General features: G+C 40.3%; 1 protein-coding gene across 1 annotated transcript; it reads left to right on the top strand.

Annotated features, from left to right (window-relative positions):
- The first annotated feature begins 17,696 nt into the window (after positions 1-17,696).
- Positions 17,697-66,404, top strand: Peak1 (pseudopodium enriched atypical kinase 1). Its single transcript, XM_051197520.1, has 4 exons — positions 17,697-20,927; positions 33,928-34,115; positions 44,315-45,057; positions 63,898-66,404. The coding sequence occupies exons 1-4, from the start codon at positions 17,812-17,814 to the stop codon at positions 65,059-65,061; spliced, it is 5,211 nt and encodes a 1,736-aa protein (XP_051053477.1). The 5' UTR covers positions 17,697-17,811; the 3' UTR covers positions 65,062-66,404.
- Positions 66,405-72,089: the final 5,685 nt, after the last annotated feature.

Raw genomic sequence — 72,089 nt, 5'->3', positions numbered from 1 at the left:
GTTGTTTAAGTTTTAGGTAAGTTTAGTTTTTTTGTTTGCTTGCTTGCTTTGGTTTGGTTTGGTTTTTCAAGACAGGGTTTCTCTGTGTAGCCTTAGAGCCTGTCCTGGAGCTCACTTTGTAGACCAGGCTAGCCTCAAACTTACAGAGATTCACCTGCCTCTGCCTCTCGAGTGCATGTGAGTTTGTGTGTGAGTTGCCTGCATGTGCATCTTTGTACCACATGCACACCTGGTGCCTGTGGAAGGCAGAAGAGTGCAGCATATCCCTGAGAACTGCAGTTACACACAGCTGTGAACTGCCATATTGGTGCTAGGAAGCAAACCTCGGTCCTCTACAAGAACAAGAAGTGTTCTTAAATACTGTGTCATTTCTTCGTCTGATAATGTCAGTCTTGTAACTTGGTTCCCCAAAACTGTGTTCATTCTTGATCTAGTGCCAGAGAATATGCTATGTAGTATAATAAAACTTCGTTGAATTGTGCTTTTACCACATATCTAGGGATTGGTAGAAACAAGTTTGTTTTTTCCCAATGCTATAAATAAGTCCCAGGGTGAAGCTCATTTCTGGCAAGCAGTCACTCTCCCACTGAACTGTATATGCTTGGCCCCAAGAAAGGTGATTTTTAAAATGTTTTATAGCTACTGTTTCCCAGACTTTTATCAACTCCATATGTTATGTATTCTAAAATCTGCTACTCAAAGTGTGTATAGTCTGTTAACCCCAGACCTACTGGATCAGAATCCACATTTTACAAGATACTCAGGTATTTAGACTTATTAAAGTTGAAAAAGCCCTCTACTAAAAAAAACATCAAGTTTCATTTGTGAATCTGGCATAGTATCTTTACTTTTTACAATTTGAAATTCACCTCGTAATTTAAAAACTATATTCAACAATCAAAAAGATTACTCTTCGTTTGTTTTGAGAATCTGCTTGCTTTAGAACAAAGAGCATGCTCAGTAACAGTTCAGAATACCAAGCCATCATTTCATACCACAAAGTTTTTCTGGTAGGGTTCAATGTATTTCATGTCATTTTCATGGTATTGACATGGTTTCATTCCTTGTTTCTTTTTGTACTTTTCCCTTTTTGCCAAATTTAGGGGATTATTATAAGTAGAACAATACAAGTTGCCTCTGGTGTGACACATTTTACACATGCTATTTTTGTATAAGGCATGTTATTTAGCATGACATGGGCCTGGGTTCTTATATTAGCTCCCATTTCCTGGTTTTATACCCTTGGGTCTCATTTTTCTCATCTATAAATTAGAAAAATGATACAGGATTGTTAAAAGGATAAGTGAGTTAACATAGTTTTCAGCATAGTAACTGTATTATCTCAGTGTTAATTTCTTTCCCCCCTTTCCCCAAAGTCCAATTAAAATCTCCCTATATAAGTACTAAGATATGGGTGCTCTGTTGTTAGCAACTATGTGCTTAGCAACTCTGTAGTTGCTAGCAAATGTATCTAGTTGAAGTATCAACTCAAGATTATTGTTACAAGTTTCAGGAAACAGATTTTCTCTCTCTCTCTCTCTCTCTGTCTGTCTGTCTCTGTCTCTCTCTGTCTCTCTTTCTCTCGCTCTCTCTTTCCTCTCTAGGAAAACAAAAGCTTAAAAATTCTTTTAGATGAGAACAAAAACAAGAGACACACAGCCAAACAATGCAGAGAGTGGGAGATCTTGTAACACTCAGTCCTGACTTGGATGTCTATCAAATCCCTCCACTCAGAGATCAGAGGACCCAGTGGGAGAAGAGGCAGAAAGAATGTAAGAATCAATGGGAATGGAGGACCAAGGAGTAAAGGCCTTCTAAACACAACAGGACTGATAAACAATTGACCAAGCTCATAGACTATTACAGCATCACAGAGCCTACATAGGTCTGCATCAGATAGTGTCCTGGCAGTGAGAGACATGGACTCAAACCCACATTCCTAACCCAGAAGCTATCTCCACTTGATGACCCCTAGCAAATGAAAAAATAATTCTCTCCAATGGGGTCTTTACCTGGGATACAAACCATTCTTAAGGGCAGGCCACATGACCAGCAAAAGGTGGCCAATACAAAACCAATTCAATGACATCTTTGGAGGTTCTTTGTCTCATTATGCTTTGTCAGGGCTTTTTTTTTTTTTTTTTTAACCTTACAGTTCCTTTGTACATATATTATGGCTTCCCATTCTTTTGTTTTTATGAGATTCCTATGTATATGAACATCTCTGTGTCTATATGTATTTCTTGTGTTTTTTCTTTGGCTTTTTCTTCTGTTTTTTATTTTATTATTTTTATCCTTTAGATGCTTATTGGTTTTCTAATGAGAGAATGGGTGTGGCTTTGGATGGGGGGGCTGGAAGTATCAGTATATTGAATGAAAAAAATCTATTTCCAATAAAAGAAAAATATAGGGATGGTAGAAAGGAAAAAGTATCAATTTATTTATGCTGCCTTTCAAAAATCTTTCAGTCTCCGTGTTACTTTAATTGCCATACCTTTCTCCCCTTCTCTAGTCTCCTTCTTGCCAAATAGTATCTCTTCTTGTTTCAAGTCTTTTCATTGTTGTGGAGATTCTTCTTATGAGAGATGTATTAATTACTTTGTGTTGCTGTGATAAAACACCATGACCAAGGCAAATGAAGGAAATGAGTTTATTTGGGCTTACAGTTCCCAGGGGTCAGAGTCTATGATGGTAGGGAAGTGTGACAGCAGCAGGTATGGCTAGAGCAGCAAGCATGATACAAAGAGGGGGGCAAACTGGAAGTGGCTTGAGGACTTAAAAGCTCAACGCCCTGTCCCAGCGAGATGCTTCTATTAGCAAGGCCATCCTAATCGTCCCCCCAATAGCACCAGTAACTGAGCACTGTGTTCAAACATCTGAGCCTCCTGGACACATTCTCATCCAAACCACTATCACTACAGGATAACATGAGATAGTTGTCCCTTGTGTCTGCCCCGCTCCTTTTCTTTTTGAACAGCATGATCTCTTGGTCCAAGAACACATTCTTAAAAGGTTTTATCACTGCCACACTTTAAGGTCTCTATAGTAACCCCAGGTTTTATTACATAAATTGATAAGCTTTATTTCTTAATTCTATCGCTTCTCTATTTCCAAATATCATCCCTCTATTTCTATTTCCAAACATCTATTTCCAAACATATCTGTCCTCTCTCTTTCTCTCTCTCTCTCCCTCCCTCCCTCCCTCCCTTCCTCCCCATGAAGAAATGATCAGTCCTATCTCTAAGTTGGAAGTACTGCAAGGAATGTATCATATTCTGAATATTGTCTTTTCACTCTTTTATCATCAAAGAAAAGTTAATTCAGTGTCCATTTTTATCTTAATATATTCATGGCCTCTTTCCAAGGAATTTCAGGCACCTTGGAAGTAGCCTGACATTTAGCCAAAGGCATGAATGACTAATTCAGAGTTGCATCTAAATGACAGAAGCAGGCGTTGGATCTCCAAGCACACTGTGTTAAATGTCACACTTAGTCCACACTGGTTCCCCATATGCATCTGATTCATCTGTTTTTTGTCAGAGTTGGTATTTATTTTTGACTTTTGTGTTGCTTCAAATCAGACAAAGCTTTATTATTAACGCAGTCTTCTGGTGAAATCTGGCTGTGCCCTCAGAGTGGGTAATGTGCTCAGCATGGCACTCTTCACATTAAACCAGTCACACCCTCTGTATTCAAGGGGCATCATGCTTGCTCTCTTCCTCTCTCCTCCTCCCTCTCCCTCCTCCTCCCTTCCTCCCTTTCTCTTCCCCTCCCTCCCTTCCTACCTTTGTAGATTTATGGAACATTAATCAATTGTACTTTTCACAGTTATATAATAGATTGTGTATCATTGGTTTGGAAGTTTTCTGGTCCACTTGCATTGTCGTAAGTCATTGCTTTCCCTTCACTGAGTCAGGGGTCTATTTCCCAGCAAGGTTCCTTTTTGTGTTTGAACTAAGATTTATAATTCGTTTTGATATCTTGCCTTACTGGGTTTTATCTCAAAATATGAGGGTTTTTTTTTTTCATAAATATGTTTTCATTTAATTTTGTGCATATGGGGATTTTTTTAATTTGGGAGTTGTTTGTTTGTTTTTTGCATGCATGTATGTTCATGCTTCACATGTATGCCTGGTGCCCACAGAGGTCAGTAGGAGTCAGATCTCCTGGGGCTGGAGTTACAGATGGTGTGAGCTAATGTATGGATACTAGGAATCAAGCTAGTATCATCTCAGTGAGCAGCCAGTGCTCTTAACTGCTGACCTCTCTCTCCAGCCACAGAACATGAGATTCTTACAGAAACCTGCTTATATGCTGAATACTACCCCAATATATATTTTCCATTTAAATTGCCTAATATGACCAAAACTTTTAAAGCAATAGGTCCATCAGAAATCATTTAAACTTAATAATGGAATTTTTAAAGATTACTCAGTCATTGCACAGAAACCTCATCATGAAAATGTTCGTGTCATTTTACTTTTAATTACATTCCAACTAATTAAATTATTCTTGAATGTTGTATAAACTCTACTTCTTGATTTTAAGCAAGAGCCCAAGGAAAATAGTAAAATAAAAATTGCCTTTGCCACTAGGGAGGTTTTTCTGCACTGTGACTGCAAATTTTGTTGTTTCTATTATTGGTTTGCCCTCTCCTAAGGATTCTTTGGGGTAATACTTTCATTTTAAGCAACAACCATTGCCATAAATCATAAACAAGTACCAGTATCTCAAAATTCTGTCTTCTAGGCTTATTTTAGAAGGCAGTGTATGTTGTCTCAACTTTGAAGGGACATTCCTAAATCATACATTTTATCATAATCCCTAAATTTCTCCAAAGGGATCATATTTAGACTAATTGAGTTAGCTTCCTCTTTGAGTTGATTTTTCAAGGAACAAATTTTTCTCTACCATTTCCTTATTTTCTGTGGGAGATGATTAAGGTTTGTCATTGATTGCTGTGTGCCAGACAATAAACTTGCCTCAAGGTACCTTCTCCGTGGTTGTTCCTTGCTGCCTCCTTATCTAACCTGCTGCTCAGTTTTAGTGCTTTTTAGAAGATCAGAAAACATCGTCTCCTGTAAATCTAGAGAGACTTGAGCCATTTTCTATTAGAATATGTTTGAAATGATAGTGACAGAAGATAATATAAAACAGAAGAATCATGAATTCATGGAACATAGAAAACACATGACTGCTGGGATTTCTTCCTCTTTGAAATAGAAATCCTACAAGTGTTTTAAGCCTTATACAGGTTATGCATTTCTTCCCAAAGCAAACAGTATTTGAGGATGATCCAAGCATGGCAAACTGTTATGTCGGGTTCCATTGTACTTTGTTACTCCTTTAGCTAGTGGTTCTCTAGATCCCACAACCTGGCAGACAAATTGAGGAGGAAGAGAGCTGAATCAAGAACACTATCTGTCTTTCACCCATTGTCTCATTAAAAACAACCTTGATGAGTTTGTAAGAGCTTTCTCTACAGCAGAGAAAGTGTAGACCTGGTATTTAGCTGGCTCTTACTTAAGAAGGTTAAGCAGATTATAGAGAAATAGCAGGGCTCATGGCTGCTTAACATGAAATATCAGGTGATCTAGAGGGAAACAAAAGTGTGATGGTATTGCTGCTGCAAATCATTGTGAAAGATACTTGCAAGCTTCACAGTAAGTCTGTACCTTCCATGCACACATATCCTCAGGATAGAGCACCAGCAACACATGTCTAATAGGTGCATTCATTTTAATATGCTCATTCATTGAATAGTTCTGATTAATTAGTACATGTCACCATCTGGTACTTAGTGAGACTATTCATTTTTTAAATGTTGAAATTGCAGGGAATGGTGCACACCAATTAAAATCCTTTTAACTGGATTGTGTTGGTATAAAGTATATGTGTAGGAGGACTTCATTGGAATTCAGCATGCATCTCAGGGTGCATGCATCAGCCTGAAGTCAATTAGAACAAAGAAAGTCAAGAGAGGGAATAATGAAGGAAGTGCTGTCCTTTTTGTAAATGTGTTGGCTCCCGTTCTAGGCTTTTGCTTGTTTTCCCTCTCACTTCTCTTGGTTGTCCACCTACATTTTTGTTTATTCTGAGATCCTCTATCTCTCACTCTCCATTATTATCTTCCTTTTTGTTGATAATGTCCCTCATATTCTCATCTCCTCTCTGTCCCATTCACATATTAAGACAGGAATATGGGTAATACTTTATGTCCCTTCCTCCTTCCCTCTGTCTGTGTCTGTCTGTCTGTCTGTCTGCCTGTCTGTCTCTCTCTCTCTTTCTCTCTCTCTCTCTTCCTCTCTGCCTTTGGAAAGATTGGGCATTAGTTAACAAAAAAATTGACTAACCTTTATGAGTTTGAAATCTTTAATATTAAAGCAGTTTAATTAGAATAATCACTTGGTACTGCTATGTCCTGATTTTTATGCAAAATACAATTTGGAGTGCTTTTTTCTCCTATTTTTTAAAGTCATCCTAATGAGTTTATTTTATAATCTAATAAATGTAAATAATAAAACCATTTGTATGAAAATGTTTCCAAAACATATTCCCACTTTGTTGTTTTGCTTCTTGTTAAACATAGTGTACCGAATATAATTTAACATTTTTTGCTGTCCTGCTATAGTGTCAACATCCAACACAAAGCTATTCTAGAATATGGGTATGCTATTAAGGGATATAGAGCTGTTTACCCTGCACTGAAAAATGCTTTTGACTTCTCAAGCTTGGTTTTTTTTTGGGGGGGGGGTTTGTTTTGTTTTGTTTTCTCCCCATCTACTGGTAGTCCCTTGTCACTGTGTGAATACATCTGTCTTCAATAAAACCAGATAGTAACACATCACTTATTTGTCTATTCAAGAAACTGAACAGTGCCATCACTGAGTGAGAATTGCCTCTTGCTTTCTAGTACCTAAAATTAATGAAGGAAGGAAGTATACAGATAGCCATGAATGGCATGTGATAGGGAGCTAGAGAAAAGAACACTTAATTCTAAGAGGAAGATGAGCGATTTCATGGGGGGAGTTCACTTGACTGGGTCTGTAGAGTTTTGAGCAGGTGTTACATGAGTGGGCCTGTAGGGGAGGATGATTAAAGAAGATGAAAAGATAGTATCAGGAACATTTGTTACATTTTATTCTGTGGAATTCAAGTGTATTGTATAAACAACTGAGACCTCCTTATGGTTTTATGGAGAAATAAGGTGCTAAAGAGCTATTTTAGAGAAATTAGGAAATAGCAGTATATCATCTCAGTAGTCTATTTAAAAAGCAAGTGTTGGACTCATGTGGCTTGCAAGAGGTGAGTCAAAAGGGAAGGATAAATTAGAGAAATAAGATTTGACCATTGGTTGGGTATTGTATGAGAGGGACTATTCAGAGTTGACTGAGCCTGAAAGCTTTCCAGTATTGTGAAACTGCCAAGGACTGTATATACTGTGGAGAAAAGCTAATTGGTTGTCTGTGGAGACAGATCTGTAGGAAACTAGAAGCTGGCATCCAATGCTTCAGAAGATAGAAGCAAGAAGTATAGACTCTGGGCCTATAGCACCCTTACATATTTGCAAATGAATAAAATCATCCCAAAAGATAACTAGAGTCCCTCTTCTTTCTTTTTTATTTCAGTGTTGGGAATAAAACCTAGAGCATCACACATACCAGGGTAGGTAATCGTTTTACCACTGAGCCATATCCCTAACCTTTTTATTTGTTTTGTATGTGTGTTGATGCATGAATATATAATATATATGAATGCACATGAAGGAAGGGTACACTCTTGTGGAGGTCAAAGGTTGACTTTGGGTGCCAGATGACTATTTCCATGTCAGAAGTACTTATTATTGTACATGAGAAATGTTTTTAATAGTCTCAGATTAATAAAAGAACTGACTCTTCCATTTTTGCTTTGTTTGTTTGAATAATTTCAAAATTGTACTTTAAGCCAAATTTGCATTTATATAATGTTTAGAATGGATTCTAAATTTTAGAAAAGATTTTGAAGTATTCATATTTCCAAACAGCCTGTTGATTATGTAACATTCACCTCTTTTTTTGTTTGTTTTGTTTTATTTTTCAAGACAGGGTTTCTTTGTGTAACCCTGGCTGTCCTGGCACTAGTTCTATTCCAGGCTGGCCTTGAACTCTCAGAGATCCACCTGCCTCTTCCTCCCAAATGCTGGCATTAAAGGCTTGTGCCACATTTGCTGCTTGGTCTGAGAATTGGAAGAAGAGTCAGAGGGGCAAGTAGCAAGGTTTTGTTTTTCTGAGTGGTAGGTTGTTGTATGTCTTCGTTTTCTGATTTATTTCATAATATAAAGAATTAAGTTCCTCTTTATTTAAAAGAATACCATAAAGCCTAGGTATTCTGAGTAGCTTGGATTAGCTTACATAGGTAATTAGTAATATCTTTGAGTCTTACTTATTTGTGCTTCTAAGTGTTTTTATAGTGCTAGATGATTAAAATAGTAATAGAAATGATACCAAGTGATCTGATTAACCATAAGGAGCTGTGAGCCTAGTACTTCTTGAAGGCTGGTAGGTATCCTGCCTTGCCTGTCACACTGCATTCTAAAAGGCATTGCTCTTTCATAGTTCAGTCATGTAGACCACAAGCATGTATCTTCAATAATAGTTTAGCTTTTCTTCTGTCAGATTGTCTCCTTGACAGTTAAATCCAGTACCTCCTCAAAGTCCAGGCTGGCTGTTTTTCTTGGGAACAGCCCAGCAAACCTATTGGCATGTGTCCATCCAGAGTGTTTAAATCCTTTGGTGACAGCTCCTGTTTTTCATGTTCCACCACTGACCCCATACTTCAGCTCCTCAGCCCCAGTTTTGTTTGTCTGCTTTAGAGTAACACTAACTAGAGGACTGTCACTATTAGTGTCAGTTTTATTGTCTCTCCATCCACTTCAACATCTTGTACATTTCATACCACTCTTACTGTACTCAAAGGTTAAGAGTCAAGTTTGCATGGGGGGAAAAAACATAAAGACAGGTGTTTTAATCATTGACCTGGTTTTAGGATATCTTTGATATCTCCGTTCAGAGCGTGGGTTCACTTTTGTTGTTTGTTTGGTGTTACTTTTCCTGTTATTCTCTGCACTCAAAGGAGTGTAACTGATGTTCACTTGTTTATTCACAGCTTCATTGTGCCTCTTGGGAAATCATCCAGGGGTTTGACCAAAAAGGACCTTAGTGTCATCTTCACTCCTTCTTCCCCAGTGCCCCATTGTTGATAAATCTTAACTACTTAGCCTCACAAATCAGGCCTCATTGGTCATACTGCCTCTCTCTGCATTAGTTCAGGCTTGTCTGGTCTAGCCTTGTTCTCTTAACACACATTGCTTGCTACCTGTTATGTTTCTTTCCCATTCCTACTCACCCACTTACAGCACAACAGTATTACATTCCACTGTTGCTCAGAAACTTTTGTCCTAATGTATTTGGATGGTATCTTTTGAAATTGATGCAGACCACAAGTCTGAAAATGGGTTGCTAAATTAGTTTTAATTTTTTTATTTGTTTTTTTTGGGGGGAGGGCAGTTGCAAATAATTTGGAATAAATTTATAAACGTATAAGGCAGTTGAAACTTTAAACCATCCAAGATCACTGAAGCCTAAGCAGTAAAGTTAACATTTCTGTAGAAGTAGCTTCCCCAATGCCCAGTTTTTAAGTCAAGATGCAGTATAGGTACACATAGAGGGGACTGGAAGAGATCATTGTCCTTCGTATATTCACTGGATATAGATTTAATAACAGGAAATAGCTAATGTTTACCAATCAGCCAAAGAGTTAAGCATTTTATGTTATTTTAATTCATTTTCATAAAAACTTTCAAAAAGTGACTTTCCTTTATAGATGCTCAACAAGTTAATAATGTATTCATCCTCCCTGCCTCTGCCCTTTACTAGTTCTGGGTGTCATTGGGCAAATCCCAGTTTCTTCATTCTAAAATCAGAACAAATAATATGCTTATCACAAGGTATTTAAGAATTATTATATATATTTGAAAATATATGTGTGGGCTTTGAAAATATATTTCTGGGCACAGTGACTCTGGTACTTACTCTAATTTATTCAGCTCTTACTTAGGTTCTATTTTTTTTTCTAAGCAGTCTATTGATATAAATAATAAAAGGATATAGCACAGTCCTGTCTTCTCAGAACTTACATATTTATAGTTAGTATGGTACAATATAATAATATTTAAGGGGTCATCACAGAGGTAACATCTGAGCAAGGTGGTGAAGCGTCATGGCAAATGGAACAGTGTTAGAGAGGCTTTCTAATCTGAGCAGAAGAGGCAGGTCATGAACACAATAAAATATGAAGCTCTTGGTTATTATTAGATAACATTTTAACTTCTCTGGTAAATGGCCCAAGAAAAGGTTTGACGAAAGTTTAGAGAACATTTTGGTACTTTAATATTAAAACTAGTTGCTATCAAGTTATAATGAGGGTAGTACTAATCATCGGCTGGTTTGTCAAAGGGTTAAACTTTGATGCTAAGCTGAGAACCATGCTTGTGCTGTAATGCATTTGCTATTCCTCCCTTCTTAGCTGGGGTGACTACCTTGTGGTAAGACCAGTACACTGTTGAGGTTAGAACAACTGGAGGTGGTGGGCTCCTTCTGTCATGTAATAGGGCTTTAAGATATGCAAATGAAGTGTGTTTTGCTTTGGTCTCTTCTTTGGATAGGAGAGCTTCGTGTTTTAAGAGTTTGCCTGTTCTTGTGGTGGTGGTTTTATTATCATCATCGCCATCATCATCACCATTGGGTCAAGTCTCAAGTTAAAAGGTCCCTCTCACAGAATTTCTATTTGTGTTCCACATTGAAGCTGTCTTTTATCTCCTGCAAACATCTTCCTGCAGCTTGGCTTTCACTTCCTCTCCCACCCTTTTAGTCATATACCAAAAATCTGGTGTCTAGTGTCTGATCAGCATTTTTCACTGTGGAAGAAAGCAAGGTTGGGAACGATGACATAGGATACTTGTCACATTTTCCTTTGCTTTTATATAAATATAAGTGGAACACATATTCCATTACATATCCTAATGAGAACCTTCCTTTATAAATTTTACCCTGGAATCCTGGAGACTGGCTACTGTGGGATGACATGTGACCTAGCTTCTCAAAGTATATCCTTAAAAGTCTGTGTACCACAGTGAGGATTCTTGTCTCTGCCACTAGTGGCCTTCAGGAGTTTCAGGGTTAAGGAAGGAGCTTAGCAGCCTCTTTTGCCATGCTCCTTTATTTTTAACAGATTTCCTTTAGTTACCTTTAAGGAGTCCAATGTTGTATGATGTTTAACAGACCACCTACACGGACCCTCTTTAAGGACAGGAATTGTGTCCTTCTTGAGGAGCTCTCACTCTTGATGCTAGCAGTTTAATCCAAGATTGAAATCCTGTGTGAATTTGGTTGTTTTGTGTCAAATCTACTTGAAACAGTTGGACAAGAAGCAAACTAATTATAGTCATCGTAGAGCAGCAGAGAAAGCATAAAGCAATAGGAGGTTCTTAAAAGGCCTTCTTGATTCAAAGTAAAATCAGCTACTCTTGAATAGCTTTATCTGTAGCTGGGAGGGATTTCATCCTGAAAGTTATTAAATAGAATCCTAGATCGTGGGATCCTGGCTAGCTTGTGGGGGCAGCTTCAGCCATTAATTCTCCCATCAACCATTTCATCTGGAGGATTTGCCTTAGGATTATAAGGAATTGTGTTTGGTTTGAGCCTGTGCGGGTCCTATGTGCCATCACAGTGTCTGAGAATTCAAATGTGTATCAGTCTTGTTGTGTCTGGACACCGTTTCCGTGGAGTCATCCTGGCACTGAGAAGTGCGCACAAGTCCCACCCCAACCAAGAAGCCATTTGTAGTTGATACCTGCTAGGAGTGGGGAAACCCATTTTCTCCAGTGGAGTGTTTTTTGGGTAGGGTAGCATAAAACAGATTCCATGGGGTTTGAGGGTTTTTTTTTTTTTTTTTTTTTTTTTTTGAGAGGGTACTTTTTGATTCATTTTGTTGGTTTTGTTTGATTTTCATTTTTGTTTTGTTTGATTTTTGGAAAGAGAGTGAGGAAGGGAAGAGGAGAGAACATAAAATTGTGTAGATTAAGGGGTGGGGTGGATTTGGAAGAAGAGAAACGTGGTCAAAATATATTGTTATGAAAAAAGTAAATTAGAAGACCATAAAGAATATATAAGCCAATGAACTTTTCTTACCAAACCCTGCATTTTGGTATTCTGTGTCAGACCTGTTCTAGGGAATAAAAAATAAAAAAATAAAAAAATAAAAAAACAGAGCACACCAGCATAGACCATTGTATTTCCTTGTGTACATGCTTCAGGAGACACTTTTTTTAATGTCGCAAACATAACTTTGGTGACTCAAATTTCCTGTTTGGCGAGTGGCATTGTTGAGCGGGGAAAAGCTGCTAGGTGTTATTGATTGCCCTTTAAATCACTCCACAAAGGCTTTAAAGCCAGAGGATTGTGCATTGGATAGACCTACATGTGGTGTAGCTTCTTGCTAAGAGTCTGCATTACATTAAAATAGTTTTGACAGCATTTTTTAACTGAGCATCTTTGTGTCCAAACGCTTTCAGTGTTTAAAATGAAGCCCTCAAAATCCAGGTTTGGTGGCTTAGACAGCAGCTCCATCTGGTGCTTACTGAAGGTGTCTGCTCAGTTCATCTCTTGGTTTTATGGCAGCATAAATACAGATGGACACAGAACTTTTAAAGGGACAGCAACTCCAAGGTGGATTTCTAGGGCACACATTGCTGGCATGAATTAATTGTGTTCTTGATGAACCTCATTTGGCAATTTTTTGATTTAACTAGCTTACATTCAGAGTGGGAGATTATTTTTCATATTTATTAATCTTGGGGGAAAAAGAAAACATATTGTACTACTTACAAAGAAAATATTTAGTTCCCTATCAAGAGTAGGTTAGCGTTTGTTAACAAGATATTAGGCAGGATATTTACTCTTTGGTGTATCTGACATGTTTAAAACAGAGAGAACTTGCTGACTCAGGAAATGCCTCAGGTTGCTAATAGAAATTAATTCTGAATAATAGGATTACACAAGGTTTCTGTTTTCATTCTGGGATTTTTGTTGTTGTTGTTGTTTGTTTGTTTGTTTGTTTGTTTTAGTTCTCCAGGAAGTCTGTACTAAACAGAAGGGAGTAAACTAACAACAACAAAGAAATAGCAATTTTAAACATGTTGTTAGGTCATTGAGATGACTCAGTGGTTAAATTTGCTTGCTGCTAATCCTGACAACTCGATCACCAGAACCCACAACAGGGTAGGGGACAGAACAGGACAGGACAGAACTGAATTCTGCAAGTTATCCTCTGACCTCCACAGGCATACACACACACCATATAAACAATTTTTATAAAGAAAATATGGATAGTGTGGCCTTCAGTCTCAGCTCTGGTCTCACTTGCTGAAAACTTAGGAGAGATGTTTTCTGATCTTCAGAACCCCTGGTTCATCAGACAAAAGGAATGAAAAGAGGACTTTGTCGGTTTTAACATGTAAAGATTTTAACTGTGCCCTTTCCTTCCTCTTCTGTCTTCCCCCAATATTACCATTCAAATAGTATCTGCTTTCTGTCTTAAAATCAAGAAATCCTTCCTGAATCTCCAACTCTTCCCACCCAAACTTTTCCCAAGAGCTATCCACTATTGTCTCTCACTTTGCTCTCCAACTCATGCAGTCTGGATTCCATCCTTACTACTACACCAGAATATACATAGTCTATGCTGGTAACTGACGAGTTTGTACTGTCAAGTCCAACGGACACATCAGTCCTCAATTTCCAGAGCCTTCCGGCAGCATATGAAGTCATCTTCTCTCTAGCTTCTGCCTCATCCCTCATTGTCACCTTGAATGTAACTTTTATTTGCCTTTTTCTGAGAGAAAGGGATAGTTATGTTCTTCTCCCTGGCTCACCACAAAGCCTTAGCCTGGAAAATGTATGTACTAGTAATCCCCAAGCAGATGAGACCCACAGAGTGCTGTCCTGTGTTCCAGTCTGGTAAAATCAACAGCCTGCTTTTTTGTATTCAGGCTCACCAAGTATGCACTGAACATCTTCACACAGTGTTACTGTCTTGGTAAACATCCCTACACATTGCTGGGATACATAAACCCCACCTCTGCATGTTTAGACTCTTCAGAATCCAGCCATTTTCGGGTACCTTTTTATGCCTTCCCTGATGTGATGCCACATCCTAGACCAGATTCTCATCAGCTCTTAGCATGCCTTTTAAACATCTTGTCTTTCATTCTTCCCGCCAATGTCCATTTTCTGTCCAGCCCAAACTGTTTTTTATAGCTCAGTTTATTGAAGTTTAACTTACATATAGTAAAATTCACCTTTTTTAGTGTTGAAGTTTTGTGAGTTTTGCCAAATGTGTACAGTTGTGTAGTTACCAACAAATAGCGTTTAAATTGTTCCCAGTTTTTGTCTGTAAATGTCTGTATACTTGTTTTAATGTACATTGTTTTCATTGTTTCTAGTAAATACCAGAGAATGAGAATTAGTAGGTATCAAGGCAAGTTTATGTTTAACTTTACAAGAAACTGCCAAACTGTTTTCCAAAATGCCTGAACTGTTCAAGTTCCCACAACCACTCCACTTGCTCATCCCCACCTCCCAGCACAAGCACATGCTCACTAATCATTCCACTAAGTTCGTAGTGGTATCTTATTGTGGTTTAAGTTTGTGTATCTATATGACAACTGATATGTACAATCATGTATCTATAAACTATATATTGCCTATATGTAGTTTTTACTACTTGGAGGCCTATCATCCAGCTCCCAAATAATTTATTCTTTTTGTGAATGCAAAGCCTTAGCTTGGCTTATTTCTAGCCAGCTTTTCTTAAATTATGTCATCTACCTTTTGCCTCTGGGCTTTTACCTTTCTTTATTCTATATGTCTTTATATTTCTTATCCCGTTGCTGGCTGGGTGGCAGGGTGCCTGGGGGCTGGGGGGCTGGGAGGCTGGGAGGCTGGAGGCTGGGAGGCTGGATGGCTGGGGGCTGGAGTCTAGGGGCTGGGAGGCTGGAGGCTGAGGGGCTGGAGGCTGGGAGGCTGGGGGCTGGGTGGTTGGGGGCTGGAGGCTGGAGGCTGAGGGGCTGGGGGGCTGAAGGCTGGGGGCTGGGGGGCTGGATGTCCTTGACATCCTCCTCCTTCACCTTCTACCTTTTCTCCTTTTATTTATTCTCTCTGCCTGGCAGCCCTGCCTACCCTTCCCGCTACCTACCTAGCTATTGGCTGTTCTACTCTTTATTAGACCATCAGGTGTTTTTGACACACAAAGTAACTCAGCTTCACAGAGTTAAACAAGTACACCATAAAACAATGTGACAGATCTTTGCATCATTAAACATATTCCACAGCATAAACAAATGTAACACATCTTCAGCTAATATGGCACAACACCTGTATATAAACATACATCTGTGGCAGTTTATCTACTAAAATCTATCTTTTGTTTTCACCGGCTTTGCACTCATACTCCCAAATCCTCTCTGTTTTGAAAGTTGTTTTTAATGTTAGATAAAATCCTGTTTCTCATACAAGAATGTGTGTACTGAACCCGGAGCATCGTGTGTGCTAGACAACCATTCTATCTTGAGGTACATCCCAACTCAAGTTTTTCATATATTTGGTATTAAATGCCTGCACTTTTGTCCAACCTAAGACTAGGATTACTGTAGTTTTATACTAAGTCTTGAAATCAGGAGGATTGATCCTTCTAACGACATACTTCATTGTCATTCCAAGTAGAAGCATAGGACTGTGGTGGTATTCTAGAAGGTCTACAGCACTGAGATGAGCCACACAGAACTTTAAAACCAATCCATTTAATCATGTTTGTTCCTTATCCCAGACCTAAAGAGGTGACTGAGATATAAACTATGACTTTAAAGGAGCATAAAAAGTGGTGTATAGACAATTAGAAATGAAAAGCCTATGGCTCCGAAGATGGCTTAACCAATAAAGTGATTGCTGACCAAGCATGAGGAACTGAATGCAGATCCCCAGTGTCTGTGTTAAAAAGAGAGGTGTGGTGGCATGTGTTTTAAGCCCAGTGCTATTGGGGACAGGGACACATATCCCAGAAGCTTGCTGACAAATCAGCCTAGCCAAAAAGGTAAGCTTCAGGTTCAGTTAGGGGCCCTATCTCAAATATAAGGTAGAGAACAACTGAGAAAGATACCCAAAATCATCCTCTGCCCTTTGCATGACATGTGCACACACTCACATAAATGCTTGCATATACCATATACACAAGGAAGGGAGGGAGGGAGGGAGGCCTTTTTTTTTTTTTTTAAACAAAAGGGACCTTCAACAATCCAAGAAGAAATGAATAGCCCAATTGGATAGTACTGTAAGAGCTGATTTTCAAGAAGGAGCAAGGATGCTAAGAGGCATAGATCCCATCTCACAGCTCAGAGGTTCTAACACTTTGTTCAAATTTCAGATTCTTGATTTGTTCCTAGAGATTGACTAGGTTAAAGGTTAGAGTGTTTCCCTTGTAGTTTTTATTCACCTGGCTGCCCCCCCCCAGTGTGCACAGTAAATTAGGAAGCAATGTATTAGGTTAAGACTGACCAAAAATAACTAGTTCCAAGCTAATTAGTAAGGAGGTGATATTTTACATCTGATGGTGTGGCATGAGCTCACCTGAGATTAAAATGCAAGTTTAATAGGTCTGGGATTGGACCTAAAGTAACTTCATTTCTAACAAGTTCCAGGTAGGTGAGATTGGTGTGCTTCTCTGAGAATCACACCTGAGGTAGCAAAAAGAAAACAGGGTGGATTAGAATGGGATGAGACCACAGCCTCACTGAATAACCTACTGCAGTAATCTAGACATCCTAACTGCTGCCAGTGCCTTTCAATGGCAAGAAAGGGGTCCAGTGAAATATAAAGAGATAAAATTGGACAAACTAACTTTGAGAGTAAGAGTCAGAGTTTGAAGTTAAGACAGAGTCATGTTTGGTATGAAACATAGCTGTCTAGGCAGATTGTGGTGCCTTTACCTAAAGTATAAAATAAAAGCAGTTTGGTTTGTGAAGGGGGACTGGTTAGAAGAGAGAGATACATTGTTTAGAGTTGAGAAATGGAGTAGGAAGATAGAGATTTTTTTTTAAATACATTGACTTTGAAGAGTCTATTAAAGTAGCTAACATTTTAAAGGTAGATGAAAGAAGAACCCACAGGGACTAAGAAATGTTAAGCAGAGATTGATTGACACAGAAAGAGCAGTATCAAAAGCAAATCCACGGGATTGAGAGTATAACTCGGTGGCACATTTGCCTATTGTGCTTGAGGCACCAGCTTCCCTCCCAGCACACCCCTGACTCCATACCACACACACTAAAGGAGGTCACAATATTATTTCCATATATGTATCAAGCCAAAAACTATATTTATATATATATATATATATATATATATATATATATATACATTATAGTTAGAAGACTAACTTTCTAAGATACTAGTCAACGAAAGGTTAGTTTTTTTCTCAATCTTTTGGAGAAAAGTTTAGATGTCAAGCTAGTTATTTTCCACATCATTCATAATGGTAGCTCTCGTAGTGCCTTTTGCATTGAGATTTTTTTCTTCTTCTTCCCCCCCACCCCCTCCACAGATTGAACATACTTAGAAAAGCTGCTATGACAACACAGGGAGGTGAAAACTAACAGATGCAAATGCAAGTCTTGCTATGCACTGAAGAAACAGCATTGTCTGTGAAGTTCTATTTTTAAAAATGTCTGCTTGTAACACCTTTACTGAACACGTTTGGAAACCTGGCGAATGCAAGAATTGCTTTAAACCTAAAAGCTTGCACCAGCTTCCTCCAGACTCTGAAAAGACACCCAACACCCATGGCAATGTGAAAACAAATGCCAATCATAGTAACAACCACCGTGTCAGGAACACTGGGAATTTCCGGCCCCCTGTGGCTAAAAAACCCACCATAGCTGTGAAGCCCACTATGATGGTGGCAGATGGACAAAGTGTATGTGGTGAGCTTAGCATCCAAGAACACTGTGAGAACAAACCTGTCATCCTGGGATGGAACCAAAACAAGACTTCTTTGAGCCAGAAACCACTTAACAACAATTCTGAAGATGCTCCTGAAGGTTTTGGCCATGCTCCTCAGCAGTGTGGCAATAATGACAGTGCAAAGAAGATACCCAGTAACAATAATGGGCTGACTGACGTGTTAAAGGAGATAGCGGGTCTGGATGCAACCCCTCACATGAGAGGAAATGAAACAAACTCCAGAGAAACATTCTTAGGAAGAATAAATGATTGCTACAAACGATCATTGGAAAGAAAGATCCCACCAAGCTGCATGATAGGGAGCATAAAGGATTCTCAGGGCAAGCATGTCATTCTGAGTGGGAGCACAGAGGTCATCAGTAATGAAGGGGGCAGGTTCTGCTACCCCGAGTTTTCAAGTGGTGAGGAGAGTGAGGAAGATGTACTTTTCAGAAACATGGAAGAGGAGCATGAGAGCTGGGATGAGAGTGACGAAGAACTGTTAGCCATGGAGATTCGCATGAGAGGGCAACCTCGCTTTGCTAACTTCAGGGCCAACACTCTGTCTCCTGTTCGATTCTTTGTGAGCAAAAAATGGAACACTATCCCCTTACGCAATAAGTCTCTGCAGAGAATCTGTGCTGTAGACTATGATGACAGCTATGATGAAATACTTAATGGTTATGAGGAAAATTCTGGGGTCTCCTATGGTCAAGGAAGCATTCAGAGCATGGTATCATCTCACTCCACATCGCCAGATTCCTCTTTCACAGAAGAGTCACGTTCTGAAACAGCCAGCAGTTTATCCCAGAAGATTTGTAATGGGGGGCTGTCACCTGGTAACCCAGGAGATTCCAAAGACATGACAGAAACTGAGTCTAATAACAAAAGTCCACCTGCTAATAATGAGGAGAAGGACTCACCACTGACTTCCAAAAGCTCAGCAAAAGTTCCAGAGACACACAAAGCAGTCCTCGCTCTCCGCTTAGAGGAGAAGGATGGCAAAATTGCAGTACAAACTGAGAAGCTGGAAAGCAAAGCCTCTACAGATATTGCTGGCCAAGCAGTCACCATCAGCCTCGTCCCAGTAGAAGAACAAACAAAGCCCTACCGAGTGGTAAATCTGGAACAGCCACTGTGTAAGCCATATACTGTTGTGGATGTATCAGCAGCCATGGCTAGTGAACACCTTGGACGCCCCAAGATAAAAGGTTCATCTTCTACTCCAAACTCTCCAGTAACATCACCTGCGTTGACACCAGGACAAATAAATGCCAATTTCAAAAAATCTAGTGCAATCCGATACCAGGAAGTGTGGACTTCCAGCACCAGTCCACGACAAAAGATCCCTAAAATAGAATTAAGTACTGGGGGAGCTGGACCAAATGTCCCTCCAAGGAAAAACTGCCATAAATCAGCACCCACTTCACCCACGACTACAAACGTTTCCTCCAAAACCATCCCTGTTAAGTCACCTAATTTGTCTGAAATAAAATTTAATAGTTACAACAATGCTGGGATGCCACCTTTCCCCATTATCATTCATGATGAGCCATCCTATGCTCGGAGTTCCAAAAATGCTATTAAAGTTCCCATTGTTATTAATCCAAATGCATATGACAATCTTGCCATCTACAAAAGTTTTCTGGGAACAAGTGGAGAACTCTCAGTGAAAGAAAAAACCACAAGTGTAATAAGCCATACTTATGAAGAAATAGAAAGTGACAGCAAAGTGTCTGATAACCCCACTAGCAAGCTCCCAGACTGTCCCCAAGCTAAAGGCTTTTCTAACAGCACAGAGCGTAAAAGAGGCTCAGTAGCTCAGAAGGTTCAGGAGTTTAACAATTGTCTGAACAGAGGTCAGTCTTCTCCACAAAGAAGCTATAGTTCCAGCCACAGCTCACCAGCAAAAATCCAGAGACCCAGTCAAGAGCCTGTGGCCAAAACAGAAGGTGTGCAGGGATCTCAGGTGGCAGGCAGTAGCGGCAGCACCAGGGAGAAAGCAAGTGCTGTGCTTTGTCAGATTGTGGCTTCTATCCAGCCTCCCCAGACTCCTCCAGAAGGACCTCAGTCTAGCCCTAAGGCTTGCAGTGTGGAAGAGCTCTATGCCATTCCTCCAGATGCAGATACTACAAAAAGTATACCGAAAAATACACCAGTCCGACCCAAATCTCTCTTTACATCTCAATCTAGTGGGGAAGCTGAAGCACATCAGACCACAGAAAGCCCCACCACCAAAATTCAGAAGGATCCATTCATGAAGACAGTCACTTCCCCTCCTTCCAAATTAGTGACCAGCGCCCAGAGTAATCCACCACCTCCCTTTCCCCCACCACGGTCTACTTCCTCCCCTTACCATGCAAGTAACCTTTTGCAGAGGCATTTTACCAATTGGACCAAGCCAACCAGCCCTACTAGATCAACAGAAGCTGAGTCAATTTTGCATTCTGAAGGCAGCAGGAGAGCAGCTGATGCAAAACCTAAACGTTGGATATCATTTAAAAGCTTCTTCCGCCGTCGGAAAGCAGATGAGGAAGAAGAGAAAGAGAAAGAGCGAGAGAAAGGGAAGCTGGTGGGCCTGGATGGAACCGTCATACACATGCTGCCTCCTCCTCCAGTCCAGCGCCATCACTGGTTCACAGAGGCAAAAGGAGAGTCCAATGAGAAGCCTGCTATTGTCTTCATGTACAGGTGTGACCCTGACCAAGGCCAGCTAAGTGTGGATCAAAGCAAGGCAGGGGCAGAGAAAGGAAGAACAGAGGATGTGTTAGTCCAGAACTCAGAAGAGAAGAAAAGTAGCCATTCTTCCCCATCTCAGATTCCTGACAAAGCTTCCAGGTATGTAAACTAAACCTGTGGAATGTAGGAAAATATTAACGTATTTTAAATATATTTTTAGGTGCTAAGTTTTCTTTTATATCTTTTAAGATTGCACAAAAGCGATTTCCGTTTGTAAGTAGTGCTGTGTGGTCATTATCCATCTTGATAACTACATTCCAAGATTAGAACATTATTAAAGTGATCTCACTACACTGAACAAGGTTTATGGCCCTGAATCTCTAACTAAAGTAGTGCATCACATTCTGGTAAATTCAGGGGGCTTCAACATAAAAAAACAAATCCATAGCACTATAATATCAATGTATAATATGTTCTGGATGCTGAGGTGGCATAAGCAAGAAGCAAAATGAAAGTTCCTTCCCTCCTGTGCATGAAATAAAACTACAAGCAACTCTTTATGGCTTTTAACCAAGTTGTTATCCTCAAGATGTATTACTTTATCTTAAGTGAATATTTAGTTTTTCATTGCTGTCTCTTTTCAATCCTCTTTTCAAATGTTGTAGAGAAAGTACAGAGCAGAGAGTAAGCAGTTTATAGGTTTTTTTTTTTTTTTTTCAACATATATAGCAGAAATGAGAAAAGCTGCTTTATTGATACTGAGGCCAAGAGGTACACTCCTCCCATCACCCAAGCAGGCTGTTGCGTTCTCTGGGCATTAGTTTTCTTTAATACCTCAGTAATTATTTTTTAATCACATGCTCTGTACATGGTACATCCCAAGTATTTTTCTCAAATCCTACTAAAATCCTATAAATTGACTGCATTCATCAGATGAGGAACTGAAAATTAGAGAAGAATTGGCCAGAATCATAAGAGCTAGAATTCACATCTTGATCTGTCTCACTTTAGAACTTTTCTTCTTCCTAAAATGCTATGTCATTAATGAACATGAAATCAAACAAAGAACTGGAGAAGTAACTCAGCAGTGAAGTGCTTGCATAGCATGTGTAAGGACCTGGCCTCAATCACACACACACATACACACAGAGTACAGAACTCTGCTCATGAACATCCACATGTGCATACACACATTATGTATGTATGTATACATGTATACAAATGTTTATGTGTAGGGACACTATTTCTTCTTTCTTGCTACTATTATAAACACAGTTAACTGTCAGTTAAACAAGTGCATTTATCCAATGTTTGTGACAAGTAGGGTTTCTTTTTCATCCTTATTCATTTTAGTCTTGAACACATGCCCCAGATACTTCATTCTTCTGAGTCATCTTGCTTTCCAACATACAGTTAACTTGCTCTATCCAGTTTGGCCTCCTCTCTAGAAAAGATAACAACCTCTGATTGATAGGACAGATTTTCTCACCAGTTTCCTGTAAAAATATATAAATGAAAATGAATACTCTGTGCCTACAATTTTCCTAGCAAAATGCCAGGAAGTTTTGTACATGTTTTTTACTAAAATGATCCTTTCTCATACCTACAAGTAGTTGTCACTGCTCTCCAGGGAGGAATGGCCTTCTTATCAGTTGATTCTTGTGCTCCCTTTTACATCCTCAGTGATAGCCTGTCATGCTCCAGTTGTAATGTAATGCATGGATTTCAGATTCCTGTTTCACTTAGAAAGGAAGTCACTTAAATAGCACATAGAGTTACCTAGGAGGGAATAGCACATAGCTCTTGCAGATCAATAAATGACTTTACTTCTATTTAAGTATGGCTGTGGTAAATGTATCCAGACCTTGGAAAACAGCTGAATAGTGGTGTAGCCTTTCTTTTGTGACTCTCTCCTATGGCTATACTATATTTATTATATGTGGACTTGAGGCAACCCAACCCCTCCATGTGGCAAATCCCTTAGTATTGAGTTTTTAATTTCTTTATAAAAATGTCCATGAATCCAAATGACACAGTTGATTTGCTTCATCAATGCTAACATTTGACTGTTTCACAAGTTATCCAGAGGGATGTTAAAAACACATTGCCAGGTTCTACTCCCAGGGTTTCCTTTTTTTTAAATATTTATTTATTATGTATACAGTGTTCTACCTACATGTGTGCTATGCCTACAGGCCAGAAGAGGGCACTAGATCTCATTACAGATGCTTGTGAGCCACCATGTGGTTGCTGGGAATTGAACTCAGGACCTCTGGAAGAGCATCGAGTGCTCTTAACCTCTGAGCCACCTCCCCAGCTCCAGGTTTTTTTATTGCTGTTACTGCTTTCTGGGTTTTTTGGGGGGGGGTTGTTTTGTTTGTTTTGTTTTGTTTTGTTTTTTGAGAGAGGGTTTCTATGTGTAGTCCTGGCTATCCTGGAACTTGATTTGTAGACCAGATGGCTTCAGACTCAGAAATCCACCTGCCTCTTTCTCCCAAGTGCTGAGATTAAAGGTGTGTACCACAAGCACTGGCAACTCCCAGGATTTCTGATTCACTTGATCTGAAGAACATCCTGACTTTGAACAGGGTAGTGTTGAATCGTTAATCTTACTACTGTTCTAACAGCACATAAATAATGCCATGATTGGGATACTAAACTGTTCTTAGAGACAAATTTAAATTTTCCCATTTCACAGTGTCCCAGAGTGAATAGAAAAAGAAGTATTTGATAGGTTATTTTTAGCCTTGTGGAAAGTTTAAAGCATGAATATGTATATTGAAAACTATACTCCATTTACTTTTTAAATAATTACCTCATTTACTTGGATTGTCATTGATATTTACTTGAAACAACTTTGAGAGGGAAAATATTACAATCAAATGTCAACATTTGTGTTTCTGGCTTGATGGCAGTGTGATTATTAAATTACCATCCCATGCCTGGGAACACACAGCTAAAAGAAATGAAAATACACTTTTCCTATAAGTAAACGAAGATGCCCAATCTAAACTGTCTGTACAGAATGAAGAATGAAAAATATCCTTATGATGGCTAGACTGCGGGGCCTGAAAGATGAGAAACTTGTAGAGCCTTTCATTGTAGTATTAGACTATTCCTGACATTTATTTGACTGTCCCTAAGACATAAATTGAATATGTGCCAATAGCCTTAGAACAAATAGGGAGAAGGACATTGCTGAAATAATGAACTCGGGTATGACTTTAGCTTTGACTCTCTGGCCCTTCAGTGTATAGGGCCATAGTGATACTTATCATGCAGAATTAATTTGAACATTTCATGAGACAACATAAAGTAGGCTGCCCAGGGCCTGGCATATTAGATGTTTAAAAGCTCCTCTGTCCTCAATGTGGTAAGTGCTCCATGCCCAAAATGATAAAGTAGCACAAAACACCTCAGAAATGAAATTGAAACCAGATGTTAAAGGACAAATAAGAAGGCTGAATGTGGCAGTATGTATCTGTAATTCCATCAGTCAGGAAGCTGGAGCAACAGGATTGTGAGTTCAAAGCCATCCCAGGCCCATTCATCTCTCTCTCAAATACACACACACACACACACACACACACACACACACACACACACACACACACACACGCGCGCGCGCGCGCGCTCGGAGAGAGAGAGATTGTCAGCTAGTTAACAACATTGCAGGCAAAAGAAGGAGAAAAGCAAATAGAAGCAGGTTGTGTGGTTAGAAGAGTAATGAGTAGTGTATTGACAGGTTGATCTCATAGAAGGGAAGAGTAGTTCAGCAGAAGCTAGGGCAGTGGGGAAGAGGAGCTATTAGTCCCAGGTACAACAGGACTTCCATTCAGATGAGTTTTGGTGGTCTATTGTACTGCATGATGACAATAGTTCAGTGATTCTTCATTTAAAATCCATGTAAGATCAAATGGATACCATGTAAAGATCACTGTCTTCACACTGTACTGTATTTGGGTCTTGAATCTATTCCAAAAGATCCCTGTGTTAAATCTGAGTGACCAGCCCATGGTTCTCCTAAGAGGTGATGAAGCCATTGATGGAACCTTTTTGAAGAGAGTCATTTAAGTACATGGCTTTAAAGATAATATCGGGATTCCAGTCTCAGTTTCTCTGTTTCTCATCCCCCTCCCTCTCTCTCCTTCCTCACCCCTCCCTCTTTCCTCCCTCACCCCTTCCTTGCACTATTTTCTCATAAGCAGCTTCTCTGCATATTCCCTCCTTGATATTGTCTTGGCATCAGCTAAACGACAATGGTGCCAAGTTCCAATGGACTGAAACTGTAAACCATGATAAATCTTTTCATCCTTATAAGTTGATTGTCTCAGATTACTTTGTCACAATGACAGAAAACTAACCTACACGGATACGTAGATATTTTACTTTTCACTCTGTTGACCTTTACATTAACAGAGCAGAAACACATCTGGGGAAAACTATTGCGCTCTAGCCCAAACAAAGCTATGACACAGAACTGTGCTAGAAATTTAAAAGGGGAAAAAAAAAAAAAAAAACCTAAGGTTAAGTAGTAAATTTGATTAAATCTCAACCCTTGGTTACTTGTCTTTTGTTTTTTAAGTATGCTGAGATGGAAGTAGACATGTACATTTCAGGGGCATACGGGGCATACCAAGTCCTGGGGAAGTTGCAGTTAAGAACTTCAGCCACTTCTTTTACTGACCATGGAAAGGACAGTTGGCAGACACAAATATATCATTCCCAAGGCGACAAACTATGTTTGTTTTTTTTGTGGGGGGGTATGCAGAGGCAGATGGATCTATGAATTCAAAGTCAGCCTGGATAGCCAGGACTACACAGAGAAATCCTGTCTTGAGAAAAAGAAAGAAAAAAAAAAAGTAAAACAAAAAATTCTGTTCTGAAAAGTTTTTTCAAAGATAAAATGATTCATTTTAAGATGGTTTTCAGTAAGAAGTAATCCTATGCTATCAACTCTTAAGGCCTTGGAAGGAAAGAGTCGGAGAACCTGGAGGCATGTGAGCGAGGGAATAAGACTGAACGGGCAGGAGGATGGCACTCACAAAGGAAACCTGTTTCAGAAAAGGTGTATCTAACGCCCTCAAATCAGGCTGTAGGGATGCCTTTCAGTTCGGGGTACTTAAGTGTAATTTGGAAGAGAGGTCAACTCCTAGTCTTATATATTGCACCAGATGTTTTAGTGATACCTATTTTGTCCAATAGCATCTCTGTAAGGTAGTCATAATTTTTCCTGTTCTGTCCCAAGTCCTCCCTTCTTGTAAATGGCCCGCTGTCCATCTATTTTCTCATACCAGAAAACTGAATTATCTTTTAGGACTAAAAATATTAAATCAATTAAACATCCAAAATACACAACACATCTACTTCTCACTTCTGCATCTACCTGTCTGCGTTGCAGCATCTTTCACCTCATTCACTGAAGTGCTTTTGCTAATTCTCCCTGCCCAATGTCTTGCACTCTTTTTCTTTAGACAGTCGAGTACTCCTAAAGGGCAAACCCCATTGTTCGGCCCCAGTAAAGGAGTCTCTGCATAGACCCCTGCATGCCAGCTTAGTCTATCTCTAACTTCTCACCGCCTTGTTCATAATCTCCTCAGAATTTTAGCTTTCTGTTTCTCAAACATGATGAACATGACCCTTTGGTTGGCCCCTTCATCATAGGATAATATACCCTGTAGAATATTGTATAAAATGACTGAGTTTATGTAAGGGGTAAGATATAAAGAGATTCTCTCTTGTGACAAAGTTGACAAAATGTTTAGACTTTTCGATTATCACAGCCAAGAAGGCAGGAAATACTAGAATTGCCCCTACTGTGTACTTAGCTCTCTACAACAGAAAGAATTGTCTTGCTCAAAACCTGTCAGTAGTGCCACTTTTGAGAAACATGGCTTAGAAAAGATACATGATAAATACTACAAATACTACGTAAGCTTTGGCTGCTATTATTACAATTGTTGCTGTTATGAGGATAAACCTTCCTCTTATTGTCATTGGTAGATGTATATTTAAGCCCTGTGCCTAGCACTCAGTAAATGTAGAGGTGATTAGTATTAGGAGGACAAATATCTATAAACATTCTATACAAGAGCAGCTTCTAATTGAAGAAATACTTTTGCAATGTAAACAATTACTCTTTTGGGCTTGTTTAGGGTTTTTCTGTAATCATTATTACTTCATATTTCTTTTTTAATTTATCCATTATTTTTATTAGTTTTTAAAATTAATATAGTAATGAATTTCATTATATTTTCTTAGTTTGCTCTTGTTGGTCCTCATCCCCAGTTCTCCTTCCCCTCCTTCTCCCCACAGTGGTCCCTCCTCTACATTTCTGTCACCTATTGCCCTCTTTTTCCTCTCCCCTCTTAACAGCTTTGCCACACCCCCATGGCCTTGTTCCTTGCTTCATGAACTATACCTCACCCCCCTTCCGTTTCAATTAAAGCAATTTTCCTTTCAGAGCACTCTTACAATCAGGCATTTACTGGGTCTGTACAACGTACACGCCCCTACACACCGCTTACCCTATGAAGAGAAGAACATGGGCATCAGAATTGGACAGCATCCCTTTACATTCCCACACTGCCACCTCTCTACTCAGGTATTCTCGAACCATTTGCTTCTTCCTCAGTTTCCTCCTCTGTGAAACGAGAGGAATTGCCACTATGTCTTGACATTTTGGTGAGTTAAATGGAAAGTACACAGCGTACGCAGCACTGAGTAGAAGTCTGTTCCAAGTGGTTGTAGGTCTCAGTCAACACTCATTCCTTCATTCCATCTTTACATGTACAAACTCCTCTCCCCGCTGACTCATGGAGCAAAGGAAGGTAAGAGTGAGGGGAGACCGGGCAGCAGCGGCACACACCTTTAATCCCAATACTCTGGAGGCAGAGGCAGGAGAATCTCTTGAGTTCGAGAACAGTCTGGTCTACAAAGCCATTTCCAGGACAGACTCCAAAGAGAAACTCTGTCTCGAAAATCAAAAATAATAATAATAATAATTAATAAAAATAAGAAGAGTGTGCTTCTGGGCATGTGGAGACAGTCTAGGACACCATGTCCTCCCTAGGCTAGTATCCTTGGTGAAAGCTGAGCATTCTCTTCATTCTTCTCTATATTCTTTTCAGAGAATATATGTGTCTCTCTCAACCCATTTTTCAAAAGCAAACCAAGGCTGAAAGGGGGATTCTGAATAATTTCTACAGTTTTGAGAATGGCAATCTTATTTTAGTGTTCTTTTCCAAAACTGATTGATCTGCTGTTAATTTGCACAGATGCCATTCTGACTTTGTATTCCACAGGATTTAAAAACTGTAACTTTACTTAGTTTTATGAAGGTGATTTACAATGGCCTGTGTTCTTACCTGCTGTGCTAGCATGCAATCCTGTGCTTTGAAAACATTTTAAATAGCTATCACATGGTTTTTTGTTTGTTTGGTTTTTGGTTTTTGGTTTTTTTTTTTAAATGAACCCTGTGCAGTGTCAGAAATGAGAGCCTATTTCAAGACTACAGTATCCCATGTACACTTGGTGTGCACACAGGAACTCCTTGTGTTTGACCACATCCTATCTCAGAACCTTATCCTATCTCAGTTAAAGGTTAATCTCAGTTCAGGATAAGAAGTTTGGCAGTTTCAAAGGCTACAGAGGCTTAGTGCAAAATTGGACCTACTAGATAGTGATCAACAGATATGTTTTCTCATCTGAGAAAGCCAGTAATTGGAAAATTTGGCAAAATCAAGTTGATGACTTGGAAACCAAGGTAGGATTAAGAAATGTCATCATAGTGGGGGGTCCTACAGGTGGAAATACAAAAAGAAATAAATCCCCCCACACATTCCTACTAACAGGTTTTAAAGGGTCATTATGGCTGTCCTTGATGGTCGATGCTGATTCCACTTCTGCAAAGGCCATAGTCCCTCAAAACCTTAGATGTAAATAGTTCAGGGGATCATGAAACATTTCTTCTGATTCTTTCTGATGTTCACATAGAGACTGCTGAAGAGAGCTGGCCAATAAAATGTAAAATGCTGCTTGCCCAAGAGACAGTCTGTAGAATTCTGATTTCATTTACTACCCCTTCTGAAGCTGAACAAAGGTGGTTGAATTTGAAACATAAAGTTGAACTAAAATTATGGAAATATTTAGATGCAGAAAGGCCTTTAATCTGTTCTGATGGGAAATTTGATCTGCCTTTTAAAAGGTACATTCAGACATTTAACAAATTTTTTACAAAAATATGTCTTGAACAAATTTGCCAGGAAAAAAGATTATTTCATTTGATGCTATAATGATTAAGCCTACCACCTGGGCAAAGCAAGCAAGCTTTCGCATGAGAGATCGTTTCTATAACTTTGAATTATGTATGAACATTGCAGACTGATGAGATTTAACTGTCAAGGGATTTATTTAGGTAACAGACGAGTCTGTAGCAACTTATCTGTTTCTTTTGAACACCTTACATTCATCCTGCAAATTCAGAAGAATAATCTCTGTAGCAAATATGACAGTTTTTAAGTGTTGGGTCAAACATATCAAGTTACAATGAAAACCTAGGCTTTAATGAAAAGTTGGTTAAAGATTTTCAGCATAGTCACCCCTTAGGATCTTCTAGGGTTTGGTTTCAAGATTTTCTTGGATACAAAAACAAAATCCTTGGATGCCTAAGTCTCTCTGTAAAATGATGCAGGGTTTACTCTACATATAACCTCTTGGAGACAGTTTTGTCTTGCTTGTGAGGCAGAATCTGGCCAAGTAGCTAGGTGACCCTTACATTCACTATGTAACTCACTCTAGCCTTGAACTCTCAGTTCAAGTCCTGCTTCAGCTTCCTGAGTGCTGGTCTTACAGAAGTGTCCCGCCATGCTCTTTATAGGCTTTAAATGATTTCTACATCACTAATCATAACCTAGTCCAATGTAAATATTTGACTAGTAATTTTCTGTTTTGTTTGGGGAATAATGAGAAGAAAATAAAGTGTATGTTTTCATTATTGATTCAGGTTGGGTTTTTTTTTTTTTTTTTTTTTTCCCTGAATGTTTTCTATCTGAGGCTATAGGACCCAAGAACTAGCTGTGCAGTCAGATTTGTATTATCTTCCATTATGAATGTAGAATGATTCCTGGTGGTGACAAAGAGGCTAAGTCATTCTGACAGAACCTGAAGATTAAGGATTTATCTCATTACCATAGTTATTACAGACTTTCCACCTTCTGCCACAGGACTAGAAACTCTTTCAAAGGAATTTAAAAAGCAGAATATAAAAAGCTCCAACATCTTCATGGGCCATTCATTACTTAAACATAGTTTTGTTTTATGAAAATGAACATGAAATTTACTAATCTCGAAAAAATACCTCATTGGTCAGTATTTTACTGTTTCAACAATTGTCATCATGTAAGATTCTCAAGTTATATTCCTTATTATTTTCATTTTGTAGAAATTTTCCCACTTGTCTCTTGAATGAAATGGGGGAACTTTCATCATTTCTGTTGTCTCCTTCCTCATGGTGCCATTTGTTTAGAAGATCAAAGTGACAGGAAAACAAACACCAGCTTCTAATTTCCACACATGTTTTCCATCACCTTAAACATCTCCCAGTAAAATGTTGGTGAGGCATTTTGTTAGGAGATAAAGCCTGTATAGAGTATCATGTTAGAATTTGAGAAGATTTTCTGATTATTTGGATCATTTATTCTCTTTAAAAATTATCTCAATTTTTTAATAAAATTAATGTGCCCATTCCGAGATCAGGACAAGGGCTTTCTCTTTTCTTTCCTGGCAGTTTGTTCCTGCTATCTCAACTCTTTCAATTTTTAGTCTTCATGTTACTACCTACACTTCAACTCTTAGAACAACCTCCCTTTTCCCCTCTCTTTTATTATTTTAATAATACAAAGGGCTGTTCTTCTGCCAAGCATTAAGACATGACATATCATTGATGCACTTTTTAAAGTTCTTATTCCTTCTGAGACTGTCAGCGTAAATGCGGATTAAACATTTCAGCATCCATTTGCAAATTCATAACACTTTTGAATAGATTTTTATAGTTGATAATTATTTTAACTGGAAACCTAGTACACCAGTGCATTCATTTAAGAAGTGTCTGTGAAAACTAACCTGGAATACAGGCTGGGCTACCCTAGTCCTCAAAGGGTTAATAAATATAGCTTTCACTTGCTTAGCTCTGCCTAGGTAATTTGGCACATTTCCAAGACCCAACCCCTATAGTAAAGGTCAAGGTGCAGTGGGTGTTACTGAAGGATTCAAGTGTCTTGGTATAGCTTGTGCAGCTTGGAACTCTTCAGAGCTCAGTGGCCTCTGCTCTATTGGTTTCAGAGCATGGCTAACAAACTTGAAGAGACCCTGTGAAATGTCCTTCAATGGGGAGTTGTGTGAGTGAGTTCAGTGGGTGAGTCTTTGATACTTCTTGCTTTTTAGCATCTATGTTTTGTTTGTCCACACTCTTAGAGCAAAGTTCTGTATTATGTATGTGGAGCAGACCCAGAGATTCCAGCGGTTAACAGCAATCCACTCTTAAAATGGTTTCACAGTAGCTGATCCCCAGCACCAATATAGAAAAGCTGGCATGGCAGGCACAGGACTATAACCAGAGCACTGGATGATGCAGCACATCTGGCCTAAATGGTGAGCTCAAAGCTCAAAAGATATGGTGGAGAATAGTAGAAAAAGACAGTGAACATCAACCTCTGGCTTCCATAGACACCTGCGCAAGCAAATGCATGCTTCATATGTTCATGTGTGCAATGTATAAATATACTAACTTTAAGAAAAAGGACCAAAAGCAAGTTCAGAGCTTAGGGGACCCTAAAAGCTTGTTTGGCATTGAATCCAGGACCTAGGGAATGCTAGATAGTCACTCTCCCACAAGCTATCCTCAGCCCTTTTTAAACTTCTTTTATTCTGAGAGTCTTGCTGAGTTGATCAAGCTAGCCTTGTCCACTGGTGCCCAGACAGGCCTTGAATTGGAATCCTTTTGTTTTAGCCTCAGAAGTAGCTGAGATTACAGACCTGTACCACCAAATGCAGAGGGGGCCAGCAAGTCCTGGGGCTTTCCTGTGCCTCCCCAGTGCTGGGCTTACAGGCACATACCTCCTTGTGTCCAACTTTTTATGAGTTCTGGGGATCTGAATACATGTCATTTTCCCTATACAGTAAATACTATACCAACTGTGTGGTCTCTCCAGCTCCCAAGCTTTGTAAGGAATCTTTATGTGTATCATTAGAACATACATCAACAGCAGACAAGGGAGTAGTCTGAAGGAGTACCTTCTTACCAATCCTTTATTATAAAAATATAAGACTTGAAATGTGCTGGCTACACAACTTCAGAAATACTCTTTCCAAGCCAGCAGAGCCAGGGGTCTTTCTTTATACGAGCAGTGTGCAGTGAACTGTAAGTTCCATTATGGGCTCTAGCTCCTGGGGATAGGAGAGCTGGGAGCGAATTTCTCCAGCAGCAGTCAGCAGGGCAGTCTGTGTAAAAACGCTGCCTTAGTCATCAAGGCAGAAATGAGGCCTTCCACACAAAGCTGATTTCTCATGACATGGACAGCATCAGGAGACAGTAACAAGAGAGCTCGGCTTCCATGCCTCAGTAAAGACAAAGTGAAGTGACACTTCCAAGACACTCTCAGGCACCACTTCACGTCAAGACTGGATATTACTGAGTAGTTATGCACATACTTAAAGAGAAAGAAAATATTCTTTGCCAGGCAAAAGTTAATAGAAACCATTTCTAATTTCAAGGCAGTACATATAAAGTGACGAGAAAAATATCATCCCTCCTTTGAGAGGAAAAATGTTAAAACTTCAACATCCTACTTCTACAGTCAGATGTAGTGGTTCCCTAGAAGGATAGCTGGTATGGCCAGTCAGTGAGCTCTAGTCAGGGACTCTGTCTCAAAAAAGTAAGAGAAATAATTGAGGACCCTCAATGTCATCCTCTGTCCCAAACACATGCACTCATACATGCAGCCACCACCCCAAATGCTTCCTACCCTTATTTCTCTTTGCCCATAAAAAAGTCAAGAAGAATATGGTGAGGGTGTGATAGTCTCCAAACACTTCTCAGACTCTGAAACCTTCCAAGATACCTGATTTGAATGTATTTTATTGACCAGCAACATGGGGTTTGCTGGCAGCCATTTTATGCTCCAACAGTTAGTGACCATTTGAGCCCTTTGTACTTCATGACCACAGAACTAACATAGTTTAGGTAGGGAGTCCGGAGAGGGAAGAGTTATCTGAAAGTAAATGAGCTGGCAGTGGTTGAAAAGAAATATACTAATTCATATTCATAACTGAGATTAGCCAAAGGGTTAAACTTTCCTTTCCATGTGACTTCCCTCCTGTACCCATGTAGATGATGCTTCTTTCTGCCTGGCATTTCAACTTACCAAAACAGTGACATCTTTATTTGCATACCATAAACACAGTTTTATTCCTAATTTTTTCTGAACACCTCAATAAATATTTTAACATGTAGCAAATATTATGTGGTAAGTAAAGTAAATAAAGAGTGACATTTTCTGTAATAGTAGAGTGCTATTAAGTAATGTAATAAATATAGTAAATACACCAGCTGATTTACTAAATTCTTGAGTGTTTTTCTCTTTAGCCAGTTAGGGATTGTTCTTACTATTGTTACCTCTCCTCTTTTAAGAAAATGTAGATTTAGTATGTAGACTTTCATGGGTGAAAGTCTCAGGCTTTCTTTCATTTAATTTTTCTGTTCTTTGCCTGTCCGTTCTCCAGCTCCTTTCGAGTCTACCCTACCTCCACCAGTGTATGAATCAAGGTCGAGCACGAAGATGCTTGGTCTCTGTTCAGCTGATGACCCACTGCTACGGTTATTGGGCTGTTTATTCCCATCATTGGGAAACATGTCTTCCATAAATCTCATTTTTAATATTTATTCATTTATCATTTACTTACTATTCTTTCTAGTTAGCTCTGGCTGCCCAGGAACTTGTTATATAGACTAGGAACTCTGGCCTGGAACTCACAGAGGTCCATCTGACTCTGCCTCCCAAGTGCTGGGATTAAAGGCACACACCATAATACCCTGCCCTATAAATCTAAATTTTAACAAAACTATTAATTCTAGTTTGATGAGCTGTCTGGTTTGTTTCAGTCGCGTGACCCATGAAGTGGCAGAGGAATTTTCCCCTCAGGATCCAAAAACTCTTGTTGTGAGACAAGATGGCACTTCAGTCCCACCAGTGTTACCCCCGCCTGATCTGGAAAGGGAAGAAGAAAAAGATGATGCTTCGGATCCTATAGACCTACTAAACTCCTGCAGTGCAACATATAGCAACTTAGGTAAGTGCAAATGTTACATAAAAACTATTTAAATTTTGCCTTTTTATGAACTGGCTAAATGCTGTATTTCCCTGGAGAATCAAAACTTGTAGTTTTGGAGTTGTAAATGTACATTTACTTCAAAAAAAATATTCGAGCTTTACTAGGTTTATTTTAAATGCCTGCCACCATGAGCCCTGAGCCATATGTTAAAGATGCTTATGTGGTCCCTGCCTTAAAGGAGTCAACCCAAAAGAGAAAGAAAAGAATTTGAATTCAGTGTAATGTGATAAATACAATTGTGGAAACACACAGAGAATATTTTTGATATTACACAAAAGAAGCCTTCCTAGAAATCATTCCTGAGCTGATTTAACTTGTTGTCAGAGGGAAGAAAGAATGTTCCAAACAGGCAATAGGTGAACACAACCGTGGAAATACACAATAACCTGGTGCCACAGCCTTTTAAGGTTGCTGCAATGTGGGGTGTTAGATAAGATGTATTTCAAGTTGAAATCTTAGACCTTTTGTTATTTGTGATAGTGACTCATCAAAATGCTTCAAGAAGACAGATGCCATTTAAGATTTAAAATGGGTACTCATATGCTCTGGTATTTGGTAACAGGTGGTATTGCTGTAGGAGAATGAGAAAATGGAACCTAAGTTAAGATAGGAAGAGAGAACAGTGAACAAGTCAGAGGAGTATTTTAGGGCAAAATAAACACAAGGTAGGATCATGTGAAGAACAGGATTTCTGGCTTGGGTCAAGCAGACTAGAAGTCTGAGTCCTGTCAGGGGAGGTGTTTAGGCAGAGGCTGACAGGCTGTGTCACAGACCTGCTGTAATGGGGAATGTCCAAGGAGGGTTAAGCAGAATTGCTTCAAAATTGTTGCAAAACATCCTCAGATCTCTACTTCTTTCCTCACTGTCTCTCTGGAATTCCCAGTGACTTTTGAATTATTCCCCTCCCTTGAGTTTCTTTACTTCTGGAAAAGGAAGCCTAGATCAAAATAAATTTTTTGGATTTTGTTACTGTTTTCATGCCAATCTCCTGTGGGAAAGAGGAGGTGAGCAGCATGGACAGCCTGCAGTATAGTGTGCCAGTCTGGAAAACACAGGACCCTTTCTTAAAAGCAAATAGGGGCCCGCGGGGAAGCAGGGAAGACAGCTAAGTGGGAAAGAGCGCTGCCACTACAGACATTAAGACCCTAGTTGAAGTCCGCAGTACCCATATAAGAAGCCAAGTTGGGCCACACATGCCTGTAACCCCAGTGCTATGGGAATAGGGCCAGCAAGCTTGCTGGAGTTTCCTGGCTGCCAGCCTAGCCCCAGGTTTTGTGACAGACCCTGTCTCAGGGGAGTAACATAGGTCATTAGAACAGGACACCTGACATAATGGTGACTTTACTCTGCATGGAGATCACGTGGATCACAGGATGAACTGGCCATTGCCAACTTCATTGAACCCAATCTGGATTTCACAGCATGTCTCCACCCAAAACAATTTCCCAAAGAAATGATAGAATATCTCTTTTTATTAAATTTAACATTTTCCTGTTTCTCATATCTATCTTAAAATGCCTTGAAGAAGGATCACTGGTTATCTTTTATGTGGGCATGTCTGACTACTTTATTTTCTTGCTAGAATCGCATGTAAGAAGTTCTACCATTTTTAAAACCCAAGTTAGATCTCCTTTGTTCACTTTGTAACTAAGTACTCTATACATTGCTTTTTTAAAAACTCAATCAAGTCTCCCTTTACTCTATATTTTTGGCTTGCTCCTCTTTCTGTATCCCTACAGCCTAGCACGTTATCTAAAACATTCAGGAGGTGCTAAGAATGTTTTTGAATAAGTGAGGTAAAAATGACTGCTATGTTTGACTTTTGAAGATTCCCAGATGAAAGAAATCTGACTGTTCACAGAAAGTTCATGTAAGAGATTTCAAGTCATAGTTTATATGCTTTATTAATCTGGCTTGATTATTGCACTTAATATATACATTTCCTAATTAAGGAACTCTATGAATTTTCCCTCTGTCTCCTAAGGGTCTCCATAAGAGTGTCCACATTACTTATTTCAGTTACTTTGAGCTTAAAGCTGTACCCTTCAAGCACTAACACAAAACATCTAACAGCATTCTGCCTGTGTTGTCAGTGTTAAAGGTGAAGGGTGGCATTTGTTGTAGTGCTGGTCTTGATGCTGTGGTTACAGAGTGTGCCATTTAGAATGCCAGCTCTTAAGAATATTCAATGCATATTTCCTCAATAAATAGTTAATGAGCAGGTATCATTCCATACACTGTACTGTTAAATCATATGGACCAAAGACTAAAGTATTGCAGTTAAGGGCTGCCAAGATGGCTTAGCAAGTAAAGGCACTCACCACCAAGTCAGACAACCTGAGTTAAATCCCTGGAACACCCATGGTGGAAGGAGAGAACCAGCTATCCAAAGTTGTCATTTGGGCCCCAAACCTATGCACATGTGTATTGTATACAGGTACACGCACGCACGCGCGCGCACACACACACTAAATAAATAAATAATAAATACAGTAAACTATTTTTTAGAATTGCAGTTAAGATTATCTGAAACTAAAATAAAGCTGAAGTTGACAGCTTTGAACATTTGTTTGAGCATTTGTTATACCTCCTATAATTGTAATTAGCATTTGACATAGCTCCTATAATTGTAATTATTTCTATTAAAAGAAATTGTGGATTTTTGTTCCTAAGTTAGTTGCATTCATATTTTAAAATAGTTTCCCATATCTGAGAATTAGTTAAGAGAGTACAGTATTCAAATTACATAGATAACTTACCCCTAAATAAGTGATCTGTGGCTTTAGGAAGGTTTCCTGTGCTGAGGCTGTGTAAACAGGGGGCCTGTCAGCTGCTACACCACTGGCATTTTTTAAAGTGGTCTGTCTATTTGAGAGTACATGCAAGTGGTCCCGGAGGTCAGCCAGTTTTATTATTTGACCTGAAGTTGTTGTACCCCGTGGCTTGCCAGTTGTTGTATATATTTCACTTTGCTCAGTCTGCCCAGCACAGTAAGAACACTTGGCAGATGAGGTCCTTTCCTCCTAGCTCTGGAAGCCTGCTGCAGGGAAACAGTGCTGGCCTCAGCTAACTCAGGGCCCTATTCATCTGACAAAACTGATGAACAGTGGCAGTAGTCTATAAAGTACATATGTATATGTACTGTGTGTGTGTGTGTGTGTGTGTGTGTGTGTGTGTGTGTGTGTGTGTGTGTGTGTGTGTGTGGTTTGGACATGACTCTCTTTTTTCCTTTCTCTTCCCATTCTCATGTATATTACTTACCTTGAGATGCAGGGTAGATTAGGAAACTATACTTTAAATAGGGAGATATGTTCTGTTAATTGGGACTTTAATACTCCCATTTAGCTAACAGCTGCTTAATTCCAACTGACTATAGTTCCATATAAGGTGCGAAGAACACTGTCATAGCATTCAAAGATCTGATCTTCTGGAGAAAAAGACATGAGGCTACCTTCCTTTGACATGAGGCTACCCTTCTGAGTCCTTGTGTTAATTGCCAGTACTGAGGGATTCATGAAAGCTTCTTCCTAGAGGAATCTAGGTCATAAACTCTGCATCTTTTACCAATAGAGCTACTGTAGACTTTTCAGAAGAGGTACACTCAGGATTAAAAACTGGTCCTGGGAGCTGTGTGTGAGATGGCTGGAGGCAGAGATTGGTCAGGAAACCATGCCTTCCTATCTTGTTAGAATAAGGAGCAACTGGTGGTCAAAGGGCAACTCCTATTTAAATGCATCATTATTTAGGGTCCTATGACTTTAATGCTACCAGATCTCAAGCAAACATTTATTATGGTTTGTTTTCAATATGTCTTTAATATTTCCATCACTATAGTGATGTAATTACTATTTTAAGTTTTTCATTTTGTAGTCTTTTAAAATATTTATTTTAGAAATACCTAAATTTCTTGTGTATTTATACCAATCTTACAAGTTATAAAAACCTTCTATCAATTAGTTTCAGGCCTAGTGAATTAGTCTCATTAAATTTTTCCCTTTCTGTTGCATCTTCATCATTTGCTTTGCAGAAAATGACATGATACAGGGCCTTCCTTATCTGTCATTCTGAAGGCACATTTAAGCTAGAGTATAGAGTTTAAAGAAGATGAAAGTAAGGCTTGAGTTTGGTTTAATCAAACATTGTCCAGAGGACCTTTTTAGCTATAGCAAGGCAAGATTTAGAATCGATCTTTTTTTTTTTTTTTTTTTTTTTTTTTTTCTCTCTCCATTTAGAAAGCTGGTATGCCACAAAAATGTAGAGTATGTGGTATTCCGTCTGCTGTTGAAAACTGAGCTGTGGTGTCTGCATCCTGGAGACTTCAGAGGAATGTACAGGATTAAACCTTTAAAATAAAAGCAGCTAAAATAGCAAGCTTTTAGGACATTGACCTAAATGATTGGAATTTGTGTCTGTACCCCACCACCACTACTACTACCCTTTTGGGGAGGAAATAAAGCACAAAAACATAAAGCACTTTGAGATTTAGAAGATAGCTTGACCTACTCACAGGGACTGTAGAATGCTCCTGATTCATTTAGAGTGGCTAAGTTCCTAATTATCTCATGAAAATCCCCTTATCTCCCCATGAGATCCTGTGCTGCTATTGGAGGAGGGAGGCCTGGAATTATTTTATATCCTGCCTGCTACTTTGGCTGTCTCTATCCATTTGGAATAATGACCAGTTCTGTTGGTTTTCTGTTCTTTGGTTCAGCAGCCATTTACTGTACACAAGCTGACTTGTACTACTCGAGATTCAGAAAGGATGAATAAAAACACTAGAAACACTATAATAAAGCAGAAGTGCTGAGAGAAGACAGGAAGAATACAGGATGCCTTCCATTTTGAAGTGGAGAATAGAGGAAGATATCAGTAGAAAAGTTTGACCTGGGCCAAAGACAAAATACACCTTTGCTAAGGCAAAATATAAAGCTAGGGGTTCTGGAGGCTCAGAGGTTAACAGTGTGTATTGATTGCTCTTACCGACGACCTGAGTTCAGTTTCTAGCACCCATATCAAGTGGCTCACAGCCACTAGTAATTTATGCTCCAAGGGGGATCTGATGTCTCTGACCTCTACAGACACTACACTCTTGTAAATACACATATATTTAAATATAAATCTAAAATATTATCAAGAAAAGGACCTGTTAAAAGAACAGAATGTGGATTGGGGTGATAACTCAGCAGTTAAGAGCATCTGTTCCTCTCTCAGAGAACTCAGGTCTAGTCTCCAGCACACATGGCAGTTCACAGCCATCTGTAACTCCATTTCTAAGGTACAGTAACAAGAGTGATTCATGTTGGAGAGTGGCTGAGAAATAGTGGTAGCTAAGACAAAGAACCTTGGCCAGCTTGTAGAAAGTCTGAACTTTATTCCAAAAGTAATGCCAAACTGCTTGTTCAGCCCTCTTCCACCTCCCTAATAAGCACTAAAGAACTGTGTGATACACCTTGCCCTACTTCCCTAATCCTTGGATAATCCTTAAAAAAAAAAAAAAAAAAAAAAAAAGGCACTTCTGGAGCTCTCCATGCTGCTCATATCAACGATTATCACTGGTTTGCCTTATTTGGAAAGATGGATAGAAATGGCAGCCCAAAAAAAACCTTTTCTAGGACCTAGATAAAAGTTGGGTGATGTTTTCTATCTACATCTATCTCTCTACTTACCTAGCCACCCATTCTCAGCCAGATTCTTGCTTGGTCTGGTATATGACACAGTGCCTGCCTGACACTAGTGAACAACCAGTGGGGAATTCAGACTATGACCTCAGAATGAATGAATGTATATGTGAATGAATGATGGGGGGGATATGCACAGCATATCTGAGATTGATCAGTTTTGAGTGGGGATGGACTTCAACCCTCCCCAGAGACAGAGCATTTAAAGATGAGTGAGGAAGACCAGGGATCTAACTCAGCAGCAGAGTATCTTGGCATAAGACACTGGGTTTGTGCTCCAACACCAGAGAGGGAACAAATAACCCAATATGAGAGAAGTGGGAAACTTCAGTCAGTTGTGTGGCTATACCATATATTGTTTCCCATTCATTAGGTGGTAAACATTGGTGTTGTTTCCACTTTGGTGCTGTTTTTTTTTTTTTTTTTTTTTTTTTTTCTCATTTTACATTAGGTGTTAGAACTAACCATTGCCCAAGTCAAGGACAGAACCATTTATATCTGTCATCAAATTTGTCATATTTCTGAGTAAGATATAGCTCAGTGATAGAGCATGCCTGAGATCCTGGACTTGATTCCCAGAAGTGAATAATAGAGAGTTTTATAGTTTTAGCCCTTACACTTAGATCTTGTTATGCATTTTAGTTTATCTTTGTGTATAGTGTGAAACAAGAGTCCAACCTTGATTTTTGTTTTTGTTTTTTTGCATATGTGGATTCATTTGTCACAACCCTGTTTTGTTCTTTCCTCCATTGAATTGTTTGGACAAACTTTGTCAATATCAGTTGACCCCTTAACATAAATGTTCCTTTCTGGCCTCTCCAAACCATTTCCATTCATCTATATCTTCTCTCTTATACTAGGTACTACACCATCTTGATTACTATAATTTTGTAATGAGCTAAGACTATTTGTGGCCACTCCTAAGCTGTTTATGTTTCCATGTGAATTTTAGGGTCCCCATATCAATTCTGCAAGAAATCCAACTGAGATTTTTATAGGGATTACATTAAATCTGTAGGTCAATTGGGGAGTATTCCTATCTTAACAATATTAAAGTCTCTGATCCATGAGCTTAAGTGGACTGCATAAAATTAGTCATTTTAATAATGTGACTGATTTTTAATAACATAACTAATTTCCATTTATCCTGGTACTTTTTAATTTCTTTCAGTGATATTTTATAGTTTTCCACATACAACTCTTGCTTAATTAAATTTATCCCTTAATACTTTAGTATTTGCTATAAATAGGGTTATTTTCTTAATGTTGGTTTTAGACTAGTCATTACAATTGATTTTTGTATAGTAACCTTGTATCTTGCAGTCTCACTAAACTGATAATATTCCTTTCCTCATTTTGTTTACAGCAAGTTCTCATGTAGTTCACACTGGCCTCAAACTTACTGTGTAGCTGAGGGTAGATTTGACTTCTTGTTCCTTCTGACTTTGTGTTTCAAGTGCTGAAAATAGAAGTATATTCCACCACATTCAATTCTGTTGCGTGCTAGGAAATGAACCCAAGACTCCTTGTATGCTAGGCAAACACTCTACCATCTGAGTCCTGGCATATCACTTCTGATAGATATTAATATGATTCCTTGGGCTTCCCAAAATACAAGATTGTGTCATCTATACATAGGATAGATTTACTTCTTTCTAGTCTGGATGTTGTTGTTGTTGTTGTTGTTGTTGTCACTATTCCCAAATTTCCATGGCTAATACTCAAGTATAGTATAGACTAATAGAAGTCCTTGTATTAATGACATTAGGAAGGACGCACTAGACTCTTGTCATCAAGTATGATGTTAGCTCTTGGTTTGATATAGAAGCTATCAGGCTGAGAATGTTCCCTTCTGTCACAGATTTGTTAGGTGTTGTCATGGAAAGGCATAAGATTTTATCAGATACATTTTCTGTAAATTTAGAATATCATGTGAGATTGTTTTTTCTTTTGTATTTTGTTAGCATAATATACTGATTAATTTTCAGATGTTAAACCAACCTTGCATTGTTTTGATAAACCCAGTTTGTTATGACATATTATTATGTTTAAAGTGTTGCTAGGTTCTATTGCTAATGTCATAATGGTTTTGGTTTTTTTCACTTATATTCATAAATAATATTAATCTTCAGTTTCTTGGATGTCTTTGGTTTGGTTGTCTAGATAATATTACTTCTACAAAATTCAAGGTAGAATTCCATCTTCCCTTCTACTTTTTGAAAGAGCTTGCAAAAGCTTGGTAGTAATACTTTGGTTTAATTAATATTAAGCATTTGGTAGAATTCATCAGTGAATCCATCTGTTCCTGAGCTTTTCTTCATGAGAATTTAATTAGTTATTTAGCTAACAAAGGTCAAACCCAAGGGCTTGTGCATGCTGGGGAAGCACTGCACTAAGCCAAATCCCAGCTGAAAAATCTTAAAAACCTATGCTCCCTAAGGCTATATAGTCTCTGCTTATTCCCCACCACACACTGCACCCTGTCCCTCCTTTCCCCCATCTGGACCCACCCCCCCCCACTCCCTTGTACATTCTCTCTGTATATTTTTGTGTTTAATGCAGCTTTCTTCCTTGTAAAACTACTGCTATATGCTGTTAGTGGAGAAAGGAGAGCCTTCAGTTTGCTGTACATATGTGGTAGATAGTAGTTCATTTAAACTAGGTATTCTTAAACAAAGTACTTACTATATGTAAGAAATGGAATGAAATTATAATCACTTGGTATTTCTTCAAGGACATGGTTTTGACTAAATAAACCATTGCTTTACTTATTAGCATCTCAGAAGCATCTGTATTTGTGACCTTACTCATGCTGTGACAAAAGCAGATCATGGAGGAAAGGTTCTTTTGCTCACAGATTAAGGGGACAGTCTGTCATGACAGGGAAATCATGGCAGTAGAAATATAAGGCAGCCTTGCATCTGTAGTCAGGAAGTCAAGAGAGATGAATGCTGGCATTCGGCTCACTTTTATTTTATTCAGTTCAGAATCACAGCCTGAGGTGTGGTGCTGCCCACATTTGGAATGATTCCTCCCATCCCAATTATCCTAATACAGAAATCCACAGATGTGTTCAAAGGCTTCTAGGTGATTCTAGATGAGATCAGGTACATAGTAGTAACCTCACACAATCCATCTACCTGTACTCTGTATGGTTAAAAGTAGCAAAAGGTATCTACTTCCTAGGACTGTTGTAATAAAGTACCTTAAATAGGTTGCTTAATACAACAAACTTAATTCTTTGACAATTGTGGAGTCTAGGGATTTAAACTTCTGTCCACAAAACACGCTTCTTCTAAGACACTGAGTAGAATCTATTCTTGCATCTGCCTGGCATTTAATGATGGCCATCCGTCTTTAACATTCCTGGTTTAACACTTCAATCACCACATAGTATTCCCTTATTTGTCTTCACATTGTATTTTCTTTTATTAGGATGCCGGCCATATTTGATTAGGACCTACTTTGTCATATTAACAAAGACTCTATTTCCAAATGAGGGCCTATTCACAGATACCAGGGTTTAGGACCACACATAATACAGTCTGTAACCGGCATTCTGCTCTCCCTCCATCTCTTGAGTAGGTGTGTTTTAATAACATGATTAATTTTTGTAGCTTTTCTGGAAGGTTCGTGATGTATTTCTGTGTTTAGAAAAATAGTGTCATGGGCTAAAAAGATGCTTAGTGATTAAGAGCAATGGTCACTCTTCCACAGAACCCAGGTTCAATTCCCAGCACCCATATGGCAGCTCACAACTGTCTGTAACTCCAGTTCCAGGGTATCTGGTACCCTTCTACAGACATACATGCAGGCAAAACACCAATGCAAATGAAATAAAAATAAGTAAACACTTTAAAAATGGAAAAGTAGTGTCTTCTTTCCATTGTGTAAGAAACTGAAAGTATCATTGAACCCTCATGTTTTGCCCTCTAAATGTAAATATTGGATACATTATATGTACATATATGTAATGGCAGGTGCTATATACAAGGTAAAACTGGAATGATATTGCAAGAAACAGAACAGTATTTTGTTGGGCTCTGTAATGGTCCCATTGCTAGTTTCAATTCTGTTTTCAGTAATGATCCCAAGTATTTTCTTGATACACAGATGCTGTCATCTCACTGTCACAATGCAGGGTTTTCTAGTATCTATCCTTTTAGCACTGTTGTGTCATGAATGTTAGTTAGTGTTATTGGGGACAGGACTAGAGAATCTAGATTCCATTTTGAAAAAGGAAAAAAAAAAAAAAAAGGCCATCACCTGTTTAGTGCCACATTTCTGTGACAGAGAAATGCTGAGACATAATTCATATTTGTTGCTTCAGTTGAGCTTTGGATTCATACTTTTGATGTTTACTCCCCAGCATCACATTTTCCCCATGCTTATTCCACTCATCTCTACTTGTTTCAATTATGAAATGAGATTGAAATTATTGAGTAATTCTCTCTTCTTCTTTCTTTAAAAATAATGCAGGACAGTCTAGAGCAGCTATGATACCTCCCAAGCATCCACGGCATCCCAAGGGAGCTTTGGATGATGCCCTTGCCTTTGGAGAAAAGACAGACCAAGAAGTATTGAATGCCTCCCAACCCACACCACCCCCACTGCCAAAGAAAATGATACGAGCCAATACAGAACCAATCTCCAGAGACCTTCAAAAAACCATGGAAAGCAGTCTTTGTGTCATGGCTAATCCCACCTATGATATTGACCCTAACTGGGATGCCAGCAGTGCTGGGTCTTCTGTTAGCTGTGAACTCAAAGGACTGGACATTGAGTCTTATGACTCCTTGGAGAGACCTTTGCACAAAGAGAGACCTGTTCCTTCAGCAGCAAACAGTATCTCCAGCTTAGCCACTCTGAGTGTTAAGGACAGATTTTCCAACAGTATGGAGTCCCTCTCCAGCCGACGTGGTCTCTCCTGTAGACAGGGTCGAAGTATCCAGAAGCCACAGAGACAAGCACTTTACCGAGGACTTGAAAATCGGGAGGAAGTGGTGTGTAAAATCCGAAGCCTTCACACAGATGCCTTGAAGAAACTGGCTGTTAAATGTGAAGACCTCTTCATGGCTGGGCAGAAAGACCAACTCCGCTTTGGAGTGGACAGCTGGTCAGATTTCAGACTGACCAGTGACAAACCGTGCTGTGAAGCTGGAGATGCAGTTTACTATACTGCCTCATATGCAAAAGATCCACTCAATAACTATGCAGTCAAGGTAAGTAAATATTGAAAATCTCACCTTAATCATCTTCCTTGTTTGTTTGTTTGTTTGTTTGTTTTTTGAGACAGAGTATCTCTGTATAGCCCTGTGCTGTCCTAAAACTCATGCTGTAGACCAGGCTGGCCTTGAATTCGCCTCACAGAGATCCACCTGCCTCTGGGAGTGCCGGGATTAAAGGTATACACCACCACCATACAATATTTTTTTCAAACATTCTTTTGGTTTTTTGAGACAGGGTCTCACCATGTAGCTTTGACTGGCCTAGAACTCACTATATAGACCAGGCTGGCCTCAGACTCAGAAATGTCCTGGCATTTTCCTTGTGAGTTTTGGAATTAAAGGTGTGCACCACCATGCCTAGCCTTACCTTAATCTTAGTCAGTACCTTGTTACTGAGGTGGATCCATTCTTCCTTCCCACTTTCTTACCTTCAATTCCTCCATTGTGTGAAAGTGAGTGAGCCTCCTATATTAGCAGATATACTCTAATAAGCAGGTGTATTATAGAAAGGAAAAATAGGGGAAACAGCCATTCTGTGCAAGTCTGGAAGGACTGTGTATTTGTTACTCCTGAGACCATGTACCTGACAAGAAGCTTAAGGGGAGATAGTTAATTTTGACTGACTTTGATACAGTCCATCATGATGGGAAGGCATAGCAGGTATGTTGCTTGGCTGATCACAGAAAGAAGTGAATGCTGATGGTCAGTTAACTTTCTCCCTTTTCATTCAGTCTGGGACCCTAGCTCATAGGACTGTGTTGCTCACATTCAGGGTGAGTCTTTGCTAGCCTTCCTGCAAACACCCTCATAAAAGCAACTTCATGGTCATACCCAGAGGTGTGGTTCCATGATATTTATAAATCCCTTCATGTTGAGAGTGAATGTTAACTAACTCAGACTCCTCTTAAAAGAAGGTTGCTATTGAGCTTTGGCAGTTTGCTGTGGGTTACCTATACAAGCAGGACTGTTGTGTACCCTTTACTCCATGTTTTCATCTTTCTCTCTACCATGTAATAGATCCTTGTTTACCCTCCTCTATGACTTCTCTGCTTCCTGAGAAACACTTTTATAAACAAAGATAACTAATATTTAATGCTCACACTATGCTCACAAGGTCAGAATCCTTTTCTCCATGAGGAAGTTTTTGCTCAGTGAGGTAACTCTCTTGCTTGGGTTAAGTATAGCTATCAGGCCAGCAAAATGACTCATTGAGCAAAGGTACTCGTCAACAGGCCTGATGAATGAGTTTGATGAGTTCAATCCCTGGGATCCAGCTAAGTGGAAGGAGAATGTAGACTCCTGCACTTTGACACACACCCGTTTTGTGCACTTTCCCACCAGCCTGGTCCCACTGCTGCATCAGCCCCAAATAACACACAGAGACACTGTATTAATTCTAAAACTGTTGGCCTGTTACTAGTGTTTCTTATTGGCTAGCTCTGTCTTAAATATTAATTCATTTCTATCAATCTAAATGTTTCCACGTTGTCTTATTTTACCAGAGAAAAGGTCTGGACTTCCTATTCCTCTTGGTCCTACATTTCGACTCCTCTACTACATCTCCCAGAATCCTCTTTGTCTCCTAGACCTGCCTATCTTGCCTTCCTATTTGCCAACAGTGCTTTATTCATTAACCAATAAGAGAAACATATTTATAGAATGACATCTCCCATCATACCCCGATAAATATAATTTTTTAAAACTCAGGTATTTCTGACTGTGTAGCCTACATTTTGTCTATCTTGTTGTTTATTGCTTTTTTTAAATGCATGCCAACTGTTCCAAACAACTCTCTGCTTTGAGAGACACAGACCACTTGACATTTAAGAATTCCTATCTGGTTATACTCACTGTAATACTCACTGTATACTCAACCACAAGTCTTAGAGTATACCAACTATGGAGTGGACTAAGATCTCCAAAAGATTCGTTCTGAGCCTGACTTCACCACTTTGTAGCTTTGTCAGTAATAGCACCTGTCTTTGGGACTTGTGTGCAGCTAAGTGAGCTGCCTTTGCCTTCTTCCCTACATTAAGAGAGTTAAAAATCTTTGGGTCTCAAAGATGGTTTTTCCTCTTCTTTAAGATGTTTAAAATGATAAGCCATGTACAATATGGGACTAAGGTGACCATCAAGTAAGCTAATCCAAATGAAAGCATTTAGAAGCACAAAGGTCAGTATAATCTCTATTCCCACCGACTCCTTTTACAGATTCTATTCATTGGTTCAAAACCAATTAACATATCTAAATGGCTTTTGCATGTTAATTTAGCTTAGAAGACACAGATGGTGTCTTAGTAAATTAATGGACAAAGTAAACAATTGCCTTACCTGCCTATCAAGACATATACATTGGACCAGCTCTTCAGCTGCTGGCTCTCTGCAGTTCCAACACTCCATTGCTGCGTGTTTTGACCCTCTGCTGCACCCCATTTTAAAATTAAACCAGGGGACAAACTGCAGAGAGAAGATATGGACTCAAGTTAATATATTACTGAGTATAAAAGGGCATTTTGAGATTCTGTGTAGCTCTCAATTGCTATTACATCAATTGGAGTTATAGTACCTTATCTATCTTGGGTCTTTATTGCTAGAGATCACCAATGCAGAATGAGTACCTATTTCAGAAAGGGGCATAAAAGTATCTGTTCTTTCAAAACAATTGAGAAGTGGAGCTTGACTAACTTTATGTATTATTGCCACGCAATCTTGTCTCTTTCCTAAATCAATGGTGTTCTATTGATTTCTTTGCTTGTAATAATACAAAAGCAATCTCAAAAGAACAGGTGGCAAGTGATTATATACTGGGAGTTGTTGGCAGGTTTGGGAAAGGGTGCTTTTATACTAAATGCTGAATATAAATGTTTCTTTGAAGGCTTTCTGGGCATTACCAGAAGTACCTAATTGATTATATACAACCTTAAAGGAATAAATTCTAAGAAATCTGCTTTTGCAGAGATGAGCAAAAGAAGCCAACAATTGGCCCGAACAATTCTTTTTACCATTTGTCTTCTTACCATATCCCTTTCCATATTAGTGTAATTTAGAGTAGAACTTATGGCTTAAAATACTGCAACAGGAAGCCAATTTGAAAGGTAAAGGACCATACTCACACATTCACTGTAGTGGTTAACTATTAAATTATTTACTTTAGGTCAACTCTATCAGGCTGCCATAGCAAAATATCATAGATTGGGTGACTTAAATAATAGAATTTGTGTGTATGTGTATGTTGCTGGGAATTGAACTTAGGGTCTTGTGTGTGCTAGGCAAGCCCCCTACTACCAATCGAAATCCCTAGCCCAACAATAGAAATTGATTTGCTCATGTTTCTGAAAGTTGAAAAGTCCAAAGTCAGAATTCTAACTTGGTTATTTTCTAAGAGCTATTCTCTCTGAGTCACTAAGAGAGAACAGATGATCTGGTGTCTTTTTTAAAAAGGACACTGGTCCTGTGGTGTCCCAGGCCCAGCCATGTAACTTATTTAAGTATCTCTTTCTTTGTAGGCTCTATGTGCACATATGCCTCATGGTACTTTAAAGCTTCAGCATGTAAGCTGGAAGGAGGCACAGTTAAGTTCAGAGGATTCCATCCTCCTTTCCTCACTCTCAAACCCATCCTTGTCACAGGCAAATACAGCTCAATCACCTTAAAGTCTTATTCCCAAGGATCTACTCTAAAGTCCTCATATAAAGTCTCATCTACATGTTACCCAAATGAGATACCCAAGTGAGACTTAAGATGCCATTCATCTTAATGCAACATTGTTTTCGTGAACCTGGTAAAGCCAGATGGCTTACTTGTACACAGGCATAGAATAGACATTCCATCCTGAAATATGAGAAATCAGAAAGAGGAAAGATAGGTACAAAAGTCCAAGTCTAGCAAGTCTTAAATGCCCTTAACTCATATGTCTCAAAAAGATACTTTCATTTGATACTCTGTCACTCATATGGTTCCACAAAAAGACACACCCACTCTGTGTCACTATTCATTGTCCCTCTAGCTCTCCAACTCGTTATTTGACACCTAAAAGGAAGCAGCTCTATCCACTAGACCAAAGAACAGCATTGCTATCTCTTTTTAAAGTTTTTAAAAATGTCTAAGAGGTATGTGTGTGTGCCTACATGAGTTTATGAGCACTCAGTGTGTGTGTGTGTGTGTGTGTGTACCTGCAGAAGCCAGAAGGCGGCTTTGGATTCCCTGGAATTGGAGAGTTACAGATGGTTGTGAGCTGGCTAATATGAGTGCTGAGAACCAAAGCCAGGTCCTCTTTAAGAACAGTAATCTTAACCTCTGATCCTTCTCTCCAGCAAAAGGCTTAATCTCTTTAATCACCCCATGGCTTTCTTCCTTTTCATTAAAAAATAATGCATGGGCATCCAAAGAGATCTATGGACCAGGCCTGTAGAATTCAAAATACCTGGTAATCTTTTCATGCCATTCTACTTTCTTCATCCCTTTGGACAAAAATTATGCCCAAACTGGCAGTCTCTGCTAATCTAATATGTTGTCCTTGTTCCTGACTTCTGCTGAGAAGTCTGTGAGCTCTACCCATGACCTCTTTATCAAATGGCTATTTAACCCACACCCTTAGTGTCCTGTAAAGAACAAGCTTTCAATTCGGATGTGGTGGTACACACCCATAATCCTAGCAACAGGTGGCAGAGGCAGGGGAATCAGTTCAAGCCATCTTCAGCTCAACTACATAGAGTTTCTAAGGCCAACCTAAACTACATGAGACCTTGTCTCAAAACAAAAGATTAAGCATCCATGCCTTTTACACGAATAAACCAAACAGCATTCATCTTTCTCCTTTCCTATTGGCCTATAAGCAGGTACTCCTTCAACACCTGACTTGAACATCTCAACTAAAAATACCAACTTTATCTCATACATTCTTTCAACAAACCACTAGAACGCAGTCTAGTCTAATTCTCTGTCACTTTATGACATGGGTCACCTTTCTAGTAGTGTCTAATAACGTGTTTTTCATTTCCATCAGAGAGCCCACCGTCATCATCTCCTTCAACATCTGTATTTGCCCTAGCTGTCAGTTCATGCTTATCCAGGCTTTTTCTAACATGCATCTCTAAATGCTTTTAGTGTCTACCTAGTCCTAAGGCTGTTTCTAGAACATTCTTAACTATTGTTGAATGGCACCCCCACAGTTTTAGTTTACTTAAGCTGATAGAAAAACTGTTATAGAATCCATAGCTTAACAGAAATTTACTTATTTTCTCCGAACTCTGGAGTCTGGAAAACCTAAGGGCAGGGTTGTGGCTGACTTGGTTTCTGGTGAAGACTTTCACTGGCTTTGTAGACAGCCGTCTTTTCAGTGCAGCCTGACATCACAGAGAAAGCAGGTGAACCTTCAGGTGTCTCTTTACCACAAGGACATTAATGACATCATATCAGGCTCCTACTCATAACTTGTTTAAACTTAATTACCTCCTTATTGCCCTTATCTACATTTGCAGTCATATTGGCATTAGGCTTCAACACAGGAATTCAAGGAGACAGCTCAATCCATAGCAGGTGTCAATGTTGGTCTTTGTTGTAAAATGAGTGGTTTTAATTTGGAACCTTTACTGGATTTGAAGGTTTTCCTATCTCATTAATTCTAAATTTTCTTCATCATGAATAGTTTTGTTTGTATTGACCTTAGACTAAAAGTTTAATATAGTGTAATATAGCATAAAGAGCGTTAGAGTCATCGTAGCCCACATTCTGAAATTTATCTCCATTGTTAAACAGGTCAAGGAACTTTTCTGGTTTTTACGTCAGCAGATGCTGGCTGCCATTCATACTCATAAAATTGTTATAATGCACATGGCTATGTAGTGAAACTTCTTTAATAAACTGTAGAGTGCATTTAGATACAATGAGACAATTTATTGTTGTTAACAATACTGGGAAAGTAGTCCACATTTTATAGGTTACTCATTATTATTCTTTAATATTGGACTTTAGCCTAAGCATATTTAGATAGGGTCTATACTTAGATATTTTCTTTCTCATTACTTCAAAGATATGAGCATCTTTTTTCTCTTAAGATTATAGAAGAATGTTACAAAATGTAGCAAACTCATGAATTCCAGTTATGCCGAAATTAGAAACAAAGTAAGTTCCTGATATTAAGAAAATAGTTTAATAAATGAGGGCACATTGTCCCAGTTAAATTTTTGTAACCATTAAAAGTGGTAACTATAAAGACTATATAAGATGAAAAATATTTATTGCAAAGTGTCATAGGTCTAAAATGACCTATTGAATAATAATATACAGTTAAATCCTATGTGGGAGTGATGGCCATTATAGGTGATTTTGATTTTGTTAAAAGATTATATCATGATATATTCAGTGGCAGGGGGTAGGGCAGACTAGCATTTTTGGTTGTAGATCATTAGTTGAGTTTCCTAAAGGCACAGATACCCTTAGGTATCCTTGGTTACTCATTTCTGTAGTCTTAGCCTCTAACACAAATTATGAACAGCTCCTACTTCTTGTTCCTAGACTTTTGCACATGCTGCTTCTTCTATCTGCATGCCCTTCTCCTGAGAGCTAATATAATTCAATGAGGAATTTCAGTCTTCTGATCTACAGATGACCTATTCCATAACTACCTGAGGGATCCTCATTAACAACCATTTCCTTGGTCCTATCTATTCCTTACCTACAGAATCGGAACTGCCAGCAATGAACTCTGGGAAACCATATTTGTAGCAGCATCCCCCACAGTGGTTTTCATATAGAATTTTTGAAACCTTTTGACAAAGAGGTTATGAATTAGGCTTTAAAGTCAGAAAAACTGGGTTTAATTTATGGTTTAGTTACATATTGGCTGTGAAGTTTTAGCCCTTGTATGTGCCTTTTATAAGTCTAGTATCTCTCTGTAAAGTAGAAAACAGTTTATTCTTTTTGGTTGGTTGGTTGGTTGGTTGGTTGGTTGGTTGGTTGGTTGGTTGGTTGGTTGGTTGGTTTTTTTTAAGACAGGGTTTGTGTATTCCTGGCTGTCCTGGAACTCACTCTGTAGACCAGGCTGGCTTTGAACTCACAAAGATCTATCTACCTCTGCCTCCCAAGTGCTTGGATTAAAGGTGTACACCACCACTCCCAGCCATAGTTTATTCTTAAATCTTGAATTAATTGCTTTCCTTGTCACTTTAGCCAAGCATCTAACAAGAAACACCTTAAGATAGAGAGGACTTACTTTGACTCATGTCTGAGATTTCAGACTTTCATGGAGGGAAGACATTATGGCTGGAACATTTTGTGGCTGTGGTGGCAAAAATATGATGCTACTTGCTCATGCTTCATTGGACCAGCAATGAAACAGAGAGAAATAGACTATGGCTAGAAACAGGACTGGGCTGTTATCCTCAAGGCCCACCCTCTAGTAACCCACTTCCTCCCATGAAGCCCACATACTAAATGTTCTTCAACTTCCCAAACAGCACCAGAGTGCCAGTGCAAAGTGCTGAGTTTCTCTGTTCATCTCCTTAGCAGTGAGAGCTGCTCTCTTCCCAAGCTCCTTCCCTTCCCGCAGCTCTAACCATTTTCAGCCAGTGACAAATATACCAAGTCATAGCCTCTATGCTATGCTATTTTGAAATTTCCAATCAAATTGGCTTTCATTACTTTAGGCATCTTTATAAATCCCTTGTTCTCCTCTGAAACTTATTGAGCCTGGCCATATTTCTGTTGACATTCTGGTCTCCTGAACTCCCAACCAGACTAACCCACTAAACTCTATACCTGCCTTACCTATTGACCTCTGCTACAGAATCCTGGATTTCTGTAGCCTGCAGCTCCAAAGTTCCACATTCTTCCCAGACCTGTTCCTAAGGACTAAGAGGTATCTGGTCAGGTTCCTCACAGCAGCTTCTCCACTTTTATTTTTTCATCAATTACTATTTTCCACTGTTATAACCAACTTTAAAGGGAAAAGAATTTATTTTGGCTCGCAGTTTGAGGACATAACAGCCCATCATGGTGGGAAGGCATAACAACAGGAGTGGCTTGCAACAGTGGTAGCAAGAATGTGAGGCTGCTTGCTCATATCCTGTTAGATTAACAAACAGAAAGCAACTAGAACCCAAACCAGGGCTGGACTATAAACCCTCAATATCTTCCACACAGTGACCCACTTCCTCCACTGAGGCTCCATCTCCTAATAGTTCTGCAGCTTCCCAAACAGCTGCAGTAGCTGAGGGCTCCATGTTTGAATACATGAGCCCACGGGGGCATGTCACAGTCAAACCATCATAAAGCCATTGATGGGAATGGTGGCAGATGCCTGTAGTTCCAGCACTTGAAAAGCTGAAGCAGGAAGATACTGGGTTTTAGGCCAGCCTAGACTATACAACTAGACCCTGTCTTAAGAAAGAAACTACAGGACTTAATATGTACATAATATTATCATGCTAAACTGTCCAAATAAAGCAGTAATTCCATTACACAATGAACAAACATGAATGTGTCTCTTAACCACCATTAGTTTTGACATCTACTGCAAGAATCATGGCTTTTTAATTCTTATATGTTTAGAACCTAGTACAATATATAATAATGGGCATTTGATAAGTATTTCATGACCATTCAAAAAAATGATGTAGAATGTTGTGATAATCTGTGGATTTACAGCAATACATGTGCACAAAACAAAATCCTTGCCCTCCCAGAGCTTATAATACCGTGAGGAAGACAAAGCATAAATAACCCCTAAATAAGACATTATAAAGAAGGTTCAAACATAGGGGTTAATACAAAATTAATGATTTAGGAAGAAAATCATAGTGGAGGAGACCTAAGAGACTAAAAGCAGGGAAGTCACTGTTATGTTTTTGTAATTGTCCGGGTAATTGTGAGTTCATTAATGCTGCAGCCGGACAGGGAAAAAGAAAGAGCTTGTGGTTGGTTCAGAGCTGAGGTAGGTGTGAGCCATGGATAGATAGATAGTGCTTGATGTAAGATGAAGGCAGCAGTCATAAATTTCTAGGTAGGACAACCCCAAAAGGATGGCAGTGCCATTAAATGAAATATGAATCAGAAAGATGAGATGTCTGTGAAGCATGCAAATGACAGCCAAGTTAGACTCTGGAGCTTGGGACTCATAAGAAATGTGAAGCCCAGGAAGATGGTTTACTCATCCCCAGAATCTTGATTTAGTTTGAAATAATTGGGATGTATGAGATTGTGAGTAGAAGAGTGCAGTGTGAGAAAAGGCATACACATAGAAGTGACTGAAAGCAGGAGCAATTGGAACAGTATTCACCAGAGGCAAAGTCCCACAGGCCGACCTTGAGCCTATCTCAAGACAAGAGTTCAGTCTCTGGTAATGGCAGTGGGGGTAGGGTAGAGATACCCCCACTTGCCCCTTATTCCTCACTGTCTACAGCACTCAGGAGAGCCTCCTCACCTCATCTGGGCACCATAGTGTTGACCCTGCTGGTGAGGGTACAGAGCCTGCCCTGAGGTCGTGAGAGTAGGAAAGCTGGCCCTACACCTCTTGTCTGCCAAGTAGTGGTAAGGGAGAGGAAAAGGTGTCCTCCTTGCCACCTGTGGCAGACAAGAGAACTGACCATGCCCCTCACTAGATACAGAACTAGGGAAAATGGGCCCTGCACCTCACCAGGGCAACATAGTAGAGGTGACCCTGTAGTTGGAGGTGTGGGAGAGCCGACCCTGAGAATGTAAGTGTGAGAGACTGAGCCCTGCCCCTCACCTACCATATGGTGGTGTGGGCAAAAGAGAGAAGCTCCCCCCCCCCATGCCTCTCGAGGCCTGCGGTTGGTGGGAGAGCCATCCCTTAGGTCACTAGAAGGAGAAAGCTGGCCCTGCCTCTCACCAGCTACAGCACTAGGCAGAGTGGCCCCTACACCCCAACTAGGCAATACAGTAAAACTAGCCCTGGTACAGGTGTGGGCAAGCCAACCCTAAGGATATGAGAGCAAGGGAATTGGCCCTGCCCCTTGCTACTTACTACATAGGGTGAGCTGGCTAGGGCAGTGCTAGAGAGCCCACCCTGGTGTTGAGGATGAAGGAGAGTTGGCAGGCTGTGAACCCAGCAACCACCCAGACTCAGAGACCCAGAATCAGAGCTATGAATTGGCCCTTCCCATCATCCACCCCAGCTGTGATCTGCTGGAGCACATGAAGGGGCTGGTCTTACAGACCCAAAGTTACAGGATCTCCATGACAGAAGACAACAGGATATCCAAGAGGAGCCCCAGTAAGTGCCCAGTATGATGATGTAGCAAAAACCAGAGCCTTAACCAAACCAAGAACTCAATGCAATGAACACTTGAAGGTAACAATACATGGACTAAAGGGCTGTATGACTCACCATACTACAGCTTTTACAATGAGATTTTTCTTTTCTTGCCCTTCTATTTTCTTTTAAATTTTGTCTTGTTTTGTCCTGGGGGTGGGGGGAGTTGCAAGGGAAAAGGGAAGATGGTAAGGGACTGAGAGATGAGTGGGATCCAGAAGCATGATGTGAAATCCACAAAGAATCAGTAAAAAGTTAAACTATGGGGGGGAAAAAAAAAAGAAAATACAATGAGTAATAATGGTAATGAATATCAACACAGAAACTAGTGGCTTAAGAAATAGGGAGGCGGTGAATATAGTCAACTTTTACCTAAGTGTCTTAGTAAAAGAAAACAAAATCTATCCCCGCACGATCAGTTACCTTCAGCTCCCATTTCTTCCCCATCCGTGTTTTCTCTTACTCTCACCTTGGCAGACTACCACCCAGCAGACCAGACTGTCTGGGTGAGCTATTCACATTGGCTGGACTCCAGCCCACTTCTCTGATCTCTAAATAAAACTAACCATAAAATTAAACTTGAACTAAACCCCCCTGCTATCCAAGTAAAAATCCCCATTGTCTGGTAGCCACTAACCAAACGTCCTAGTAGACTAAAGGCAGTTTACAACAAGGGCTTTTACCATCCTTTACTAAAGGAAACTAAGGCCATAAAGGATGGTCAGTGTTGTAGAAACACCAGTTTCATGGCAGACACCCTGACTCCTAAGCAGACCTTCTCTGTTATACTTGAGTCAGGAAGCTAACTTTCTTTGGAATGCCTTTTGCTTAGAAGAGATGGGGTAGATACCAGGTAGACTATTGCTTGGCCTCATTAAGATTTTTTTTCTCATTTATCTTATGAGATAATCTTTGAACAAATGCTTCCATGAAAGACTATGCTAAATTTGGATGAAGTTACCTTCAAGAAGATGGCCAATGTTTCACATATATAAAAGTGCAACTAACTTTCTGAAAGTTTTCCTTCAGCAATCCAATGTTGAGATGATGGGTGTCTTCTCTTTTGATAGTGCAAGTCCTTGTTCTCAAGGCTGGGCAATACAAAGCTCAGTAGACAAGGGGACTTTCCTCTTTCCCCCGGCGGCCAACTTGCCTTTCACCTCCACCACAGCCTTGTTAAAGGCTTGCAATAAAATTGAGGTGAATTGTGGAGACCAGCGACTTTTATTGCACTTTTTACTCAAATCCCAATTTGTCTTATTTGGAGATGCTGAGAAAGCAAGACACTAAATGAAAAAGCATTAAGGGGAATAGCTGTTATCAGTAGGAATTTACAATGAGTTCATACTATCTACATGGGCAGTTAATTACTAGCTTCAGTAGTAAGGAAAAAAATCTAGATGGGAAACCATTCCCACTTTCATAATTCAACAGGAATATGTCCAACATTGAAACATTACCGGAAGTGGGTGATTGGTGGCCAGGTACACATACACAGCCAGCCATTCTAGGTTACTGTCCACTTCGTTTCATGGCTCTGTGCATTTAGACATGTCAGAGGCTCAGTTGGGAACTTGCTTAGCAAAAAAGAGGTTTGGGATCATATGAACCTGCAGTCAAAATAAATTGCCTAATGTGAAGAAAGTCAGAGCTTTAATATTAATGAGGTGAGAGAACATAGCGGGAATTACAAGTTTGGGTTCACATTAGTTGAGTTCCTAATCTGAGTCCTAAGCTCTAAGTCACAAATCAAATGGTGAAGCCTTACACAGTTACCTCCTCAAATATCTCCTCTATGTTCCAAATGAGTTTCTTAGCCATGTGAACATTTTTATAGTAATTTAAGCATTAAAATAACAGGCCAACCTGACAAGTCTCATAGCAGGTTTCTACACTGTGAAGCCCTGGTACTTTTGACCCAGACAGCAGTTCATATATTAAACATTCCGTCTATTTTAAATGTTGTTGTAACAGCATTGCCTAGAGGGGCCAGGCAGAGAGGTCTTACCTCTGTAGCTAGAAGTAAAGGACACTCCTCAGCAGGTCAAGGAATTAATGTCAAGCAGTAATTGACCTATATACTTACAGTATCAAATACTGGGTATTATTTAGAATTTGAGGCTTTCATTCTACACACTCTGATTTGCAGTAGCACTTTTGTGTTCTGCAACAGAACAGCACAGATGGAATAATGTGTGTGATCTTCAGTGTTTCTCATTTTTGTCCCTCTACAATTTATTCCCTACAATATCCATCTCACTTAAGGCTCACTGAGGCACTGTAAAAAGGCATAGTATGAGAAGGAAATGAGATTCCCTGCTGATAAAGTGGAAGTAGGCTGAAGGCACAGTGGGCCCATAATGGAAAAATAAAAGCTAATGTAGGCTATTTTGGGAAGAGTCCTGCATTTTGTAATTATTACTTTCTTTGGGAGAAAGAATAGAAAAGTGAGTAGAATGATGAAGAACCTTGTTGTTTTGTGTAGTTTTGCTCATACAAAGTCAGGGAGCCTCTGGGGCAGACTCCACTCAGCAGACAGCCCTCATTGATCCGGTTTGACTCGATTGTGTAGTCTGGTCATTCATGAGTGTTGATTACTTAGTTTGTCTGCTGTTACCCCTTCCCCATTACTCTGCCAACTTCCATCTGTTTCCTAAAAGCTGTTCATGTACTGTAGCTGCTCTGAGCAAATAAGCCTTATAATCATATTGGACTCAATGTAGCTTTTTCTTGGTGTTTTGTATAGGTAAATTGAACATGCACTATGTGCCTTATTCTCTGCTAGGCCCTGAGGTACAAATGTCTGTTCTTAAAGTAGATCAAAAAATGATCTAACTATGGTAAGAGATGTCCAGATGCAGGAGCGGTTTAGAGTTTAGCACTTCATCTTTATCAGAAGTAACACCTGAGAAGGGCTTTGACATGTAAGGCATGAAAATGGGCCTTGGACAGAAAGGGTACTACAAGAGTGGAAGACTGGCTACAGACAGAGCAACATGGTAAGAAAAATTGGAAAAGAGGTGGGAAATACAATTGTAAAGAGACTGCTGAGGTATCTAAATAGGTGGTGATGCCAGATTTTTTTTTTTTTTTTTTTTTTTAAAGCTGGCTCTGCTCCCATCAGAGAAGCAAGGAGCCCCATTGGAAAACCTTTGTGGTGTTCTAGGAAGGTGGTAATGATAACAATAGAGATGAAGGAAGGATCGTTTGAAGGATATTTAGGAATAAAATGAATAGGAGTTGTAAATCAGTTGGGCATAGGGAGTAAACGTAGAAGTCCAGAGTGAACCTGATGCTGGAAAGTGAGGAACTGAGCCTGATAGTGGCACCATCCACCAGGGACAGACTAGAGAGTGCAGGGGAAGAAGCGGGTGTCGGTTGTGCCAGACAGTAGGAATTCACAGGTTATTATCCAGTGTTGACAGTGTAAGATTCTGAGAGGTAAATGTGGGTTACAGTGCAGGTGCCAGAGCAGTAGCATGTGCACTGGTGGTTCAAGCGACCCTTGGGACAGAGTCAAGAGATAATAGCAAGTGACCAACTCCATCATACTCATACCATCCCCTACCCCCTGTCTCTTCTGTCTTCTCTTTAATTGAGTATCTATCTGTCTCCAAAAGGGCAGCAAGTTGTAGGTCTTCTTTTCAGGTCCCAGACAGTGAGGGCATTCTGGAGGGTCAGTAAGGATAGACACGTGCTGTCTTTTCATTCCCTGCTGCTTATAATGTGGCTGTGCATCACAGCCCCCCACAGTCTACTTTATAAAAGTTAGCTGTCTAGGTTGACATTCTTATTACAAACATAAATGCTTTATAATGACAAACTTGCCTCAAAGGTATGCAGAGCAGTTGCCATGAGCAACACATAAAATGAGCCCCTGAACTGAAATGAATGTTTGGAATCTTTTCAGATTGTGTGTGAGGAACCATTGTCCAGCTTCGATTTCCTGCTGAGACCAGGCCATGTCTGTGTTGCATGCTTGACCCTGGTCTAAGAAAGTCTTGAGAGAGGATAATTTGACCCTGATTCTGGTTTTGTGTTTGGTTTTTCCATTTTCCGGCTGACAACTTGTCAGTGGTTAAAATGTCCCCATCCCTGTATTTGGAAATTTTGTCAGATTGCTTCAGGATGCTGCAGTGACATGCTGTAAAATCATCAGACTTATCTCAGTTGATAGCAACCAGATATTTCTCTGCCTCCCCTCCTCCCTGTGTATTTTATCAAACATATACCCATTTCCCCTTCAAGCCCCAATTGTTATACCAGCACATTATTCACACTGGGGTCAAGGGTCATGTATAGACCAAGCTAGCTGTCCTTTTTGGGGTTCCTGACCCCTCTGGAGAGTTCTCAAGCAGGTGTGCCCTGTGAGCTGGTGAGCGGGAAGCCCCTGTGCTATGCTCTTCTCATCAGGTGGTTGTTACATGAGCTCAGCATCACTACCCCTGATGGATCAACAGCAGGCAGGCAGGCAGGCAGGCAGGCAGGCAGGCAGGCAGACAGACAGACAGACAGACAGACAAGCAGACCATACTCTGTACCTATATGAGCCACCCTTCAGCAGCTGGATTGTGCTCTGCTGTGGTGTACAGAGGTGTGGTGTGCAGAGGTGCCTGGATGTTGATATTTCAGCTCCCTCTAGTGTCTCTGGAGTGCAGCCACTCAGCTTTTCTTCCGTTGCAGAAAATGCAGACAACCATAGAATCACCCAAAACTGGCAGCACTTTAAGTGTTCTTTCCCACCGAGTTTTCTCTTGCGGGGAATGTGAACTTTTCCTGAAGGTAGGATAGCATCCTCATTCTGCTTCTGCTGTGTTTTCATTTCAGAACTTGGGGGACAGTACTGGGATCCCTGTGGGAATAATTCTTCTGAGAACTTTCTTGAGATCCCCCTATTCATCATGTGCCCTATTAGAAGGAAATACTGAATTCTGCTCAAAAGAAATAAATGAAAATGAGGAACTGAAAGGTTTACTTAAGACAATGAGTAGAGAAAATACTGGATAGAGGAATTTAAAAACAAACAAACCAGTGGCAGTAAGAACTTCTATAAAGAGTAGTTTGTTCTCCAAAATAACTTTTGAACTAGAAATTTATCATCTGAAGTCAGACCATTTTGAGGTATTTTTTTAATCTAAGGGAGTCAAGTTATTAATATTTGAAAAATGGCTGCTATGTAGTACATAGAATAATATAATATTCCTGCCTAAATTAACATCATTGCAGCCTCCATAATAAAGATTTATGAGCTACCTATCATGTGAAATCCTATTATGGAAATCTCCATAAGTCTATGTTCGGGTTGTAACTGGTTTCATGGTTATAAACCAATTAAAAATCCAGTACCTTTCCTCTCTTTTACGCCCCATTCTTCTCTCATTTTCATTTGCCCTTAAACTAGATTGACCCATTATTCCCCAGCCTGTCTGTGTGCTGCTGCAACTGCCCATGTTGCTCTCTGGGCAGGCCATTTTCCTCCCAAGCGTCCAAAGTAGTGGGACAATTTATCATGACTACTTTGCAAGTCACTCTGATCCTTTATCTCAGGTTGATCTGTGAAGCTAAACATAAATTCTAGTTGTAGAATCCATGTCCTTATCTACTTCCAAAACTTTGGAAGACCTTATAAAAAACGTCTGACTACAGAGAAAATTAGAATATCACAGTTAAGCTATCTCCTCTACTTCTGATGTTGAATTACCAGATGATGAGGTTTGTTTTTCAGTGTAACTTAGCATAGAAAAAAGTAAAAACTTGATTGAACCATTTTCTCTTAGAAGTAAGTTGGCTTCCTAAGACTAGAATGTAGTATGTGGCATAAATGGTGGTGACCTTAGCTGGTAGCTATACTTGGGAACCTAAGAAGGAAGGATTACTCCAAGTTTGAGGCTAGCCTGGGCTCTATAGTGAGTTCCTGGCCAGACCAGACTTTTCATGGGACACTAGCTTAAGATAACAAGAAAACCTTTACCAGTCATTTATTAGCTCTCCTCCATCAGACTAGTAGTCAGAGAGCCCCACTGCTGTGGCAGGTAGTTCTCAGAACCTAGAGGAAAGAAGGGGTGGGTAGGGATGGAGGGGGGACATGAACACTCTCACACATCAGAAGAACAGTATCTTTTATTATTTATTTATTTATTTTGCATTGTCCTCTTTTAAAAAAACATGAAGATTCTGTAGGGTTCATCCTTTTTTAACATCCCCAAGTGATCTGATTGGTTAGCATTACATATTTTAGCCATGTATAGATTATTTCCTTGATATACTTTCTTTTTAAGTAAAATGGATAAAATACAATTTTTTAACCTTGCTTTTTTTCCATATCACTGTACCAAACTGACAGTATCCGCTCAGTAAGAGCACATTCTACTGGGAGTCTATGATATCTGAGGTGTGTGGTGTATGCTGTTGTGGTCTGTGAACTACTGGTAGACTGCATCTCCACTGTCAGCCTTTCCAAACCCATTGGGTTATTTCATTTGTTTATTGCTTTTATAGTCCTTTGAGATCAGAGCTTCCTTCTTGAGTAATGCCTACTTTATAGAATTCCTTCTGAGAAGTCTTAACTGCCTGGTGTTAATATAAAATCAGGCCAGTTAGAAGAAAGCATTTTTAGTGAAGCTGGTCTAGCACAAGACCCTGGATTCGATCCCCAGTATTATGGGATGGGTGAAGGTGGGAAATGAGAAAGAACCAGGCTAGAAATTTCTACAGGAGGTAAGTGAAAATTGATTTTGCTGTTTGTTATTGTCTTCTGGCTAGGTGGAGGGTAGAGAAAAACACATTTTGGCATTACAACACACTCAGCTCTGTACACTGCTAACATGTATCTGGACCATATCCTTTCCTTTTCAGAAAAACATAAACTGGACATGCATCAATTTTTGGTGATAAAAACATTCAAAATCCTTCCTTCTGGCTTTTTTGAAATTAAATTGTATTTTATCTATAATCACCATACTCTACAATGTAAACATCTGAATTCATGCCTCCAACCTGTTTGTATCTGTTGCCTGGCCTTCCTCGCTCCTCTGGCAGCCACTGTTTCACTCCCAGCTTCTGAGGCCATCCTTTAGGGTACATATTTGACTGAAATCATACTGTGGTTTATATGAGCCTGGCTTCTCTTACTTAGCAAATGATCTCTATTTACATCTGTGTTAACCACAAATGACAGAATGTCATTATTTTTTATGTATTTAGGCCATAGATATTTTGTTTATCCAGTCAGCAATAACTATAATTTCCATTTCTTGCCTGTCAATAGTGAACATTGGAATGCAAATGTCCCTTCTTCAACAGTACTATTTCCATTTCCTGTGGTTATGCAGTGAGCTTGCTAGGTCATATGGTGGCTCTAATTTTCATTATTTGAGGCTACTCTCTGTTGTGCTGCACAAGGCTGTGCCCCTCTATTCCCACTAACAGTGTGCATGAGGTTCCTTTTCTGCATACTTTCACCAGCACTTTTCTTTTTGTGACAGCTCTTTTTTTTTTTTTTTTTTTTTTTTTTTTTGGTGGTTTGTTTTCTCTACTTTTTTAATTATGTATATGTGGGGGGGGGGTGAAGTGTGTACATGTAAGTGTAAGCACCCTCAGAGTCCAGAGGCATCTGATCGTCCTGGAGCTGAAGTTACAGGTGGTTGTGATCTTCATGGCATGGGTGCTGGGAACAGAACTCAGGTCCCTCTACAAGAGCAGTTAGTTCTTAACTGGTGAGCCATCTCTCCGGCTCCAGTAACAGCCATTGTAATGGGAGTCAGGTAATATGGTATTGATTTGCCTTTCCTTGTAGTTGTGTGTGTCCATCCATCCCACTGTATGCCTTATGCTAATTATTTTTAATTGGATTATTTGAGTTTTAGTTATTTTTTATTGTTAGGGTTTTTTGGTTGGTTGGTTTGTATTATTTTTTCATTTTGAATTTCTTATATATTCTGAATATTGACCTCTTATCAGATGTATAGTTTCAAATATATTACCCATTGTTAACTCTTTAGTCTATTGACTGTTTACTCTTTTGTACACATTTTTTTTTTTTTAGTTTGATGTAATCTCATTTGTCTATTTATGCTTTTGTTGCCGATCCCTTTAGAATATCTCTTTGGAGTCTTGTACACAATTTATTTTTTTCTCATTCCAACATCCTGAAGCCTTTCCCCTGCTTTCCCCTGCTGGTTCTATAACCTCAGGTCTTGAGGTCATCTTTCTTGTGTGTGTGTGAGTGTGTGTGTGTGTGTGTGTGTGTGTGTGTGTGTGTGTGTGTGTGTGTGCATGCAATCTCCCAGCACCATGGTTGAAACCCTCGACTGTTTAGAAGGGCTGGTGTGAACACTAGAAGTGGTACACATAAAGCACTGTGCACAACCTTGAATGTAGGGTCCATGGGAAAGTGTTGCTACCAGCAGTGACCACTCAGCATAGGGCTGGCTGCCAAAACCCTGAAGACTTCACTATGTGACTGTTTATTCTTAATGAGCCACCCTCCAGTTAACCATCCTCAGCATATCCTGAGTCTGTTATGGAAGGGAGTTTAAGTCACGATTCTTGCTCTCTTTCAGATCTGTAAGAGCAAAGCTCAGGAATCTCAGCAGTATTACCATAGCTTGGCTGTCCGGCAGAGTCTGGCTGTGCATTTTAACATCCAGCAGGACTGTGGCCATTTCCTTGCTGAAGTCCCTAATCGTCTGCTTCCCTGGGAGGATCCTGATGCTCCTGAAAAGGCAGAGGATGAAACTGAAAACAGTGAGGGCGAGGTGAAAGCAGAAACTGCCGAGGGAAATCCCCAGCCATGCTCTGAAACAGAGTCGTCCCAGAAAGAGAACCAACATGTCACGAATAGGAAGCAGAGAAGCCATGTTGTAGTCATCACCAGAGAGGTTCCCCATCTCACTGTGGCTGACTTTGTGCGCGATTCCTTGGCCCATCATGGCAAGAGCCCTGACTTGTATGAGAGGCAAGTGTGTCTGCTGCTCTTACAGCTGTGCTCTGGCCTTGAGCATCTCAAGCCCTACCATGTCACTCACTGCGATCTGCGCCTGGAAAACTTGTTGCTTGTCCAGCACCAGCCTGGGGGAGCTGCCCAGGGCCCTTTGCCTACAGACACTTGCCCCACCTCAGCTTATCCCACAAGGCTCATTGTGAGCAACTTCTCTCAGGCCAAGCAGAAGAGCCATCTGGTGGATCCCCAGATCCTCCGAGACCAGTCCCGCCTTGCCCCAGAGATTATCACAGCTACCCAGTATAAAAAGTGTGATGAATTCCAGACAGGCATCCTCATCTATGAGATGCTGCACCTGCCCAATCCTTTTGATGAGAACCCAGAGCTGAAAGAGAAGGAGTACACACGCACAGATCTGCCTCGAATCCCTCTCCGCTCCCCATACTCTTGGGGCCTGCAGCAGCTTGCTAGCTGCCTCCTAAATCCCAACCCTTCTGAGCGTATCCTCATTTCTGACGCCAAAGGCATCCTTCAGTGTCTGCTCTGGGGTCCCCGTGAAGATCTCTTCCAAAGCTTCACCACCTCTACAACCCTAGTACAGAAGAACGCCTTGCTCCAAAACTGGTTGGACATCAAGCGCACACTGCTGATGATCAAGTTTGCTGAGAAGTCCCTGGACAGAGAGGGGGGAATCAGCCTTGAGGATTGGCTTTGTGCTCAATATCTGGCTTTTGCCACTACAGACTCCCTGAGTTATATTGTAAAAATCCTGCAACACCGTTAATGTGGCCTGGGCATTGTTCTTATTATTAAATATTTCCACCTTCTTCATGTTGCCCTCATGTCCCTGTCCTAGTACTCACTCAGAATTCAAGGAAAGGAGAGAGGCTAACTTGCCATCCTTGACCACAAGCAGAGAGGGCCATTCAGCAAGGTCATCCACAGCTTTGCACAGTGAGAAGCCGAATGTCTCCTTACTGTACAGAAATTCACCTGCACAACTGTGCAATCACCTTCCCTTGGAACATTTGTCATCTGAATAGCCCCACAAGTACGGGGTCAAAAGTGAAATGCGCATTCATGAAGGACCAGCTCCGGTGGAGTGAACTTAGTAAGCTGTGTCCACCGCTTCCATAACTCTGACGTGTGCCTCTCCTAACTAGCTAGCAGTCACGTCATCCAGCAATGCCCTCACAGCAGCTTTGTCTTCCTTTAGAGTATCAATAACTGCCTCTTTCCCAGGAGGCCATTTTGCTTCTCAGCTCAGTTTCAGTCACTGGCGACTAGCCTTAGTTCTGGTGTAAAGTGAAAGGAGGGGAGAGATTCCTGTCTGGGTCACAGGTCATCCATCTCCATGTCTGTCCTCAGTAAATGTACCCTGCGCAGAGCAACCTGACAGCCGTACCCCACTGCCACTGCTTGGCTGTCCTCCGCCTTTACTCTGTTCCAGCCTGCTGAAGTGTGGGTTTGTCATCTGCTTTTTGTGGCCCATTACAGAGCTGACCAAAGGTGGTGTGACCAATGCCTCAGCAGGATGGAATGCAGTTCAGAGTTTATGAATAGTTGGCAGGACATGAGGAAATAATGTCCTTGTGTGTGCAATTCTCCAGGGGCCCTCAGGGAACATACTTTAAAGTACTGTTCTTTGATCACTGTCAGACCGATCAGCAGGGCAGCCAGGACTGGTGATGCCTGAGTCGGTTTTCCCCAGAAGCAGGAATTGGTCAACTCCCTTCCATAAGTAGCCAGTATTAACTGCCCTGCCAAATGCTGTAGACAATAGCTCTGAATGAAATGGCTGTCCACTTAGCATTAACATCACCTTAGAAAGCACCTCAGAGCTGGCTAGTGGAATGGCCAGAAGACAAGGGAGGAAGGGAAGGCCACTAAGACGGCTGACCTGCTCCTAACAATGCCAGCCTCTTCCAGAAAGACTGCCTCCCAGAGTGCGTGGCACATTGCTCCTAAGACTTTGCAGTGGCCCTGGAGCTCAGCTCACAAGAAGGCCGATGGCTGCAGTGGATAGCTGAGAGCTCTTCCCGTGGGACCTGTGCTCTCCCATGAATTATGTGCAATTTTTGTATGTATTTTTAATCTGTATATTACAGTGTTTATGTTTCAACTTTACCTGAGTGAGGACTACGGAAACCTTCCTTCCCATGGCACATACTTGCGCTAAGAAGCAAGTGTTCTTTCCACCTGTGTGTGTATGTATGCTCATGCACTTGTTTTATTCAAAACTGTGAGTATCTGTTTACTTCAACCTTGAAATCCCAAGAGTCACTTGAATGGTAAGTGTGTACACATGTGTGCCTGTGTGTACACACATGCTGGAGATAGGGGCCAGGCCTCCAGGGAAGCAACCTGTGGCAGTTGACAGACATGTTCTCTGTACCCTACCGGTGAGGAACCCCGGGGAGCCCTCATCCGCCAGCACAGAGTTGTCTTAAAGCCAGGACTGATCATGCAGTATTACTTGGGTGGCACCTTAGTGGCCTTGGAAATTTCTAGATTTAACATTTTTAACAGCCTTTCATGTGATTCACCCTTATCAAACAGGATCGGAAAAGGTGAATGTATTTTATTATGCATTTTTAAAGAGAATAATATGTGTGAGGCTACATATGGAGGATGGCCTTGTGTTCCTGGCTAGCACTCCAAACTCCCAGGAAAAAGGGCTAGTTGGCTCACGGAGAGTCTTGTCTCTTCTAGGTAGCATGACTGTGGAGTGGGCAGCCATGAGTCATGGCTGCATCATGCCTTGCAGGCTGGGGTTTGATTCATCTTACATAGCCCGTGTGCACATAACTCCCCGCCTAATTATGCACTGAACTGGCAGCATAAAGACCACGGCACAGTCCTTCACATCCCACAATGTTTGCAAATTGAGACATACCTTCTCAATGTCACTCTCATGGTGCCTTGCCCATGTAAATCTGAATGTCGACTATTTAATGAGGTTACATATTTAATGCAGAATGTTCCCTAGTCCCCTCTGTTTGTTCTGTGTGTAGATTTTCTTCTCTGTTATCTTGGATCCAGCCTTTCATGCTGCGGTGGTACAAGCAAGCCTCTTCCACTACCACTGGTAAACTGAGCGCTCTTCATCCCATGTATCTCTTATGTCCTATGGCCACACTATTGAAGGATGAAAATGAGAGCCAGCTAACAAGAGAAGAGCCTCAGGCTTCCCGGAGACAGGTGGCTATGTGACTTGTCTCTGGGGAATGGTCACAGAATGTGAGGGGGAGGGAAGAGTGTGTCCTAGGTTAGGGCATCACAGAGACAAGATCTGTATTTCTAGGCAGGAAGTCCATCGGGTGGTCCTCTGAGAAAATTCAGTCAATATAACTTTATCATAGATACTTTATATTTCCATTTTAATCCATTCATTGACTAGAAGGAAATCCTACCCTCTGCAGGCACATACACACATTTTATATATACATATATTATGAATTTTGGAGTGTCACTAGTGTAGTACTTAAAGTTTTCACAAGTAACATCTGTATTGACCAGATTTTGTTTTCTTTTCTATTAAAGTCTATGCCATAGATTCTTCCATTATGTTGAGAGTTTGAACAACTGAGCCCCTATTGGAACTTTCCCTTTAGCCACATGAGCAATCTCAGCACATGTAAGTGCTAGAGAAACAGGACTGTGGCTAGAGAAGGCCAGAGTAAATGTCTCTCAGAGTGCCTTGTTAGCATAGTAACCTAGCCATGGGGAGAAGAATTATTTCCTGGAGAGCCCTACAGGCATACAAACACCCACATAGTGAAGGACAGCAGTTACATGAGCAAATGAGCAACAAAACCTGTGGGAAAACAACATGAGATTCACGAAAATCTCCAACTCTAGGGCCGAGTTAGATTGGAAGACAGACCAATGGCAGTGGGTTTCAGGACTTGCTCAAGAGATTGGCTGGATGAGTCATTGGGGAATGTGCACCTGTACTCCCAAACTGCTGGTGCTGAGGGCCAAGAAGTACATCACACAAGAACTAGTCAGAGCAGCCTCCCATCATATGAGGCGCCAATTCTGCCTCTGGGCTCAGAGTGTATTCATGAACATGGAAATCTAAACCTCTAGGCAGATCCATGTTTCTAAGAGTAAAACTGCTGTCAAAGTCCCATGAACGATCTTGAAGCCTGCTAAGTAGTAGGTCATGGAAGGCTTACACTCAGCTTTCCAAGTTACTTTATCCAGTACTGGAAAATCACCAGACATTAGGTGACCTACAGCCAGGATTTTCCCATAGCTTTTACCCAGAATGATCTGAAAAGATATAGGCTAGTCTCAAAAGCTGGGATGGATTTAGGAGGCTTCCTTATATTTGAAGTAATTCTGGGTATATAAAACATACACACTCTTGGAAACAGAACAAGAGGAACTCAGCTCCCTGAGCCAACTCTGGCATGCTTGTCATTCCCCTCGCTAGTGGATAAGGATTGAAATTCTGATCCAGCCTAATAAGTGAGTAGGATGGCTGCCCGTAAAACTGGGTTATTAGATTTACCTCATTGAAGCTCATGTTCTCAAAGGCCCAAAGTGCTGCGCTGAGACAAACCCACGTACTACCCCGCTGAAGTGTGCACTAAGGTCCATCTGCCCAACACAGCAGTGCACAGGTGGGGGCACTGTAGACCAAAACCAGTGCCCTAAGGGAAGTCTGAAGAGCCTAGACAGGTTATACCAAAGAAGCCAAGCCTTTTCACCCTGCTTCTTAGATGATGGGGCTGAACTGTGGCAGATGCCAGAGGAAGGGAATCTGTACACGTTTCATGTTCAGGGTATTCAACCAATAAGTCCATCCTCAAAATAAATAAATAAATAAACTTATTTTCAGGCAGTCCATTTTGTACATCAGGAAAAAGAGAAGGGGGTGGGGGTAAGGGGAGTGGCAGTAGCCAAAGCAGATAGTGAAATCCCTGGTATCTAAGAAGGAACTCTTAACTAGCTTGCTTACCTTGACTGGCTGTTGCCCAGACCGCAAGCATAGGGATACCGTGTCTATAATATTGAAAGCTTGGGTTTGAGATAATTTTTTTTCTTAAAAAAGAAGGTGCTTTCAAAGGTTTGTCTAAAGAACTCTTGGGAAATTTCTTAACACACTGTACCATTTTATGAACCTTCTCACTAAGGCAGTTGTCATTAGCATCACCATCATCTAATGTGTATAAGTACCCAGACTGTCCAAGGTGCTACACAGCTGTCAAACACCTCCCCCTGCAGCTGTTTAAATTAGAGACCTCTGCATAAGCTGCCACTTAGATGGGCCACAGGGGTGTGCACTCTGAACATCCTATATACATTCCCTCTTCAAGAGCCTCTACATCTATTCCGGATGCTTCCCACCCCACCCCCATGGTTTTTTGTTTTGTTTCTTTAATCAGGAAAGTTTCAGGGAATCAATAGAGGTTGGGGTTTTTTTAAACCCAGCAGAATTACAGAGTTATATATTTTGCTATAAACATTGTTGTGGTACAGAAAATCCACTTTGCCCGTTGGTTTGTGGCTAGTATATGTGTCTGCACTCTTGGTAACTCGACTGTTGAGCCAGCCCTATGGCTTCAGTGTAGTGTTGTTGAAAGATTAAACCACACAGCTTTAGAAAGCCCATTCAAATTGTTCCTTTCTTATTCCCGCTCCCTCACCGATTCTAGAGAGTTGTGTGTGAACACACTGGGCTAGGTTTTCTGTTTGTATCTGGAGGGTGTTTTGTTAGGAGATGGGCACAGAAGCAAGATGTCACCTGTTTCGGTGATTTGGATCATGGCAGTCTTTACCTCTCAAATTCTCCTCAACACTGCCCACACTTTGTATTGGAAAATCTTGTTTCTCTTCCTCCAGTGTCTTACCCACATCCACACACACTTTACAGTTGTATAAATCAATAACAGGTCCCCTATGTTACCAGTGGCGCCGCCCTTTGGTTCGCTGTGGTACTTTGCTGTGTACTCTGTGGCCTCACGTTACTGTGTAAATAAATTCAGTTTAATATACACTAAAAAACAGACTTCAAGTATATGTCATTCCAGTGACTTGTCCTTGGTGACACGCTGGTGTGGGTTTGGCTGCAGAAGTGGTCCTCTTTCTCATTCCCAACATAGCTGCCTGTGCTTAAAACAGGCAAGGATAGATAGCCTTTAGCCAACATGCCCTCTGCCCCTGACTCCATCTTTTACTGACACTTTTTTTCTTCAGTACCTCTAATTTGAGAAAAGGAAAGCAAGTGAAGAAGACTGTCCCTTTTGCTGGGTGAGATCGCCCCCTGGTGTCCATTCAGTACCAGTACAGGTTACCTGGTCAGACAGGCTTGGCCATCTGCAAGCAAGAGCTGTGCAGGGACAAGCCTATACATCTACAGAATTCACACTCCCCAGGCCTGTTCCTTAAAGTACATTGTCACACAAGACATCCTTGCAAAGGCAGACAAGCTAATAGGCAGACAGGTTACAGAGGAGGCCACTGGTTTCAGAAAAAGACAGCAGTCAGCAACGGCAGTATCAGCTGCCACATTATTGAAGTAGCATAGCTAAAAGTACAAACGTATAGACTTTAAGCCAAACTTAAGCTCTGACTCCTAAGCTCTGACTCCCACCACTGCTGCCATGGTGGACGGTCTTCACAAAATATTTATGTTTATCTCCACTTGCTAGAATTTGCTAACATTGTTCTTAAGGCTTAACCTAGAAAGGTAGCCGCCAGACTTGGGTGTTATGTTGCTAAGGAACACGCTCCATATGAATATGGGCTATAAACTCTGGTTTCTAGACTTGAGGGGGGGAGCACGGGGGGGGGGGACGGGGACACGGGACTAGGCATTGGATCCTAGAAGTTACAGAATGCTGTGCAGGGATTGGGTAGCTACCTAACACCAGTGCTGCATGAGTAGCTATACTCATATGGGACCTGGAGGTGGTAGTCCAGTCCATGTTGGCTTAACCTGAATCCAAGGAGGCAGAGAGGGTGATTGGAGGAGATGGGCCATTTAACACTTGTCATTAGCATCCCTGAAGAGTCACTTTCTAATCCGTGCTACAGAAAAGCTGATTTCTGTCCTACATGGCATGCACGGGGCCCTGCAGCTCCAAGAAGTCCACCAGCGAGCCCTCCACTCTACCTCCTGCTTTCTCCAGCCCAGCCATGACGCTTCCTTCTAAGTGAGCCTGCACTCCACGAGGGAAGGAGCTTCATTAGCACCTCAGGACCCAGGAGCAGCCCTTGGTAGATCACAAGTTGTCATTAAAAGCAGCTCAAGGCAATTACAGCTAAAACTTAAAAATTGGATTTCACACGGGGTGGGGACCTGGAGAAGGGCCTGGTTGCTAAGCTCCAACTCAAATGTGCAAAACTCTTTTAGAGGAAACAGGTTGTCTGAGCATGACAGGGCTTCTCAGAATACCAGATTACCCCCTCAGCTATGTGCACACACTATCTAATAATCAGTGGCTCATTTGTCCTCTGGAAGATATGTGGAAACTGCTGGAAAGCATAGTGGCCATACCCAGAGGTTTGGGGATGAAGAGATGGCTCGGCAGTTAAGAATGTTCTTAGGGTGGGGATGGGAAACAATGCCTTTAATCCCAGCACTTGGGAGGCAGAAGCAGGTGATCTCTGAGTTCAAAGCCAGCCTGGTCTACAGAGTGAGTTCCAGGACAGCCAGGGCTACTCAGAGAAATCATGTCTCAAAGAAAAAAAGAATGTTCTCCAGCTAATATAATATTGTTCCTGCAGAGGACTAGAGTTCATTTCCCAGCACCCATCATTGGTTCATAACTGCATGTAACTCCATCTCCAGGAACACAC

The sequence above is a fragment of the Phodopus roborovskii genome, unplaced genomic scaffold, assembly GCF_943737965.1.
Source record: "Phodopus roborovskii unplaced genomic scaffold, PHOROB, whole genome shotgun sequence".
In the NCBI taxonomy this organism is placed as follows: domain Eukaryota; kingdom Metazoa; phylum Chordata; class Mammalia; order Rodentia; family Cricetidae; genus Phodopus; species Phodopus roborovskii.
Note: the sequence above shows the minus strand (reverse complement) of the source record. Positions and strands in the feature narration are given on the sequence as shown.

Bases quoted from the DNA above. Each gene is read 5' to 3' on its own strand.
- Peak1 (XM_051197520.1), top strand. From the start codon at position 17,812: ATGTCTGCTTGTAACACCTTTACTGAACACGTTTGGAAACCTGGCGAA. The intron at 20,928-33,927 runs GTATGTAAACTA...GGTTTGTTTCAG, and splicing joins ATTCCTGACAAAGCTTCCAG to TCGCGTGACCCATGAAGTGG. The intron at 45,058-63,897 runs GTAAGTAAATAT...GCTCTCTTTCAG, and splicing joins TCAATAACTATGCAGTCAAG to ATCTGTAAGAGCAAAGCTCA.